A 72,089-nucleotide genomic window follows, 5' to 3' on the forward strand; every position below is an offset into this window, starting at 1 on the left:
CTGCCAAAAGCTGGTTTCGGAGAAAGAGCATAACTATGGAAAAAGTGGGAGAAGCACCCAAATGGCATGGGCTTTGCAAATATGTCCTTGGTTCTCTGGATCCTGGCCTCTTTGCTTTCTACCCTCCCTCAATTTGAGACAAGCAAACTTTGATTCCTAGCATTGGCTCAACTCAGACTTGGAATCACCTGGGAGTTGGTTGAGTTCCTATTCAGCTTGTCCAAGACTTTCTTTTTGCTCCAGGATGAGAAGTTCCCTCCATCCATCCTTTCTCTCAAATGTGATCTCAGTGTATTCCAGATTTGTTTCTCGGGCCTTGGAAGTAGCTACTAAAATGATACCCAATTCACAAGAAGGAGCAAAAGCCATTGATATTTGAGCAGATATCCTATATTACCAATCCCAAAATAATTCCTCGGACAAACATTGAGTGAGCCTATTGAGTGATACCAAGCATGGTACCAGGTACCAGGAGACACAGAGGTAATGACAACGCATGCCCTGAACGCATTTGTAGAGTTGACATGAGTAACTGGCAAAGTATGATGGTGCTGTGACTTGTTGAATGCGTTCTCACAACGTTACTGCTTTGTAGTGGTCTCTGCATCAGGTGCAAGGTTCCCAAAATTACTAAGACAAGTCTTCTCTTCCTGGAGCACATCGTGTCACAGGGGCCATGTTCATGTAAGGCTCCTCACACATGCTCTGTTGCTTCTATTTCCAAGAACATTCTTTTTTCCCTTCCTCTTCGACTGCAGCAGGGTGACTGGACTCACATTAGCCAAGTAAATATGAGTGGAAATGACATCTCTTACTTCCAGATAAAAGTCTTTAAGAGCCAGTAGGTAATTCATAGTGATTGTGGGGTTCTGAGCAGGAGAAAAATGAGACTGTTTGCTCCTGTAATGATTAAAAGTCTCAGAAACCCAAAGGGAGTTATTCTCTTTCCTATAGGGTCACCATGAGTCAGAATTGACTCAGTGGTGGTGGGTTTGGGTTTTATGTTTGGCAGAGTTCTGATAGAGCCTCTACCAGTCTACCACCTGAGTGATTCAAGCAAGTGAAGTAGACCCTCGTTTGACAGATGAGAACCTAGAAATACGAGACATTGTATGCTTCAAAAGCCATATACTACTGCCATATGACCTGGCCTGTCCTACCAGTTCAGGCTGCACAAGGGGACTTTAAGAATTTTAGAAAAACAGGGTGAAAAGCTCATAGAGAGAATGAGCTATTTGATGGGACATTGAGGGGATGGCAGTCAATGAATTAACACAAAATGTATATGAATTGTTGAATGTAAAACTGGTGATCTGTTCTGGAAACCTTCACCTAAGTCACAATAAAAATGAATTTCAGATTATGTAATGTTTTCACAACCTTTTTAGAAACACCTTATATGCCTAAAGCGCATCAAACAGATAGCTAAAGAAATGTTCACCTTGGCTTAGAAGATGTGGGGAAGGTTTGCCAGCGGAAGTGATGCTTAGGCTACCTGGAGTAGGTGAGATAGTGAAGTCTCTCAGGAGGAGAGGGATGAAGGAGGAACAGCAATGGCTGTGAGCAACTGACTTCATGTCTCTGAGTCTCAGTTTCCTAGAAAGCAAAATGGGTAATGTAAATCTCAGAGGACTGTTGGGAGGATTAAATGATTCAACAGAAGTCAAATTATTAAGTCTGGATCATCATAGTATCAGAATTCCAGGTTGCAAGTGGAATTAAGGCTAAAAGCCAGAACGCAATTGGCCAATTGGCTTACCTAACTGTGATAGCTAAGGGGGAGAAGGCACTTCTAGAATGGCCAGATACAAGGATGAGAAAGAATTCATTGGGTCTGTTCCTGTCTCTTGCCTTCCCTCACTCCCCTTCCCTTCCTCTCCATCTTTTTCATTTCCCCTTCTTCTCCGGCTTGATGCATCTTGGCTTCATTCTCACACAGGCACCTCCGTGTGGCTGGGCAAAAGCTCTGAGCAGCGCCAGGCGCACAGGACTCTGAGTCCAGAATGAGGCTCTATGCCAGCATCAATATCAGAACCCCAAAAGCTTCTGTATCCACCCCAAACCAATCAACCACTGGGCATGTCGGGGGGGGCAGGAATTAGGTAGAGGGGAATGGAGTACTCCTTTAGGTCAACCCAAGTTACCTGCAGTGCCAGGGCCACTTGATTGACCGCTTCATCAGACTCCCCTGAGTAGAAGGGGGGGGCTTCTTTAAAAGAAGGGGTGCTGCACAAAAAGAATTCAGAGTTATGCTTCTGTTGATTGCTCTGGGAAGTAGGAGTAGCGTATGCTATGGAAAGGCTTTCCGGAGTATGATGTATAAGAGGTAGACCGCAATTATTCTTGTTAAAGCATTGAGTCGTCTATGTGGGCTTGGATGTGAGCATGTGTGCCTGTGTGGGCCAGGAGGTGTCAGGTAATGAGGTTGGACAGGCAAAGCACCGTCAGAGGATTCTAGCACTTGCTACGAAGCGGAGTCTTAAGCCATTGCAGCTGGTGGCTAGAAAAAAATCCTTCTGGAACGCTAAAAAGCTGTAAGCACATCAGCAGGTAGCTCTGTGGGCATCCCAGTGTCTCAGGGTTCACTTTAATCCAGAAAAATAAAAATGATCAAGCAACACAGAGGATTCACAGTGAACCAAGAGGACTAAATAACCCAGACACCTCCTGGGGCCATGCCAGCTTCCCATGGGCCAAGTTGCCCTTAAGCCTATTTTAGATGATGACGCAAAGTTTCCAAATGTACCCGGCAAGCCTGCCTTAGTTCTTATTTCTTTTCATTAAAACTGTCAGTGGGTGGTCCACACCCCATGCCTTACCTAAAGGGACAGAGGCAGGGAGCCACCAGGGAATAGATTTAAGTGAACACTCTGAGCTCTGGCACTGAGGGAGCGCCACCACAGGAACATCAGGTCCGGAGCACAGCGAAAGGGAAATGTTGACTGTCTGTAGTGGAGGCGGGTCACTGGCCAGGAGTGAGAGAGTGGAAATAACTCATTTGAGAGTCAAGGCAAACAGGCTCTCAATTCTTAGCCCCCACACGAATGTGGTGGCAAGACCAGAGAGAAGCCACTTTTCAGTTTCCTTACCATTACAATGCAGTGATCCAACCCATTTCCTCACAGGGTCATTAAGAAGATTAAATGAGAAGGCTGTAGATGAAGCCTATACACCAGACCCTTTGGGACTAGTGCTGGGTCCCCAACTCCAGGGCATCCCTCTCACTGAAAGGGAATAGATGCCAACTTCTAGTGGACCCTTCTGAGGTTCTGCCATGCCACTGTTGAATCAAATGGAAAGCCCCTTCTTTCTCCCAAGGAGCAGCTGGTGGTTCCGAACTGCCGAGCTTGTGAACTGCAGCCTAACAAGTAACCACTACACTACCAGGGCTCCTCACCCTCGCTCTGCCGCTCGTGAAGTCTTCACTCAGCATTTAGTCTTCTAAGAAAGTCATTCTGCCTTGGGGTTTCATCCTTGTCTTCTGTTTGGGCTAAATCAGAGGTCTTGAACTTGTGACTCATGGGCCCATGTGCTTAGTTGGTCTGAAGAGGGTCTCATAACACGTGAGTTGGGGTGCTTTTAGGTGTGATCTGTGTTTCATGCCTCCTTGTTTCCTGAAGTCTCCCCAGCCATCTGGCTCCTGGGTGGATTGACCTTCTGACTTCTGAAGGACTCATCTCAGTGTTTTGGTGAGCCCAGAAGCTCTACTCTCCCCGACTCCCAGACAAACTATATTCATTCTACCTCAAGCCATTCTCCTTTCAGTCTCTTATTCTAGAGTGCCTGCTTTTTCCTCTTCGCCCACCCACGTCCTTCTTGCCTCTTCCTAGATGACACAGCACTCTCTAACTTGATGGATTATTGTGAGACCAACCCTAGTCAGACTTTTCAAGGGGTTTACACAGATAATACTCCAGAACGCTTTTGTTTAGTAACCCTAGCCTGAGGTTAGACCATGGAGGTGTAGTGGTTAAGCAATTGGCTTCCATCAGAAAGCTTCCCATTGCTCCACAGAAGAAAGAAGTGGCATTCTGCTCTTGTACAGATCACAGCCTGTCAGTCCATCAGCGGGTGGCGATCATCCCGTCTCTACACTTTGTACCACAAATGTGCCAGACCCTACCAGAGCCCCCTTCTACCCTTTCTCCAATGACCCAACATCCCTGGAAGGAAAGTGCCATTTACCTCAATTGACAGGTGAACAATAGAGCTTCAGAGAAGTGAAGGAGCTTGCTCCCAGACACACAACTGGGAAGGGAGAGAGCTAAGATGTGAAACCACGTTCACTAGACATCCAGGCCACTGAATGTTTTTCTCTTTCCTACATCCACCAGTGTGATAAAGATACCCTTTAAGAGCCTGGGTGGTGCAGTGGGTTACGTACTGGGCTGTGAACTGAAAGATACCCTTTAGATCTGAGTCAACTCACCCCCATGACTTAATCTTCAGCCTAATAATAGACAGGTCTACGCAGGCAGCAGGGAGGCACACACACACACACACACACACACACACACACACACACTAGAATAATCAACTCTCTGAGATGAAAAGGGCAGCGCTTGCCCAAGGACACAGTTCAGGAAGCATTAGGAAAGTAGGAAGAACAGAAACAGGAAATGCCAGGAGTGATACTTCTTTGGGAGTTTGCAGTCAATGCGCTGAAACAAAATGTGTGTGGATTGTGGAATGGGAAGCGGATCTGCTCTTAAACATTCTCGTCATTCGTCATCAAAGGAGGAGGGGAAAAGTGAGACAAACACACCCATCATCTCAGTTCGCATATCTCAATCACTTTCTCCGTCACTGAACTTGAAGTTCCCCACAACCCCTGGGCTTGGAAGGACGCAGCTGTTCACCACCATTTCACAGATGAACAGACCACCAGGCTGAATTTCCTCTCCATACAGAAGAGCACTGGCTACTTCCTAAGATTGGAAGGGGCAGGGCAGGGAAACACCACACACACACACACACACACACACACACACACACACACACACACACACACACACCCTACCCCACCCCACCCCCCCACCCCACCCCAGAAAATTCTTTCTCCTTCCCCTCAGCTTGGGGCTAATCTGAGAGCGACAAGATTGAGTTTATACCGATCTGCAAATATGTTCCTCTTAAGTGTCCGTTTTCACTAGACATAAATTGAATAGTTTTTACCTGCCGGAGCTGGAAAAGAACATCTCTATAAATTGATCCCTTAACTCTGCCTCCCCTTGAAACAATTAGCTCCCTTCTGACAGCTTCCAGGTCTCCGGCCATCAGCCACTAGGTCAGGCTGGATTTCCGGTTCCGAACACCAAGGGTTTCCTTGAGGGGCTCCTGGTAGTTCCCTATACTCCGCTCTCCCAGCCTCAGAATGGAGCACCATTCCATTGATAAATGCTCATTCTCCCAGAGTTCAGTTTTCGTTTCTGCCTCTGCCTCCTCCTTCTTGCCACCTCTGGTGTGGGCTGTCCCCTGTGATTCCAGGCTTGGACTCTTACTGCCAACTATAGCCCCACTTTCGCCCCTCTCCTCCCCTCCCGGTCTTCACACTGTAGACAGAGTGGTGACCTATCTGCCCAGAGAGAAGACAATCTTGATTTATCTTCCCCATGGGGAACAGTACCCATGGTCATGGAGTAAGACATCTCTATTCTCAACAAGATGGACCCTTGGTGGTGTAGTCTGTTATGTCACCAGCCACCCACGGGAGAACAAGGAGGCATTCTACTCCCATGAAGATTTAAAATCTCAGAAACCCACTGGGGTAGTTCTACTCTGTCCTATCAGGTCACTAAGCATCAGAATTCACTGGATGACAGTAAGGTTTCTCCGGAGTATTCTTAACATGAAAGCAACGAACTGGCCCAGCATGATATCGAAGAATAATTTATTCCTCAACTCTTCTTGGGGTGGGGGCAAATACAGGCACGTTTTAGTCAAAACAGATGTCCTGGAGCAGAACCCACATGCGTCACAGTAAGATGGGGCGCCAAAGAGTTTCCAGCAGCTGATGTTTTATAAAGAAGACCACCAGGCCTTTCTGCTGAGGTGCCCCGGGGGGACTTGCACGCCCCACCTTTTTTTGATGATGAGCAGCCAAGTGTTCTGGGGATTACACGGTCTAGTTCACCTCCTGTTCTAATTCATCCTAGCCTGGGCATGAATTCCCATTGCTCGGTGCCCTGGACCAGGTGGGCTCGCTGATGGGAGCTACCAGCAGAGGTGAGAGGGCCAGTGGGGAATGAGGAGAGGGTGGCCACCCTTTAGTCCTTTGCTCATCTAGTCAGGGGAATGCCTCATGCTGGTGGCCCTGTCTGCCAACACAGCTACTCCCCAGCTTCTGGAACTGCTCTCGGCCCTACCCCTTAAAAAACCCAACGCTGTCAAGTCAGTGAGACTCACATCAACCATAGAGCAGCCGCATAGGGTTCCCAAGGCTGGCATCCTGGCAGGATCTTTCAATCAGCGACTCGGCATTTTAACTACTGTGTCACCTGGACTCGTTAACGTGGGATGACTCACTCTCCACCCTTCTGGTCCATGCTTGGTACACGGGCCCTTGGTTACCTCTCATGAGTGCTGGCATCTGTCTCCTGCTGCTCCCTGACTTCTGACATTTGTTTGAGCAAGTCACAGCTTCCTCATCTACAAAAACACAAACCAAACTCACTGTCCTTGAGTCAATTCTGATGCATTGCGACCCTGCAGAGCAGGGTCGAACTGCCCATGTGTTTCCAAGATGGTAAGTCTTTTGATTTATTTTTTAATTTAAAAGTATTTTATTTGCCTATTTAGTAGAAAGCCTGGCCTTGCGGTTAGTAGCCCAATATGTAACCATTATACCGCCAGTCTCCGCATCTGCAAAAGAAGGACAGCATGTCTGTTAGGAGGATTCAGAGAGGAAAGGGCCTGGCACCGTGCCTCACTTGAAGAGCACACCCTGGTCCTTCTTTAGAGTAGGAAACACCCAGTCCAGTAGTGTTTTTACAAGCAAAGAGACTAATTCTGAGAGATCGAGGGCATTCTACAGGCTTCTCTGTACTTACAAAGGCAGGGTTCAAATCCAGGGCAGCCTGCTCTGGAGCCGGAGTGTTAACCACATGGCAGTAAAGCCCGTTATCAGAAGTACAGAGACCCTCCCTTGAGACAGGATACAAGAACCGCCCCACTGCTGGCCCCACCTTGGAGAAAACCAGTGCTCCCGCCAGGACCCACAATGCACCCGGGCAATCATTGTCTGGATATTCTGCTGGGGAGGGGGTCCTCCTTGACCCCTGAAGGCAATCAGCTTAGCCTATGAAGCGTGAGATTTAATTACCCTTATCTAAGCTTAAATAACTGTAAATGTTATTGTTGGTCACACAGAGTTATCTCGCCCTTTGAAAACACCCAGCCTTTCTCCTGACTCTGCTTTCAGGGAAATGAGGTTGTTAATGTCACAGAAGCAAGCTGAACCTCAGTGTGCGGAGACCCCTTGTGTGACATTTTGGAGGACTCGATGTGTGGCTTCTTGCGGTCAACTGTTGGCAAAGGAAGGTAATTGGCTGGGTCGCTGACACTCTGAGAGGCTGACAGTTCATTGTTGAATGGCTGGGAAACATTGGGGAAGCTCCTTAGCCTCTCTGGTTTTCTATCCTGCTGTGTGTGTGTGTGTTCAGCTTCCGTATTGGGGTTCCCAGTAGAAAGCATCAAGTTTGGAGACAAAAAAATTTCAAAATGGGAAAAGCTGGGTTAAGCCTTTGGACTTTCCCATGTGGCAAGCAAGGTTCACTCCCACGTGCCCAGATATTAGGGGTAGAAAGAAATCCAGGCTATTGGGTGTATTATGAGGAGGTAGTATAGCTTGATGACTCACATACAACCTCTAGACTTATATTTGGGTCTATATCCCAGCAGAAGTTCCTGCCTTGGTGACACTGTCTGGTAATCATTGGGCTGCTAACCATAAAGCTAACGGTTCAAGTCCACCAGCTTTCTGCTCCCATGAAGAAAGATTCACAGCCGTGGAAATTCTTTATAGGGTCTGAGGTAGTTAGTTTATTGTGCTAACCTGGCCAATAAACACATGTGGGGTTAATTGAAGGGCAAAGGGATAAATGGCTTGGCGAACCTTGCCCTTCTAGTTATCTGGTCTCTTGCTTTCTGATGGTCGGACCAGGGTGCAGCTGCTTTAGCCAGTTCCCTGCTTCAGCTGGCAAGGCTCACTTCCTGCAAGCCTTCCTCAAGGAGAAGCAGCATGGACCGACCCCGATGCAGCTCTAGATGCTGGAGCAGCCGTGTGGAGACCCCTGCCAGCACTGAGATGCTTACACGCTCACTGATTTGGCTTTCCTCCTGCAGTCGATGTCATAGTGTGTACTTTGTGAGACGGACGAGGACTTTGTGGATTGGTGTCGGACATATGGGTTAATGTTGGACTAGTGGGCTTGGGCAGCACTGGGTTGTGATGTTTTCTTGATGTGCACTTAACCTTTATATAAAACTCTCTCATACATGAGTTTCTGTGGATTTGTTACTCTAAAGTACACAGACTAACACATTAATTGAGGTAGTTAGTTTATTGTGCCAACCTGGCTGATAAACACATGTCGGATTAATTGAAGGGCGGAAGGACATATGACTCAGTGAGCCTCGGCTTTCTAGTTCTCAGATCCCTTGCTCTTTGACCATCGGACCAGTGTGCAGCTGCCTTGCTTGTTCTGTGCCTCAATTTGCAAGCTACACTACCTGTGGGACACCTAACCGGTGGACTGTGTCGCTGTAATTTGAGGTTCCTTCAAGACCTGCTTCTCCACACCATTGAAATTTACATCTCTTGAGCTGGGGACTGTTGGTGACCTTGCTGTTTGCTGCCTGTGCCCAGGTAGCCTGAATTGCTCTACAGAGGACTACCCGGTGGCCCTCAAGACTTGAAGGACTGCCGGTGTCTCACAGGAGTGAGTTGCACTGAGTCATTTCTACTGCTTTATAATTTAATTAACTGTTTATTTCTTCTGTTATCTGTCTATCTATATATATAAATTTATATATATATAAATTGTTAGCATTCTGGTTTTGTTTCTCTAGAGAACCCTGTCTAACACACAGGGTCACTATGACTTGGAATCAGCTCAAGAGCACTGAATTTAAAAGACATAGACCTAAGTGCCCTACCCCTTGACTCAATTAGGTAATCTCCATTATTTCTGTTCTGTGTATTGAAATTTTGAAGGAAACTTCATTCTATGTATCTATCCATCTAGTCTTCCAAGAAACACTTAGGTAGAAGAACAAAGCACTTTGCTGCCCACCACCAAAAACAAAGAAAGCGAGAAAAAGTTGAAGAAAAAAAATAGGAAAGAGGGAGCCTATAAACCAGTGATTTAACCCACTGGACAGATAGAAAGTCTAAGACTCCAACATAGGACAGCACTGGGCCAAGTGCTTTCAGAAAGTGAGTGTTGCTGAGACTGAGATCCACCTGTCACTCCATTCAAGGGTATTTCACGACTCCCGGTCCTTCTGTGCACAAGGCAATCGAATAACACGTAGAAAAGCGGGAAGTGGGACTCTTTTGACAAAGGGCACTGACTAAAAGGCTAACTCCGAATGGGAACATGTGACCTTCTAGGGAAGGCTCATGCCTGAATGGTAGCATCCCATCTGCATGAAGACCCAGTTCCCATATAAGACTCCCTGCTGTCTAGCTGGAGTGCACCCCCACCAGCAGGCCTTCCTTGGGGCCATTTTATGGGTGTCGCAAATCGGCCTGGAGCCATCTGCTTCCTGACACTCCTGGGTCCCCTCTGGTAATTCCACACATCTCCTGCCAGCTTCTTCTCGGACAAGATACACTTCCAGAGGTTTATGGCACATCTGCTATCTACTTAAAGGGCAGTCCAATCCTCCATGGACAGAGTTTTCTTCCTCTCAAGAGTTTAGGTCCTCCTTTTTCATTTTCCCAATAATCTATCCTCTCCCTTCACCAACACTCTGTTCTGTGTATCAGAGGCCATAACATACTGAACCTGCTCCAGGGAGACAAGGACACCTGACAGCCCTCAAACCAGACCCAGCGGCTAAGTTACTTAGAAAGGAGGTGGCTTTACTCACTGACACCCCTGCAGTTCCAAGCACAACCGGTTCAAGGACACAAGGGTCATCTGGGATGAAGAAAGCTCCTCTAACTGCAACAGATCAGTGGTGACCAAGGGTGGGAGGACCCTGGGTGGCTCAAGCAGCTTGCTATCAGCTGCTAACTGGAAGGTGAATGGTTCACACCCACCCAGTGGCTCCATGAAAGAAAGACCTGGCAGTCTATTGCTGCAAGATTGCAACCAAGAACACTCTATGGGACAGTTCTGCTCTGTGCATGCGGGTTGCTGTGAGTCTACGGCTCACAAGATGGCAGCTAAGAACTTCAACAAAGTGTGGAAGGGAACAAGGAATGGGGGGAGAGGCCTATTGTTAACAAAGCACTGAGCCCTGGTGGTAGAGTAGGTTATGTGTTGGTCTGCTAACCACAAGGTCCACAGTTCAATGCCATTAGCCACTCCACAAGAGAAAAATGGGGCCACTATATCCTGTTCTCTAGGGTCTCTGTGAGTCACCATTGATTCCATGGCAGATGGCAGTGAGTGAGTTTCTGCTTATGGTGACCAAAGTTGATATTGCACAATGGATATTGTACAACATGATTAAGGTACAATTAATGTCACTGAATTGTATACATGAAAAACATTATATTGCCAAATACACACATATACAAAGGGATAATCTCCAAAGACCAGAATTGTGCTGGGCAGTGTGGAGCTTTTGTAGTAAGCATTTTTCCTGTTAGGTAAGCATCAAACAACTTGCTCTGAGTGAGTGCCCAAGTGGCATCACCTGGGAAGGTTCTCAGTAGTCACAGTAAATCTTTTCATAAAAGCAATTTTGCTTGAACATCATTTTTCTTATGATGGTGGATTTAAGAGAACAGCTTTCATCTGTGAAATTTTGTTTCCTGCTCTGGAAAAATACCACAGAAACTGTTGTGATGTTGAACACAGCTTACAAGGACAGTGCTATGAGAAAAACTCCAGTGTATGAGTGTTTTTCTCAAATCAAGAAAGGTGAAATGTCAATTGATGACAAATCTCCTTCTGGATGTCCATCAGCTTCCAGAATAGACAAAAATATTGACTCATAGTGCTTGGAGTTTGTTCCACCAGGTCAGATTGTTAATCAAACTTCCTATTTAGAGGTTCTGAAAAGATTGGATAACAGTGTGCAGCAAAAAAAAAACAAAAAACGATTGGTGGCAGATAGGGGACTGGTTTTGCCGCTATGACAATGTACCTGTTATGCAGTCATCTCAGTGCACCATTTTTTTTCACAAAACAGCATGACTCTCTTTCCCCTTGCACCTTACTCACCTGATCTCACTCTATTCCACTTCTTTTTGTTTCTATGAAAGAAGGGGACATGAAAGGACAGGGATTTGGTGACATAGAAGAGGTAAAAAAGACCAGAGAGGTGCTGTCAGCCATCCAAACAGAAGAGTGTGAAAAATGTTTCCAAGAATGCAATCACACATTTGACAGATGTGTTCAGTGCAATGGAGAGTACTTTGGGGTTATAAGGTTGTTTTGTAAAAGAAAAAAATTTAATTCATAGTTTTGAAAAAGAAATTCCATTGGGGGGGGTACATATATATCACAACTCATATTATACAAAAATAAAAAAGTTCTCTGTCACAAACCATCTTTTAGAGTCACAAAGAGAAAGACCGGTCAATGTCGGTGCATTGTAACTGCATGTACAGATTACTGATGTTCAAGGGGGCTGGGGCTTCCCAATATCTGAACCCAGGCCTCGCAGTAGGCAAATCTGATGTTGCTGCAGGGCTAATACAGACAGATGCTAAAGATTTACCTAGAACAATCACTCCTCTTTTGGATGCTCGTAAACAGCAAACTCTTTCTCACCTCAAAACCTGAAACACTCTCATCCATCCACCTGCCGAGCACGTGCCCTTAGCTAATACTTCATCCTGGAGAATTCAGCTCAAACGTCACTTCCTTAAAGAAGCTCTCCCAGAACAGGCAGATCCAAATTTTCCCCAGGTAAAATTTTCTTTCATGGAGTCTTATATTTTTGACTCCTTGGCACTGGTCAATGTGAGAAAATTTTCAGGTATTTACAGATGTATTTGTTCAATGCACGACTCCTCTACAGAGCAGAAAATCATTTGTAGCATGAGTGGGTGAGGGAGTGATGGTACCCATACTCGAATGCTTTTATGCGCTGCGTTGGGCTGTGAAAAATGTAGGAAAGGTGGAAATCAATCTAACTTACTGACTCTTACATCACACCCTACCTGGTGCCATCGAGTAGATTCCAACTCCCAGCAACCCCGTGTGTCGTCGAGTCGAATTGAGCCCCAGGGAACGCCCTTGGCTGTAATGCTTCCCAGGAACAGGTCAGCAGCTCTTTCTGCAAGGACACGGCTGGGAGGGTTCCAAGGCCCGATCTTTCAGTTCGCCACCACAAGCAAATTGCCTGGGCTACCCAGGGCCCTATTGCGGAATCTCGGGAAATCTTAAACTGTATTGCTCTCAGAATGAAGGCCATGTGGCCAATCGCAAAAGAGTATAGTTGAGACAACTCTTCTACAAGTAAAACTCACAATACTATTGACCACAAAAACCTTTTTTTTTTCCAATTTCCAATGTGTCAGAACTATTTCTTGTTCAGGAGCCCATTCAGCAACCCGGATGTCATTGTCCGCAGTGCCAACACACATCTCTGAATCTGTATACACTCATATTTGTCACACAATGGAGGGTAGCATGTTTTGTTTGTTTGTTCAAGAGACCCAGGCTCTCTTCTCTGGTGTTCATCCTCAGGGTTGCACCTGGGCATCGTTCTACGCAGGTGACTCATTGTGACGCACCACCCATCCACCTATGTGCTTGGGGAACATTCTGGACACATCCCCACTTCTTCGGGTTCTTCCTGGCCCATGGACTTGAAACGTTCTAAGCCAAGAGCCGGTTCGGCATATCACTAAGAGGCCCTGTTGAGCTGGAAGGAAAATAGAGTGAGAGGGGCCTTTCATAGGCAATGGTTCCAGAACCAAAAAGCGTACAACTTAATCCAAGATAATTTGACTGCTTGATGGGTTTGACTATTTAAGTGAGAACCCCTCCCCACAGACTGGGAGAAGCCCCTTCCCGGTGAGGAGCATCAGGACAACAGGACACTGACCAAGGGCTCTTGGGTTCCATCGGAAGTGCTCTGTCTTTCCAGCTAATACCACCACCCCGCACTGCCATCCAGCTCGAAGACAGAGATTTTAACCAGAGCATTCTTGTCACGGGACCCCTAGCCGGGCCTTGCCTTCTTGTCTTGAGCTCTGCACCCCCATGGCCAACTGGGCCAAGTTCACCTCAGTGCTAACAGCCTTGGGGTACTTACAAATCTATGGGTGCCTAAGGGCAAAGTATTACGCTTCTGGTGGTGCCCAGGGACCTGTTCATTTGCAGAACTATCTCATTCTTTGTGGGTGCTTTCTCAGGCCTACAGTGACTGTGAAACCTTCCCACGTCCAAATCAGCTCTGTCCCCTACTCTCCTGGTTTACTGCTGCCGTGACCCTACTGAGCCTTTCTGGACTGGACGAACCTCTGTGTTGACACCTCACTGCATGACGGCATTAAGCCTAGCCCCCGGGTCTGTATCTGTAAGATGGAAGTGTGAGACTCCCAGCACCCTCTCAATATTCCCAGCTCAAAGGGTCTACGTTGACCCAAAGGAATATGGTCTGGCATCTTGGGCTGCCTAAGCAGAGGACACTGAGTTGCCTGTCTGGGCCCCTTCCTCCTCCTGCCTGATCCCTTCTGCTCCCCTCCCCATCTTCTTCAGCTCAGGCAGGCCTCACCATATGCTGCTTTGTTTTTGCTGAGAACCAATGTGGCGCTTCTCACACTCTCCACTCTTGCAGCCTATTTTTACCCGCGGCACAGTGCGCAGCCTGGGTGGCAGGCACTAACAGCCCAGCTGTGAGGGCGCAGCTCAGTTGCTGCTGCTTCAGCTCCCAGGACCCTCTCCTCTAAGGTCATTCTGTCTGTGGCCAGAGGCCCCTTTCCCTCAGGGTTGCTGTGATGGATTAGGAAAGTTCTGTGTCTTTGGAAAATGAGAGGGGGTTGAATGAAGAAAGATTTTTAAAAGTAGATAGCAAGACGAGGCGAGATGGCATAGATGAGAAGGGCTGGGCCCTGACCACTCACTAGGACCAAGAGATGGTCAAAGTACCAGGCACTATGATGGGCAAAAAATGATGGATCAAAGTAGAGCTGCTCCTAGCCTCTTGTTTTTTACAGTATAGAGTGTGTGTGTTGCAATTATATCATTGAACCCTCACAATACATGTATGAAGTATTAACATGTCAATTTAACAAAGCGGAACACAGAGGCTTAGAAAGGTCAAGATATTTGCCCAAGCAAGACATAGTGAGATGGTGGAAAAGCAGAAGTGTAAACCCAGCTCTTCCTGAAACCCAGCTCTCCAGCCCACCATCTTTCTACTGTGGCTGCTGGAGCTGCTGGAGCTGTCAGGGGCCCTCGAGTCAGGTGCAACTAATGATGTCCCCCTGTGCTACAGAACGCAACACTGCCCGGGCCTGCACCAGCCCCTCAATGCTCTGAGTATGAACCATGCTTGCAGCCGCTGTGTCAATCCAGCTCGTTGAAGGCTGTCAGCTTCTTCACTGCCCCTCCATTTGCTACTGTTAGCTGCCATCCAGTCAGTTCCCATCTCATGCTCCATGGAATGAGACACTGCCCATCCTGAATCATCTCCTTGAACCCCTGCGCTTCATAGGGCTTTGAATGGCTCATGCTGGGAAGTAGGTCTTTCTCTGTAATCCGTCATAGTCTGGAAGTTCTGCTGAGACCTGTTCAACATCAGAGAAACACACTCGTCTCAGGTGATTGACAGTGGTGACTCTGCATGATGTGAATTGACTAGGAATGAAACCCCAGCCTCCAGTACAAATGGTGAGTATTCTACCATAGAACCACTTCTGGTCCCATCTGTCTGCTGTTCCACCCGGAAAATGAGCTCTGCTTAACCTATAAAAGACCAGCAGTGGGCACAGGCACACAGTTCAAGATCAAAGGCACTTCCCAGATCATCTCACACAAAAATTTTATTGAACAAAAGGGACAACTGAGTACCAGGAAGCTCAAGTTCAGGAAGGTCAGAGGGCAGCACTGGCACTGGGTTTTTAGGTGTTGGATTGTTAACCACAAAGTCAGCGGTTCAAATCCACCAGCCCCTCCTTGGGAGAAAGATGAGGCTGTCTGCTCCCCTAAAGATTCATAGTCTCAGGGTTGCTATTTAGTGTTGCTCAGAGTCAAAATTGGCTCGATAGCTGTGGTTTGCTTTTGGTTTAGTGCAGAGAACCCTGACAGTGCAGGGCTAAACATTGGCCTTCAAGCCCAAAGACTGGCTATTCAAGTCCACAGGCCATGCTGGCAGTTGCCTAGGAGCAAGGTGCGGCAGTCTGCTCCAGCAAGATGTACAGCCTCAGAAGCCCTCGGGAGCAGTTCTACTTCATCCTATCAGGTCTCAACTCAATTGATGACAGCATTTGGTGGTACCAAGTTCCTTTTCTTTTGGCTTGGTTCCTTTGTAAAGCAAAGGATTTTCAGATGCTCTCAGTCCCTGGCACACTGTATTTTCCTAACGATTGAGCCAGCATGTTGCAGTGACTCAAAGCAAGGGCCTCTAACAGCTTAACTTTGTCTATCAAGGGAGACCTCCCCGCCCCCTTCTTTAGTGAAACCATATGTTTCAGGACTTGTTTTGGGAGATGGCCATTTCTAACGTTCCAAAGCGTCCAGGAGACATCAAGACGCAAGTAGGATCAATCTTCCCCCTGAATTTCTTTGGACATCATTAGTAGGGCTATGACCCATTAAAAGATTCTAACAGATAAGAGCAGGAGGGACTGCACTTGGTCATGGGAGAAAGATCTGGAGGGAGCAAGACAGAGTTGGAGATGAAGCCCAAGTCCACGAGAAAAGTATCAGAATTCTCCTCACATCTAGTCCAAAGAAAAATCATTGAGCAAGAGGGTATAATGCAATAAAATCTCTATGTCAAACACACATGCACACACTCACACACATACACATATACATACACAAACATGGACAGAGTTGGCTACTGTTTGACTTCCTTATTGAATGCAGAAAGTTCCCCAAGACTAGGAAGCTCCTGATGTCCTCTGGTCTATCGGCATCCACTGGACCCAGGATTTCTTCCCTGCCCACAAGAAGACCTAATGGGCCAGTCAAGACCTGAGTTCAAGGCCAGGATGTCTTAGGGGTAAAGAGGTGAGAGGCCAGAGACCAGGAAAAGGGGAGGCAAGATGGCATCCATGGTTGAGCCAGGACTGAGGTAAATGTCCCAAAACAAGTGGGGCAAGATCCCTGACCCAGCAAAATGAGTGTCCACCCAGTCAGCCCAAGAGCCCTGCCCTCTGCCACCACATGGATAATGAACCTTTCCCTACACCCTGATACTGTTTTGGAGGGAGGGGGGAAAAGCAGATGGGAGATTGAGCTTATTCCTGCAAGAAGCTGGCTTACTTCAGGGTGAGACTAGGAAAAGCTGGGAGAAAATATGGTTGTTGTTAGGTTCATTTTTTGGTTTTGTTTTTGTTGTTTTGTTTTGTTTCTCACTCTAAATTTTAAAAAGATCCTTATAGTATCAGGAGCCCTGTTGGCATAATGGTTAAATGTAATGATTGCAGCCGTAGAAATCATGTGTAGCAGTTCCACTCTGTTCTGTGGGGTTTTTACAGCTGGAAAGTTGATGGCCAGAGGCGGGTCGTATAATATTTAAAAACAAAACACAAAACAGTTACTGCCAAATCAACTACAACTCTTAGCAAGGTCATAGGCTGCAGTCTGTTCTTACTACCATGGAGCCATTGCTGCCTCCCCCCTTGTGGGTGTCTGAGACTGTAAGTACTTACAGGAATAGAAAGCCCATGGAGATGCGATGGTTTCGAACTGCCAACCATGAGGATTGGAGCCCAATGTGTAACCACTACACCATCAGGGTTCCTATGTTACAGAGTGGAATGGCCATTTCTATGGTTTGCTAAGACTACGAACTTTGGACACCAGATTTCCAGACCCTTCTTCTGCCTCTGGGTGATTTCAAATGGACAACTTTTTAGTTAATAGTCAAGCACTTGAGACTCTTACAGTATGTTGAGGAGGACTAGTTATATACATTGAATTCTCATAACAGACTGAGAAAGTGTTTTTAATCATGGGGGTTCATACAATTCTTATCACAATCCATACATACACCAATTGTGTAAAGCACATTTGTGCATATATTTCCCTTATCATTCTCAAGACATTTGCTCTCCACTTAAGCCCCTGACATCAGATCCTCATTTTCCCCCTCCCTCCCCACTCACCCCTCCCTTATCAACCCTTGATAATAAGTTATTATTTTTGGCACATCTTACACCGTCCGACATCTCCCTTCACCCACTTTTCTGTTGTCTGTCCCCCAGGAGGAGGTTAAATGTAGATCCTTGTAATCAGTTCCCCCTTTCCAGCCCACCCTCCCTCCACCCTCCTGGTATCGCCATTCTCACCACTGGTCCTAAAGGATCATCTGTCCTGGATTCCCTGTGTTTCCAGTTCCTATCTGTACCAGTGTACATCCTCTGGTCTAGCCAGATTTGTAAGGTAGAATTGGGATCATGATAGTGAAGGAGGGGAGGAAGCATTTAGGAACTAGAGGAAAGTTGTATGTTTCATCATTGCTACACTGCACCCTGACTGGCTCGTCTCCTCCCCACAACCCATCTGTAAAGGGATGTACAGTTGCCTACAGATGGGCTTTGGGTCCCCACTCCGCACTCCCCCTCATTCACAATGATAAGATTTTTTTGTTTTTTGATGCCTGATACCTCATCGCTTTGACACCTTGTGGTGTGCTTCTTCCATATGGGCTTTGTTGCTTCTGAGCTAGATGGCCGCTTGCTTACCTTCAAGCCTTTAAGACCCCAGACACTATATCTTTTGATAGCCGGGCACAAAGTTTTGTTTTTTTAATCATTTTATTGGGGGCTCATATAGCTCTTATCAAAATTCATATATACATACAGTGTATCAATATACTTACATTGTGTCAAGCACATTTGTACATTTGTTGCCATCATCATTTTTCTAAACAGTTTCTTTCTACCTGAGCCCTTGGTATCAGCTCCTCATTTTACCCCCTCCCTCCCCTCAATGTTCCATTTTACAGAGAGGAAAAGTAACTTCTCTTCGCCTACCAGGGATCAGAGACTAAAGTGGTATGGAAACAGTTAAACTTCCTGCCATCCCGTGGATGCTGACTCACAGTGACCCTATAGGACAGAGTGGGCCACCCCTGTGGGCTTCTGAGACTGTTGGTGTTTACAGGAGTAGAAATCTTTGTCTTCCTCCTGTGGATCTCCAGGATCACAGCCCAATGTTTAACCACTGTGCCACCTACCAGCGCTCCCTAGAAAAGCTGTTAATGAATAATAAAAGAGGCATTTACATTTTATTTATTTATTTATTTATTTATGCACCTTTAATAAATCTTTCCATATGAATTATTCATCCCAGGACACATGTTTTGATTTTTCGGAAAACTTCTGAGAGGAGAGAAATGGAGTCAGAGATCAAGAATCTCTCTGCCTTTTTGTTGCCTTGGTTTGTATTGTCTTCATTTGCACACAACCAGCCGGCATTGGGAGGGGGGCTTGGAAGCCTGTGTTCACCCCTCCCCCTACGCACAGCCACCCAGGTTACAAATCCCAAAGCTGAGGTGTGCACTGAGCAGGGCGTACACTGAGGCATACACTGCTCACAGGGAGAAGGCCAAGGTGCCGGTGCTCTGGAATGACGACCCGGTTTCCTGGCTCAGAGCCCAGACCTCTGACGACACAGCATGGCACAGTGTGTCCATCTCCAGTGTTTGCACAGCCCCAACCCTTTCATTTTATTTATCTCCTTGATTTTGGTCAGGACATTCGGACCCCACCAACCCAAACACTCTCTGACTCGCAGTTTGTCTTCTTACCTGTCCTTGAATCACCTGGTGTAAAGTGAGCAAACACTACCTTGTTTGCTTAAGCACCTGACTCCAGGGACAGAATTAGACCTGCAGGGTGCAGTGAGTGTCAGTTTGATGAAACTGTCATCAGAGACCTGCAGGGTGCCCTTTCTGACAGAACTGTGAGTGATGTCGCTGTCCAGTGAACTGCCACGCTCCCCCTCTGCACCCCAGCACCAGCCTGCCTGGGGATTCCTGGTTGGGTTACTCTGCCCTTAACAAGGTGGCTCCTTTCTTCAATCTCCAACATTCCGTCATTCCGTGAATGATAAACTCTCAGGATCTCAAATGCATTCAGTAAGACTTCATGATAATTTCCTCAGGGCTTTAAAAGGATTAAAAAAGCAGGAGCCCTGCTGGTGTAGGGGTTCTTTGTTGGGCTGCGATCCTTAGGGTTAGCAGTTCAAAACCACCAGCTTGGGCTTTCTCAACAGCTATAGTCTCAGAAAACCACAGGATTCCCTGTGAGTCAGCATTGATTAGAGGGCAGTGAGTTTGGTTTCTGTGTTTTCTAAAGGATTACCTGTTTGGGATAAGTGGGCTCAGGGAGGAAGATTGCTGTTGCCCATGATCTTGGATGAGCCAAATTGTTGAGCGCAGTGTCTTAGTAATTTAGTGCTGCTATAAACAGAAGCCCACACGTGGGTGACTTTAACAAACAGAAATTTATTTTCTCACAGTTTAGAAAGCTAGAAGTCTGTATCTAGGGCGCCTGCTCTAGGGGAAGGAGAAAGAGGAGGTTTTATCTTCCTGTGAATATTTACAGTCTCAGAAACCCACAGAGGCAGTTCTACTCTGTCCTGTAGGCTCACTGTAAATGGGTTCCAGAGGAAGGTTATCAACCATGGAGGGAAATTGCCTTGTCTCTGTCTAGTTTCTGCTTCTGAGAGATCCTGATGTTGTTTGGGATCTGTCTTGCCCCCTCTCTGATTCCTAGCTTGCCTGTAAGCAGTCAGCCACTAACTGAAAGATAGGACAATTCAATCCTACCAGCTACTCCATGGGGGACAAACAGGGCAATCAACTTCAGGAACTATTTCAGTCTTGGAAATGTTCTACGGGGCCATTCTCCCTTGTGCTTTGAGATTACTATGAGTTGAAATTAAGACAATGAGGGGTTTTGTTTCTTTTTAATATCTCTCATAATTTAAAATACACCCTAAGCTAAGCCTAGCTCATTGACACAACAAAAACCACAGGTTAGGATTTACAACACATTCTTCTGGGGACCACGGTTCAAACCAGAAGAGGTTATGTCATCATCACAGCTTTGGGGCCTGAAGATCAAGGTTCATGGTTGGATTCAGATACCCATGCGAACAAAATAACTCTGCTAATTACAGAGTTTTTCTGATCTATGCATTTTTTAAGGAGCTCTGAGGAGCTACACTATATAAAAGAATTGATGCAGTGTAAGTTTGCTGTGTACTTGAGAATAACAATAACCCCCCCAACACACACCCCATTAAATCTATAAATGACACGAGTAATTTACAGCAGTTACCTCTCCTTTTTTTCTCTTTTCAATAACGTTCTCTATAACTTTATAATAATACTTTTTGACTGACCCTTAAAGGTAAGTGTCCTCAAATATTACCTCTCCTTTTTTCTAAATGAAAAAAAAATGTTTCCATTGAACTTGTGCAAAAGCACTGTGGCACAGTCTAGGCAGCCCCAGGCTACAGCTCAGAAATAGCATATCCTCATGAGAGTGAATCCTAACTCCCTCAAGGTCCTCTGGTGGTGCAATGGTTAGCCACTCAGTTTCTAACAGAAAGGTAGCTATGGCAACTGAGAAATACCTGGCACTCAGCTTCTATCAGAAAGGTTGCTATGACACTCAGCTTCTCTGAGGATTTACCTCCTTAGAAACTCCTGTGGGACAGTCCTAGTTTGTCCTACAAGGTTGTGGCAGTTACATAATCTGTCAACTTGAGTGAAGGGATGGAGTCTGGCCTGTCAATCAGGTTATAGCCAATAACCCCTTTGTGTGGGCTTTGCCTTCTCCTGTTGATTCTGAGAACTCCTGTCTTCTTCCTGGGAAGTGGGTCACACCCTCTCCTTGTGAGGTATTCCTGTTGACAAACCACATGGAGCTACGCTGATGAAGCCAAAGCCCTAGAGCTGGAGGAGCCACTTGGAGAACCTCACCAGCGCTTAGATGCTTCGATCGCCACTGAAACCACAAGACTTTCACCCACTGGCCTGTGATCTTCCTGCATTCAGCGTCATTGCCTGTGTTGCATGAGTCTGAAGAGGAATTTATAGGTTGGTATCAGACATAATATCGGACTTATGTTCTTGATCTGGACTGGGCTGGGATGTTTTCTTAATATACAATTACTCTTTATAGAGAGCTCTTTCTAATGTACCTATGAGTGTCTATGAATTTATTTCTCTAGTCTACCCTACCTGGACTAACATAAAGATCGCTATGTGTCAGAATGGATTCTACTCCAATGGGTTTAGTGATTTGAGCCAACTCAATCAGGGGCCCAGGAAAAGGAGTTCACTTTGCAAGGCTGCCCTCCTCCAGAGGTAGACACTAACACAGATGAGGGTCTCGGGTGGTGTAGTGGATTCCTGGTTGGGCTGCTAACCACAAAGTCAGTGATTTGAAACTACCAGTCACTCCACAGAGCAAAGATGCAGCTTTTTGCTCCTGTAAAGATTTGTTAGCCTCAGAAATCCACAAGGGCAGCTCTACTTTATCCTTTAGGATCATTCTGAGTCATCATCAGCTCAGTGGCAGTGAACTGGTATTTGTTGTTTCATGTTATTTTCTCTTTGTTTTTCTGAAGTCAGGTGCTCTGAGTCCCTGGATAGTGAACATGGTTAAGTGTTTGACTACCCACCGAAAGATTGGAGAGTTGAACTCAAACAGTTACCTCCACAGGCCTGCTTCTACGAGGTCACAGCCTAGGACACACTAGGCAGTAGTTCTGTTCTGCACGTGCGGGGTTGCTCTGAGTTGGAATTGATTTGACAGCAAGTGAGAGCGACAATGCAAGTCAGATTAACCCAGCAAGGCTTTGGAGTCATACAAGCATTCAGTCAACCAGTGCATGAATTCCTACACCGAATGTCTACAATATGCTAGCTACTCTGGGTACCATTAGTTCATCCATTCACTAGATGTTTTTTAATATGCCTCCTGGATTCCAAGCTCTGAGTTATGCACAGTAGATAGAATAATGTGAATAAGATAGACATGGTTTCTGTGCTTATTGAGTTTATATTCTAGTGCAGGAGCTTGATAAAAACAAATCAATATGGAAAAGAATTCTCAGTGTATGATCCTGTGAGGGAAATGAAGCAATATGAGGAAGAGCATCAAATCTGAGGGAACGGTATATGATTTCATTTGGATAGTCTGGGTGGGGAGTCCCCAGCTAAGGCAAACAATGAATACTGCTGACTGAAAGGTTGGAAGTTCAAGTCCGCTCAGGGATGTCTCAGAAGAAAGGCCTGGCAATCGACCTCCAATCAGCCGCTGAAGACCCGATGGGGCAGACTCCTTCTCTGACACCTGCAGGGTCAACATGAGTTCATGAGGCTAATCAGTTGCCTCAGGAAGCTTCTATAAATAAGTGAAATTTAAGCTGAAACTTGAAGATACAAAGGAGCCATCCACAGGCAGAATGGGAAATGCCTGATGGAAACCTCCGTCGGGGGAGCAGTAAATGTCAATCCCAATAAATTACTAGTACGTTCCAGGAACCATGAGAAGATCCATGTGGTTGGAGCTGAGTGAGGAAGTTGGAGTGCTTCAGGCACATATCCCTCCTACCGGTTAACCTACAGAAGAAAAGATTATCATATATATTCACGTATAAGCTAAGTTTTTCAGCACAAAAAATGTGCTGAAACACTGAGGTTCGGCTTATACACGGGTCAGTGGTACCCGAGCAAGGTGTAACATCTTGCTGGGGCCCCCGTGAGGTAACAGGATAAGTGCCCATTTTCTCATGGGTGATTGCCATTTCTCCAATGTTCATTCAAAGCCCCGCTGACACTGCAGGGCTTTGAATATTTGTTTACTCACATCTAACCAATCAGAGCCATCCTATGATGTGGACAGCTCCAATTCACAGAAGCACCCATAGTGATTCACTTACGCTGGCAGCTGAACTGGTAAGGATATGTCTGTGGCTGCGTTCCATCTCTCCCCTCTAGTCTCTGTGTTAATTCACATCCTGCATGCCCCCCTCCTCCTGGCTAACGTCGTTGCGGGGGGTGGGGAGGTGTGCATTACCATGAAAGTTGTTTTTCAAAGTCTTGTTTTTTATCTTATTAGAAATGGATACTCTTGAACCAAAACAAAAACGCCGGTCATATGAAGCTGGTTTCAAAATGAAGGTTGTGTCAAGAGCAGAGGAGAGCAATAACAGTATTGCAAGTAGGAAATTCTGTGTTGACGAAAAACAAGTGAGGGACTGGCGAAAAATGGAGGATAACGTGGAACAGATTCCAACAGCTTAAAAAAGCTCGTGGTTTAATGTCTTTTTATGGGGCTCTAGAGAGTGAATTATATAAATGGGTTATGGAGTGTCATCAAAATGGTTACTGTGTAACACGCATGGGAATCCGCATACGTGCTGTACAAATGGCTAAGGATGACAAATGTAAAGCACCAGGCATTGTAAAAATTGCTGTGTCAGCAGGATGGTGTACCCACTTCATGAATAGGTTTGGCCTATGTTTGAGACAAAGAACAAAGATTTCCCAGAAATTGCCACAAGACCTTGAAGAAAAAAATTACCATATGTCATTCCAGTCATTTATTATAAAACAAAGACGGATTTATAATTATGACCTGGCAGATATTGGGAATATGGATGAAACTGCCATTATTTTTGATCTTCCAAGCAACAGAACTGTGGCAAGTTTAGGAGAGAAAAAAATATTTTTCTCAAAACTACAGGAAATGAAAAAAAACAAAAAAAAAAACACTGCAGTTCTATCATGTTTGTCTAATGGAACTAAGCTGCGTCCTGTCATTATTTTTTTTAAAAAAGACCTTGCTTAAAAAGATCAATTTCCCACCAAGAATTACTGTGCGTGCACATGTTAAAGGCTGGACGGATGAAGATGGAACAAAAAAATGGCTGGAAGAAATGTGGAACCCATGACCAGGAGCAGTCTTAAAGAAAAAGCCATCATTACTTGTTTGGGATATGTTCAAAGCCCACCTATCAGATGACATAAAAAATAATTCGCAAAATCTAGTAAAGTCACTTTAGCCGTTATTCCAGGTGGGCTTACATCTGTAGTGTAGCCTCTGGATGTATCTTTGAATAAGCCTTTTAAAGACTGTGTGTGAAGGATGTGGCATGAATGGATGTCATCTGGTCAAGCCCGACTGATAAAGGAGGAAACCTCATGAAGCTTGACATAGAGTTAATAACAAGGTGGGTTCGAGATGCATGGGAAGACGTTCCAGAAGACATGGTGCCACGTGTCTTCCAGAAATGTAGTATTAGTAATGCCATGGATGGCAGTGAAGACTGCGCTTTGTATGAAAATGACAGTAGTGATGGTGCTGACGGCGATCTCAGTGAGGACAGCGTCTATGATGACCTCACACCAGCTGAAGCTTTGCATTGGGATACGGATGAGGAGGAGGAATACAGTTTTGAAGGATTTTAACTATTTAAATTTTAGCTTGGTTGCTGATTGAGCTCAGGGAATAGTACCCTTAAGATATCATTGTTGATACCTTATTGTTTATATTGAACCTATTTTCCTCTTAAGGTGCTGGTTTACTAATGTTAAATGACTTGTACTTTTATTTATGTTTTTTTTGCATACAACAAAGAGACTATATACATTTATTTTTTATTACTATTTTTCATCATTTTTAAAAAAACATTTTATTAGGGGCTCATACAACTCTTATCACAATCCATACATATACATACATCAATTGTATAAAGCACATCTGTACATTCTTTGCCCTAATCATTTTCTTTTTTTACATTTTATTAGGGGCTCATACAACTCTTATCACAATCCATCCCTGCCCTAATCATTCTCAAAGCATTTGCTCTCCACTTAAGCCCTTTGCATCAGGTCCTCTTTTTTTCCCCCATCATTTTATTGGGGGCTCACACATCTCTTATCACAATCCATCCATCCATTGAGTCAAGTACATGTATTGCCACCATCATTTTCTCTTTATTTAAATCATTTTGTTGGGGCTTGTACAACTCTTACCACAATCCATACATCCATCCACTGTGTCAAGCACATTTGTACATTTATTGCCATCATCATTCTCAAAACATTTGCTTTTTACTTGAGCCCTTGGCATTAGCTCCTCATATTTTATTTAAAATAAATATCTAAATACATTACCCCACTGATGTCTCAATTTTTAGTAATTTTATTTTCATGTGTTTTGATTATTGAAACTCACCAATAACTTCTGCATTTTCCACCCTAGGCTTATATTCAAGTCAATCAGTTTTTCTGGTTTCCCAGGTAATTATTAGGTACCTTGGCTTATACTCAGGTCGGCTTGTATTCAAGTATATACATAGATGTTTAAGAATAAAGACTGTTGAGAATAAAGCCATCAAAAGGGTCTAAATTCTGCGAAAGAATAGACTGAGTGCTGCGGACTGCGGGTACAGTCCATGTAAAGGCTTTTGTTATTGTTGTTCAATGTTGTCGAGTCTGTTTTGACATTTAGTGATCCCTCGTGACAGAGTAGTTGTTCATAGGGTGTTCTGGGCTGTCATCTCTGAAGGAGCAGATTGCCAGGTCTTTGTCCTTCGGGCCTCTGGACGAGTCTGCACCATCGACCTGTGGGTTCTTAGCTAAGCACTTGACCACTACACCGCAAAGCCAGGCTGGGGCAGATAGGAGAAATTGGCTGTGTTGAGCCAAAGAGGGTTGCTCTGTCAGTGAAGTGAAACATATACACCATAGCTCACGATGTAAAGCAGTGGCTATTTGTTTATCTCACGAATTCTAAGGTTGTCTGCTTGTGTAAATAAAGATGGGCCATTTCAGAGACCCCAGGACCAGCCTCAGAGTGAGTGGCTCCACTCTGTCCTATAGCAGGTCCTCATGAGTTGGACTTGAATGAATAACAGTGGGTGCACACTGATGGGATCAAATGAATCAAGACTCATTGTCACAGGACACAGTTTTGGGAAAAATGATCCCATTAAGTGTGAGAGCAAGATGTGGCTGTCTCCTCCTAGAAAGATTTACAAAGCCTAAGAAACCCTACACAGGACCTTTGTGAATTGGAATCAATGTGATGCCAGTGGACATTCTAAAAGGAAAGAGAAAATAGGACTACAATGGTTAACTCCCCCCCCCCCCCAATGGAAAAAGACTCCCCTGGGCAGTTTTTGTAGTATGCACTTTTCCTGCTAGGAGAGCATCCAGCAACTTACTCTGAGTCAGTGCACACAGTGGCATCGCCTGGGAAGGTCCCCTCTGGTCAAAGTGATTTTTTTTTTTCGTAAAAGTAATTTTTCCTCAACCCCTTTTTCTTGTGATGGCCAATTTAAGAGAACAGTGTACAGCTATAAAATTTTGTTTCCTGCTTTGGAAAACTGTGATGTTGAACACAGCTTACAAGGACAGTACTACAGGAAAACTCAAGTGCATGAGTGGTTTTCTTGTTTCAAAAGAGGTGAAATGTCGGTTGATGACAAACCTCATTCTGGACATCTGTCAACTTCCCAAATGGACGAAATATCAACAAAATCCATGCACTTGTGCTCAAAGAATGGCAGCACACCAGTGAAGAGATGGGGACGTTATCTGGACTACCTTGGAGCTTGGCTCAGTGAATTTTAACAGAAGAATTGAGGATGAGAAGGGTCACTGTGAAATGTGTGCCTTAAGTTCTGACTGACCAGGAAAAAGAACATTGAGTGGAAACATGCTGTGCTTTGAAAGAACAGCTCCATTAGAAAAATAATCATTTATAAATTATCTAGGATTCATGAGTGGAGGAAAGTCAGAGAGGGTGGGAAAAATGAGGAGCTGACATCAAGGGCTCAAGTAGAAAGAAAATATTTTGAAAATGATGATGGCAGCAAAAGGAAACATGTGCTTGACAAAATGGGTGGATATATGGATTGAGATAAGAGCCCCCATAAAATGATTTAAAAAGATAAAAAAGAAAGAACAGCTCCAAAGCAACCAGACTTCTTCCCCAAGGTCATTACTGGTGAGGAGGCATGGTGCTCTTGCGATCCCTGAAAGCAAGCTTCAATCAGGCCAGTGGAAGACACCATCATCACCTCACCCAAAAAGAGCTTGTCAAGTGAAATCAAGACGATGCTCACTTGTTTTCTTTGATGAGAGGGAGATAGTGCATTTGAAGTTCTTTCCACCAGGTCAGATTGTTAATCAAGCTTTCTATTAGAGGTTCTGAAAAGATTTGGTAACAGTGTGTGAAGGCCAGATTTGTGGCAAATGGGGGACTGGTTTTGCCACCATGACAATGCACCTGTTCGTGCAGCCATCTTAGTACGGCAGATATAGGCAAAAAACAGCATGCCTCTCTTGCCCCACATACCTGACTTAATCTGACCTCACTCTGTGTGACTTCTTCTTGCTTCTATGAATGAAAGGGGACATGGAAGGACAGGGATTTGATTACATAGACGAGGTGGGGAAAAAAAGAAGGAGGTGCTGTCAGCCATTGAAACAGATGAGTTTGAAAAATGTTTCCAAGAATGGCATTGCAGATTTGACAAATGTCTTAAGTGTAATGGAGAGTACGTTGAAAATGATAAGGTTATTTTATTAAAAATGTAAATACATAGCTTTGAAAAAATTTCCAGTTTTGGAGCAGAGCCCCCTTGTCTAACTAAACATGTGATGCTCTTGAGAGAGAATACATTTTTCCCCTAAAATCTTATCTGTGTCAGGTATGGACGTGTGCCCTTGGTTACGTATTTCGTCTCTTTCTGCCTTCGTTTCCTCCTCTTTAATGGTAAGATTCCAATCCTGGTTTTCTTCTGTCGTCGCCAGAATTAAAATGAGGTGATGCTGAAGAATGCTTTATAGAATGTGTGCCATACAGCAGAGTCTTAATAAATGTTACTGCTTTCTTCCCCAACCCTGTTCAGTCTTCTGTAGCAGGAGATCTTTGATTTGTTCAAATGTTTCTCTGGATGCCCTCATGTTATAGTAGCATCAGTCTGTCAGGTTGCATCTATGATGTTGGTAATTCAGGTAGCAAATTGATTTTTGGAAGCACTCTGGGCCTGCTCTGTCCATGTCAGATGAGCTCCAAGCATTAATTATGCACCAATATTGACATTTTTGTCTGACAAGGTCTAATGGCACCATATTCAAATCTGGCAGTTTCCTTGTTAGAAAACCCTTTAAAATGTGGCCTTGGGAGAGACGGCATGTGTCACCTGTAATATTTGAGCTGTCCCAGGATTGAAGCCCTCAATTAGAATTAAAGACAATGTGCATCATTGTCCAGGGCCCTGAGGAGAATGAGCTTGTGTGATTTGCAGAAGCAGCTTGAGGTGTGGCTGCAGCCAGCATTGCTGGAAAGAAAGCAATCAAATCTTCTTTTGGTAAACTGCACCCGGTGGTGATGTGAACAATACAAATACATCTGGATTTGCATAGACACAAGTCAGGCATTCTAGTTCATATCTGGAAACCAATACATTCAATAATTAGTATGATCATCCATAAACATTCAGTCAAGGCTGCCTGGTTTCACAGAATATGGGAAGAATTGCGATCAACTTATTTTCAAAGAAGACTTACAATCAAGTAAATGCTAGTGCCTCTGACTCGAGCTGAGCTAATAAGCCAAAGTTGAGCTCATTCAAAAGTTCTCACTGCCCTAATTCAATCTACTCTTCATGTGCTCATTGCATTCTGACAGTATGCCAGGCACCGTTCTAGGCACTGGGAACCCAATTGGGTGCAACCAGGCAAGGTGTGTTCTGCTAAAGCACTTGTTCTAATGAAATATCATTTAGACATCCAGTTTCCAAGTATTGTGAGAGAGTATCATCCTGACTTAGGGCAAGATGACTTTGTAAGGCAGAGGAGGCCTGCCATGTGCAGAAAGAAATGAGTTATTTCTATCTCAACTCCTAAGAAACATATTCAAGAGTTTGTAGTAACAATTCATGTGTCTCTCATATTGGATGTTTCTCTGGTGTCAGAGGAGTTGTAGAAGAAGCATTCTACTTACTTTGCAAGGGTAAGACAAAGAGAGTTGCTACTGGGGTTCCAGATCATATATGCCTGGTTTCCTCCCAAATAAAATATGTTTTAAAATGTCTCTGTAATCACCAGTTGACTACAGACAAATTCTCTCGGTGGTTTACTTGTCTTAGTCTAGCTAAAGTGCCTTGAAAAAAGAAAAGACCAATAAAAACATAATGAGCTAATGGATCTGGGAAACCTCATCCCCTGTACCCCTGAGAACAGAACTAGATGATGATCATTCTGGTTGTACTTTGTGCAAGACAGATATGTTTGTTCTGCTGGCAGTCCACGGTACTTGTAGTATTCTTTGCCAACACCATCAATCAAGTGCATCGATTCTTTAGCGATCTTCCTTATTCATTGTCCAATTTTAATATGCATATGAGGCTATTGAAAATATCGTGGCTGTGTCAGGTGCGCCTGATGCAACAGCTTTTCTCTTTAATACTTTCAAGAGGTCTCGGGCAGCAGATTTCCCAATGCAATACTTCTTTGATGTCTTGACTATTGCTTCCACGAACATTGGTTGTGGATCCAAGTAAAATTAAATCAACAACTTCAATATTTTCTCAGTTTACCACATTGCCGTTTATTGGTCCAGCTCCTTACATTGAGTTGCAATTCACTATGAAGACTTCAGTCTGATTTTCATCAGCAAGTGCTCTGAATCCTTGCTTCCAGCAAGCCAGTGTGTGTTATCTGCATATGATTGTTAATAAGCCTTCCTCCAATCCTTATGTTAGCCTTTATGTAGCAGAGCTTATCTGGTTATTTGCTCAGTATACAGATTGAATAAGTTTTGGGAGAGGATAGAATCCTGATTTCCAAGCATCCAGTATTCCCTCGTTCTCTTTCCCCACTGTCTCTTGAACCGTGTTCCATAGGAGCACGATGAATTGTTTACATTCTTTACGCTGCTCTTCCTAGACTTATACGATCCACGCAGTTGAATGCCTTTGCATACTCAATAATATACAGTAAACCCTTGTCCGGTATTCTCTGCTTTCAGTCAAGATCCATGTGACATCTGCAGTGATACCCCTCATTCCATTTCCTCTCCTGATTCCAGTTTGGATTTCCGGCAGCTCTCTGTCAATGTACTTCTGCAATCATCTTTTTAAATTATCCTTAGCAAAAATGCACTCGCCTGTGAAGTTAATTATATCATTTGATAATTCCCATATCTTGTTGGGTCACCTTTTCTTGGAATGTACACAGATATGAATCAGTCAGTTGGCCAGGTAGCTGACTTTCAACTCTCAGTATACACCAGTGAGTGCTCCAGTGCTTTATCCGGCTGTTGAAACATGCCAAGAGTTAGAAGTAGCGATAATAATACTAACACCTGACCTGAGTCATGGGAACAATTGCAAAGATGGTGCAAGACTGGGCAGGACTCCGTTCTGCTGTGCATAGGGTCACTTTGCATCAGAACTGGCTCGATGGCACCAACAACTTTTTTTTTGTAATCTAAAGTTTTTGTGATTTATTTCAAATTATTTCTTTTTTTAAAAACATTTTATTAGGGGCTCATACAACTCTTATCACAATCCATACATATACACACATCAATTGTATAAAGCACATCTGTACATTCTTTGCCCTAATCATTTTCTTTTTTTTCTTTTCTTTTTTACACTTTATTAGGGGCTCATACAACTCTTATCACAATCCACACATATACATACATCAATTGTATAAAGCACATCCGTACATTCTTTTCCCTAATCACTCTCAAAGCATTTGCTTTCCACTTAAGCCCTCTGCATCAGGTCCTCTTTTTTTTTCCCTTCCCTCCCCGCTCCCCCCTCCCTCATGAGCCCTTGATAATCCACAGATTGTTATTTTGTCATATCTTGCCCTATCCGGAGTCTCCCTTCCCCCCTTCTCTGCTGTCCCTCTCCCAGGGAAGAGGTCACATGTGGATCCTTTTAATAAGTTCCCCCTTTCCAACTCACTCACCCTCCACTCTCCCAGCATCGCCCCTCACACTCTTGGTCCTGAAGGTATCATCCACCCTGGATTCCCTGTGCCTCCAGCTCCCATATGCACCAGTGTACAACCTCTGCCCTATCCAGTCCTGCAAGATAGAATTCGGATCATGGTAGTTGGGGGGAGGAAGCATCCAGGATCTGGGGGAAAGCTGTGTTCTTCATCGGTACTACATCACACACTGACTGACCCATCTCCTCTCCTAAACCCCTCTATGAGGAGATCTCCAGTGGTCGACATTTGGGCCTCGGGTCTCCACTCTGCACTTCCCCCTTCATTCACTATGGTATATATACATATATATAGATATATATATACACACACACATATATACATTTTTTTTCATGATGCCTTCCTTATACCTGGTCCCGTTGACACCTCATGATCGCACCAGCTGGTTTGCTTCTCCCATGTGGGCTTTATTGCTTCTGAGCTAGATGGCTGCTTGTTCACCTTCAAGCCTTTAAGACCCCAGACACTATCTATTTCGATAGTCGGGCACCATCAGCTTTCTTCGCCACATTTGCTTATGCACCCATTTGTCTTCGGCGATCGTATCATGGAGGTGTGTAGCCAATGATATGATTTTTTGTTCTTCGATGCCTGATAACTGATCCCTTCAGGATCACGCGATCACACAGATTGGTGTGTTCTTCCATGTGGGCTTTGTTGCTTCTGAGCTAGATGGCCGCTTGTTTATCTTCAAGCCTTTAAGACCCCAGTCACTATCTCTTTTGATAACCGGGCACCATCAGCTTTCTTCACCATATTTACTTGTTCACCCACTTTGGCTTCAGCAGTTGTGCCGGGAGAGTGAGCATCATAGAGTGCAAATTTAATAAAAGAAAGTATTCATGCATTGAGGGAGTGCTTGAGTAGAGGCTCAAGGTCCTTCTGCCACCTTAATACTAAACCTATAAATATAGACACATAGATCTATTTCCCCATCCTCATATATATATTTGCATGTACATGTCTTTGACTAGACCTCCATAAATGCCCCTTGACTCCCAGCTCCTTCCTCCATCTCCCTTGACTTTCAACACCAACAGCTTTTATTATGTGGAAATATCGGCTTTCTACTCCCATAAAGAGTCACAGACGCAGGAACCCCCAGGGGCAGTTTGACCTTGCCCTATAGGGTTGCTATGAGTCGGCCTCAACTCAATAGCATAAAGTGAGTGAACCTTTAATGCACACATTTACTTCAGACACTGAACCAATGGCGTTTATAAATATTAAATAATTTCATATTCAAATTAACCCTCTGAAGTAGGTATTCTCCCCATTTCTATTTTTAATATGAGAGTACTCAGTAAGGTGCACATATATTGAACAATTTTTCAAAGGTAGTATAGTATAGCCGAGCTCTGAACCTGGGCATCTGAGTCCAGAGGCCCACTCCAATCTGTTGAACACTGGGTGCCAACCTCTACATTGGTGTTGTAGAGACTGTCAAGATGAGTAGGCTGTAGTACCCACTTCAAAGGGCTTACAGTCTTGTGAGAGAAACACATATTCCTTTAACTACATACGGTAACTAGGGCATGGCGTGAATGAATTAGTTAACAATTATACGTGGAAAGGACGGATAAAGTCAAGTTATAAAGAGGTCTCAAACACCATGTGAACAGCTTTGACACTGTGGGTTTTTTTTAGCAGATCCGTGGATTTTAAAAAGATACACTGCTAGAACCTGTGAGAAGAATGAACTATGCAATGGCTAAGAAGCCATTGCTCTACAGTAAAGATGAAAAGATGAAGGTGGGGGGGGGGGATGAGAATGCTGGAAACAGAGCAGCCAGAACATGATTAAAGAGAATGTTGACACGTTGCGAAAAGTTTAACTGATATCACTGAACAGTGTGTATAGAAATAGTCAAATGGGCAACCTAATTTGCTGTGTAAATTTGCACTGAAAACAAGAAAATATTATTTTTTTTAAAAAACACAAGGAAATCAGTGCATTGGCCCAGGGGAGAGATAAGCAAAACCTGGGATAAGGATTGGAAGTAAATGACATGGGAGAGGACATGAAATCCAGACACAAAGTCAACCTTGAAGTAAAAAAGATGATCCCAAATATATGAGATGAATGATCTCCCTGGAAAATAGCAGCAGTGAATATGAAGACAGCAGACTACCCCTTTCCACACCGACTCTCTCTCTGACAGCCCCTCCAGAGCCCCCAGCGTTAGAAACAGTACCGACCTGATGTGTCACAGCTTGTGGTATTAGCCGGCCCACATTTTATTCCGGAAGGAGGTTCTTGAGTCTCCAAACAAACCCAAGGAGTTCTGCCCAGCATTTGCACAGCTTGCTTTATACCCGGGAAAACTGCCTCTTAGGGAAAATCAGCTGATCTCTGGAAGTTCTAGCTTCTATGTTTTATCAGTCTGGTTTCCCCAGAGAAAGAGAATAGAACATATATATAATAAAAATGTATAAATGAGGGATGGGTGGGTAAGTGGGTAGATGATACGTAGGTAGGTAGGTAGGTAGGTAGGTAGGTAGGTAGGTAGGTAGGTAGGTAGGTAGGTAATTTCAAGCAATTGACTTACATGATTGGAGGACTGACAAGTCCCATAGCCATAGGCCATATCAGCAAGCTAAAAACTCCTGGTTGATAGCTGACCATGTAGTATTGAGGTAGAAGGTATTCTTGCTCAAAGAAGCCTCACTTGTGCTTTTAAAACCTTTCAACTGCTTGGATGAGTCTGGCTGAGATTCTTGATTATAACGTTCAGCTGAAGGCAGCTGATTGTAGATGTTAACCACTTCTACAAAATATCTTCGTAGCAATATCTGGATTAGTATTTTATGATCAGCTGTATATTGCAGCTTTTTCAGTTTCACACACTAGAATACTGTGTTAGTCTGGGTAGACTAGGGAAACAAATCCACAGAAACTCGTATATATGTAAGAGAGAGTTTTATATAAAGGACAATTGTACATATAAAGGGTAATTGTACAACCCAGTCCAATTCAAGCCCATAAGTCTGACATTAGTCCACATGCCTGACACCGATCTACAAAGTCCTCTTCAAACTCACAAAATACACACAATGACGTTGAATGCAGGAAGAAAGCCAGATCAGTAGCGTGTAAGCAATTCAGTGCTGGCAGGGGTCTCCACATGGCTGCTCCAGCACCCAGGGCTGCATCGGGGTAGGTCCATGTGGCTTCTCGTCAGGGATGTCTCACAGGAAGTGAGCCTGGCCAGCTGAGGCAAAGAACTAGCTAAGGCAGCCACACGCTGGTCTGGCCATCAGAGAACAAGAAACCAGAGAACTAGAAAGGTGGGGCTCGCCAAGTTGTTTATGTCTCCATCTCAATTAAACTGCCCTTCAATTAATCCCACATGTGTTTATCAGCCAGGTTGGCACAACAAACCTTAACTAGCACAACTACCATCTCAGAAGCATCTAGAGAGCGCTATAAATTGAGATAGAATGATTCTTAAGTCCCGGCTGCCACTCTTTCCCCTCAGGGTGCTGACCTTGAGGAGAAGGACAGACACAGGTGGGTTGCAGGTTCCCAAGGAGCTCTGTTCAGGCCTCTAGCCTTAGGTGTATGCTCAATCCAACTTTTTAGGACGGGTTCTATTTTTTTTAAACAGTTTATTAGGGGCTCGTACAACTCTTATCACAGTCCATACATATACATACATCAATTGTATAAAGCACATTTGTACATTCTTTGCCCTAATCATTTTTTTCTCCTCTTTTCTTTTTTAACATTTTATTAGGGACTCATACAACTCTTATCACAATCCATACATATACATACATCAATTGTATAAAGCACATCCATACATTCCCTGCCCCAATCATTCTCAAAGCATTTGCTCTCCACTTAAGCCCTTTGTATCAGGTCCTCTTTTTTTCCCCCTCCCTCCCTTCTTCCCCTCCCTCATGTGCCCTTTGTAATTTATACATCGTTATTTTGTCATATCTTGCCCTATCCGGAGTCTCCCTTCCCCCACTTCTCTGCCGTCCGTCTCCCAGGGAGGAGGTCACATGTGGATCCTTGTAATCAGTTCCCCCTTTCCAACCCACTCACCCTCCACTCTCCCAGCATCGCCCCTCACACCCTTGGTCCTGAAGGTATCATCCACCCTGGATTCCCTGTGCCTCCAGTCCTCATATGTGCCAGTGTACAGCCTCTGCCCTATCCAGCCCTGCAAGGTAGAATTCGGATCATGGTAGTTGTGGGGAGGAAGCATCCAGGATCTGGTGGAAAGCTGTGTTCTTCATCGGTACTACCTCGCACCCTAATTAACCCATCTAGGATGGGTTCTTACAAGTGACACCTTGAGTGCTCATGTCTTATCGTTCAATTCAATGTACGTAACTCTCTTAGGTAGGGACTTAGCTGGGAGCACAGCTGAGTAGCAGAATACATTTTAGGTCCTTGAGGATATCACTGAAATTCCATTCCCAGTTTTCCAACATCTTGTCAAAAATGCCCACAAGGTGCCAGGGACTTCGCATCTCTTTGAAGTCTCACAATTAAAGAAGAAGGCATTATTATTTCCATTTTATTTAGGAAAACAAATGAAGCTCAGAAAGGTGAAAGGACCTGCTTCATCATTGAAGCCCAGAACTATTGGACCACAATAGGTGCCATCGAGTCAGTTCTGACCCATAGCAACGCCATGGACAATGGAGCCAAACTCCTGGCCCTGCTCCATCATCATACTTCTTGTTGCTTGAAACCATTGTTTCAGCAGCTGTGCTGATTTAGCCTTGCGCATCTACTCAAGGAGAGGGCCCCCCTCTTTATTACTCCCATCCACCCTTTTTTCTCATTTCCTTGCTTTGTTTTTCTCTGCTTTTCTTGCTTTGTTAAGAACAGTAATTATGACAACTGACAGTGCTGTGCTGCCTTGCTTGTTTTTACAGTGCTTGGTGCTGTCTAGTGGCATAGCACAATGGTAGCTAATATGTACTGGGGATTTACTGCAGGTTCATTGTTAATATGTTTACATTTCTTATTTATTTACATCCTTTCAACAAGCTGACAAGGTAGATTCTTGTCCAAACTTAAAGGAATCAGGAAATGGAAGGCAAAGGTGGACAACAGCCTGCCTGCAATCACACACGTAGGAAATGAAGAAGCTTAGCACGGGAGCTTGGAAAACCTCCTCTCAAAGACGTGAGTGGAGCTCCATACTCGGGCCCATGGGATTGTGCACCAACCAATGCAGCTCCCTACACACGCTTCAATTTCTTCCCCTGAACTGTTTGCACACGTCCTTGACCAGCCTCAAAACTTGGCTCAGACACTCACAACTCTAAACAGTACTCAGGTAGTCTATACGGGGGAGCTCGAAGGGCATACAGAAGAAAAGCAGTCACCTTACAGCCAGAGGTGCAAGCCAGCCACCCACAAATCCCATTTTCCTGTCTTCTTCCTATAAGCAAATTTCTCTTCCCTTGATACTATCTCTCTGTGTGGCTTAAATGAAACGAAGTCAATGTCACACCTTTTAATCGGTCTTTTTATCCCGTCTCAGTGACACCAGACAATGACAACGACAACCACAAGTAGAATCAATGATGTCGGCAGTACAGGAGCACAGGAGGCAAAATGCTGCCACCCACAGTGCCCCAGAAACCCTACAGTCCCTGGTCAACGGATGTCCTTCACATTTGGACAACTAGATATTGTAACGATGATAATAGTCATAAAATGAGTAAAGATAAATGATACCATGATCGCAACCTTTTATACTTTATAAAGTCTTTTCACGCCCATTTGCATACAATTTAGACCTACCAATTTCCTTCTGAGGTGGGAATGATTGTGATACTTTTCACAGTAGTGATACTTAGCCTGGGGAACATCTAGGGTGGTTGATGGGGGGCTGTGAGCAATGTCACAGGAGGTGAATACAGCACTGTGTGGAGACCCTGGAGTCTAAAGTCAAGAATTGCAAGAGTGACTTTGAGCAAACTCTTTACGCTATGATGTTTTAGTTTCATCCTTGATGGCGTGTTTTTTGTGTAGTTAGGAAATGTCCACTTGTTTCCAATCCCTATTGACCCTATTTATAACAGAACAAACTGCTGCCAGTCCTGCACCATCCTCACATCACTTCTAGGTTTGAGTCCATGATTACAGCTACTGTGTCTATGTATCTCACTGAGAGTCTGCCTCGTATTTACTGAGTCTACCTTACTGAGTCTGAGGTCGTCATCCAGTGACTGGCCCCTGCTGACATGTCCCATGTAAGTGAGATTAAGGGCCACCATTCTTGCCTTTCAAGCAGAGTTGTTCGTTATCCTGGTAGTTAGTCCACTATATATTTAAGAGTTGAAGAGTCTGTGCCAACACCTTAGTCCGTGCAATAAGCGCTGGGACTCTCACCTCAGAAGCCTAGAGCAGCGGTTCTCAACCTTTGGGTCGCGACCCCTTTGGGGGTCGAATGACCCTTTCACTGGGGTCGCCTAAGACCATCAGAAAACACATATTTCCAATGGTCTTAGGAACTAAAACACCACTCCTCTACCTGCCTCCATGTGGGTCCACCCACATGCAGCTACACCTACATACAGTACCCAGCATGAAGACTGTTACCATGCTACACCATGCTTCCAGACAAAATTTCATTTATTTGTCATTAGAAATGAATATTTCACAATATATGATTATATATTTTTGTGATTAATCACTATGCTTTAATTATGTTCATTCTGTAACAATGAAAATACACTCCACATATCAGATGTTTACATGACGATTCATAACCAGGAGCAAAATGATAGTTAGGAAAATAATGTTATGGTTGGGGGTCACCACCACATGAGGACCTGTCTTAAAGGGTCATGGCGTTACGAAGGTTGGGAACCACTGGCCTAGAGGAAAAGATTTAAAGAGGTGGCGCATCTCAGACTTCTACAACAGTGTCTGACTTGTGTCAAGGGGCTTCAAAATTTCACCGGGGAAATTCCATTGCCTTTAAATCACACTTTCTCACAAATGTTGAAAGCGCCCTCATCGAAGGGACTCAATATGTTTCCTTCTTTTGTTTATAGTTCAGTATGTTCTCAATAAATCCTTGCATAATTTAATTAAGTTGAAAGAGATCCTGGTGACCTCATGTATGATGGAAATACGTACTTTGTGAAGTTCATTGCCTGGACGCTTAGGTTGGAATTGCCCCTCTTTCACTGCTAGCAAGAGCGACCAGCGTGCATTCTAGTTGCTCTGAAGCTCCTGACCTCTGTGCTGAGTAAGAGAGTCCCTATCTCACCATTATCTAGTGGTATATATAAGTGCATGTACATTTTAAAAGAGGGGGACTCGAATAGTTCATAGAAAATTCCATGATCATTTTGTTCTATTTTCCATGAACCTTTTGAAATTCTCGTCGATATGTGCTTATATCAAATCAGGTAAAGTACATATTGCAGTGCCACACACACAGAATTGATAACTATTAGTTGTATCTCTGGGGTTGTTCTCTTCCTCCTGTTCCTCATCTTCTGGTGCTGAGGACTGTCTTTGAGGGCTGTCGAGTAGGCAGCCATGCCAGCAAGTCTCATATCTCCATCCGGCATCATCAACACATCTGCGAAAATTTCTCCTGCAGCACCAGAGAGCATACGAGCTTTTGGAAATGGTCCCCAGCATCTAAGCAGCTGTCTTCTATCTCTGCTGCTACCTTGGACATCAGTAAATGGCGCCACCAAGGCCTGCAGCTTGTACAGAAATCCTGCCCTTGGGAATGAAATTGATCTAAGGCTGCTAGCAGCTTTTGCTCGAGTCAAGTCTAAGTTGAGCTAGGCCCAAAGGAAGCAGATGGGGCTCCTATTCCTTCTGCCGTTTCCATCATACTCTCTGAAGTGAAAAGTCAGCACACCGACTAATAGAGCCATGTGCATACCAAAAGGAGAAATTCAGGATGATATGCATCGAGAATTCTGGGTACGTGAGAAATCATCTAGTCCTGCTTATATGGGAGTGAGTACTTCCCGGAGGCCATCTGGGAGAGTGATGCCCTTTCTCCAGGGGAGATCACTGCCTTTCACAATTCCCAGGGTGCTATTTACATGGACTACACTGTGACCAGGGCACCTTAAAGGCCTGCACCAACGCAGCCCTGCCTCTCTCATCTGCATGGTTCTCTTCTTCTACCGATATATGCGCAAGTTTGTGACCTGTAACCTTATCTCCTATGTCATCCCCATTCCCTCTCCTCCCCAAGACCAGGCTCCCATCCATTCTCTCCTACCCACACTCAGAGCTTCCTCATCTTAGCCTGGCGTGAGGTCCTGCTGGATCCATGCTGCCACACACCATGTCTCTGTGGACACATATATCAAGTACCACGAAGGGCTTGAACTTTGAAGTCATGTCTCTTAAACAGACTCATCCCCACACTGTCTAGATACCCCCAAATCACTCCCTTCTTCGAAACACCTCCAATTCTCCTACTGTTCCCTCTGCAAATCAGGGCATTGCAAGAACAAAAATCTCTGTCTTCAACCACTTCTCTGGAAATCCCTTCTACCTTCTTGGCTGTCTCAGTTGATTGCAGCAACAAATCACCACACACTTGACGGCTTACAATGACAGAAATATATGTCCTCACAGTTCCGGGGGCCAGGGCTCATGCAGATGTCAGCCAGGCCACACACCTTTCAAAGACTCCAGATGAAAGCCCTCCTTTGACAGTTTCTGATGGCTCTAGGCATACCTTGGTTTGTGGCAATTTAACTCCAACCTCTGTCTTTACATATTAGTCTTTTTGTATGGAAACTTCCTCTCCCCTAACCTTATAAGAACCCGTTAGTGGATTTAGGGTCTAGCCAAATACTAGTGGTAGAGTGTGATTTCATCTTGAACTCTTTACGTGCATCAGAAACTCACAGGTTTCGCTATTCCGCCCACTAAATGGGTCTGCCCGAATCTAGCTGTTCCCTAAAGACAGCTCTTCTCCCAGGTCCATTTCTTCGACAGAGCAAGAAAGAGCTGGAGTTAATGATCTCGTCGTTGGTCTTCTCCTCTCTGGGCTATTCTGTTCTCCCAGCCCCACGGCGTACAGCCTAGGACCGCAGCAACTGCTATCAGAAAGCGCCGCCTCGAATCCCCCCTTCAGTGACACTGGGACACAATGCATCACAGGTTCCGCCAACGTCTCTTAAATAAACGGATGACTATTTGAGTTCATTTATTAATTAACCATAGTGCCAAGATTTATGTATCGTGTTAGGCCAAGGAAATTATTCAAGGACACTCTTGCTAAATCATTTACCTCCTAAGAACTGAGACAGAATGGTGCATTAGGGGAGATTCCGATTGGAAGTCTAAGATCTCTGTTTCAGCTCCAGATTTTCCACTACCTGGTTGTTGTGTGCCCAGGTAAGTGATTGACACTATTTAAATATCCATTTCCTCCGCTACATTATGGAACTTTGAATGAAATATTATTTGATGATTATGTCTTACAGAATTTTAATCTTATGTGAGGCTGAATTAGAGAATACTCATATTTGCTGGACAATCACATCCCTACTGGGATCACCAAGAAAATTCAGGGGTGGATGACAGCAATCATTAAAATGAAATAAAAGATATTCTTGGTTATGGTATTTATTGTTCTAATGGTTTCCTTTAGAAGTTCAGCAATAGACTTTCGAATTTTGATTTATGTTGAATATGCATCTCCTCGTCTTAGTTGGCAAACTTATTTATCAACTGGCAGGTAGACCATGGTGGCTGAGATGACTGGAGTGACTCTCTACCTGGAACTTCTACTTCTATCAATCTGGTTTGGACTTGGACTTCTGGTGGTGGTAGCAGGATTTCAAATGGTGAATGATGGAAACAGGAAAGATTCTCTCGAAACCTCTGCATGAAGCTGTCACTTCGCCACTTCTATCAATTTCTATTGGCCAAAAGAAGACTAGTTTCAAAGGGTGGAGAGATGGATTCCACTTCTTCATGGAGAAATAGATTGTACTCCTTACAGAACAAGGATACATGGAGGATGACATTTTCTAAATCGACAACAAATTGTCTACTGTTGGCATTTTCAAATACTTAAAATAGCACCCTTGGGTTATGAGGAGTAATATTTAGTCGCAACCTCCTGTGTACCCTCCTGGTGACATAGTGATTTGACTTGGTGTAGTGGTATGAGTTGGGGTGCTAACTGAAAGGTCAGCTGTTTGAAACCACCAGCCACTCTGTAGGAGAAAGACAGGCATTTCAACTCCTATTAAGAGTTACAGGCTTAGCAACTCACAGAGTTGCTTGTCCTTTAGGGTTACTGTGAGTCAGCATCAGCTTAATAGCAATGAGTTTTTTATGTCCAGTAGAACAAACTATTGCCTAATACTATACCATCCTCATAATTATTGTTATGTTTGAGTCCGTTGTTATAGCCAGTGTGTCAATCCATGCCATTGAAGGTCTGTCTCTTTTTCATTAACCTTCTACTTACCAAGTGTGATAGTTAAATGTATGTGTCAACTTGGCTGGACCATGGATCTTAATGGTTTGGCTGTTATGCAGTTATGTAATTTAACAGTTTAGAGTGATGTAATTAACCTCAAATTTTTTAACATGATGTAATCATAGCCATGATGTCATCTGATGTAGCCAGCCAGTTAATTGCAAGGGGAGTTTCCTTACGTTTTGAGTCTCCATCCATCGATGGATGCTCTAGCAAAGCTTGTTGGCTGTGGGGCTTACACTGCATTCTGCATCCAGCTCATTATCTGACCTCTAGTTCTTGGCACTTGAATTTGTGCCCTGCTGTCTTACCTGCCAACTTGGGTCTGTCAGTTTCTGCAGCTACGTCAGTCAGGAGACACCTCCAGCCTGGCATCTGACCTAAGCATTTGAGATCTGTGGACCTAGACAACCACATGAGTCATGTCCTTCAAATAAATATACACCCACATAGACATACTTCACTGGCTTTGCTTCTCCAAAGAACTCAGCCTGAGACAGCAAGACTTTCTGATCTAATGACCTCAACTTCACTGCTCTACTTTCACTCCCCTCCTTATGTGCTGCAGCCCATGTGAGAAAGTCTGATACACTGGGAACTTCTTTTGATGCATGGTAAAAGAAGCTTGTTTTTGTTTTTTTTTTAAATTACAGGCACACATATCTTTTCTGAATATTCTTCTAGGAGGTTTTCTCTCACATTATTTCTCTTTTGATTTACAGGCTGGGGGGCAAAATACCTACAAGACTTTTCAATTATTTATTACAGAAGGCATTTAAGGTTTGGTTTCAAAGTTGATTTCTGGGTTTCTACGCTCGCTCTGGAAGTTGGTCTGATGCACTGGGAGGAGAGCGCAGTGAAGGTGGAAGGATGTGTCTGGCTGAAGATCAGGGTCTTAGAGGTTCTGACGCAGACCCCTGTCCACACTGGGGGCAGCAGCATCCGGGTGATGGAAGGAGCTGCTGGGAAACTCTCCTAGCCGCCTGGCTCTTTAGTTTGGGTCTCTGACCTTATCCCAGTTCCTGCCACAAAAGAAGACATACTTTTGTTGAAAATAAAATTTGGTTAAGGTGGGAGAGTGAAGGGAGCATTAAAACTGATTGTGATGATATATATACAATTCTTTTTGAAAGTTATTTCACAATATGAGTATGATATGTGCATATTATATCAAGAAAACTACTAAAAAGCAAACAAACAAACATATCCAAACTCAACCTATGGTAACCATGGGTTAAGGCGGAAGAGTTTTTCCTTGGGGGGCATTGAGTTTATTTTAGTGGTGGCATAACAAGTTGGAGAAGGAAAATGATATGCTTGTACAACACCAAAGGTATAATTAATGTTCCTGAAGTATACACGTAGACATTGTTGGGTTGGAGAATGTTTTGTGTGTATATTTTAGCCAAATTGAAAAAATAAAAACAAAGATGAGTCAAAATGAGAACAAGGAAGAAGAAATGTTCTGAAATGGACTGTGGTGAAGACGGTACCACTCTTCTTGGTAAGACTGAGCTATTGAATTGTATGCTATATGGATAAGTGCCAATCAAATTTTTAAAAATAAAATAAAATTTTGTTTAAATTACAATTTAATAGATATTTATTGAGCTCCCCTTTTTTGTCAAGGAGGGTAGTACTGGTTCATTGGCAGAAATCTTGCCTATAAGAGACTCACGTTCAATTCCTGGGAAATACACTTCAAACTACCCACCTGTCAATGGAATTGTATTGCTACCATGATATTGAAGAGACTCTTAGTAGTTTCCAGACTAAGACAGACTAGGAAGAAAGGCTTATTGATCTACTTCCCAACATCCATCAGTGGAACCCTAGGAAACACAGTGGTCCATTCTGCAATGGATTGTGGGGACAGTAGATGACCAGGCAGTGTTTTATTCTGTTGTGCATGGAGTTACCACAAGTTGGGAACTGAGCCAATGGCAAACCACAGGGACATTTCTGACCCACATTGTGCTAAGACTTGAAATATGAAAACTATTCATTATTCATATGAAAGAGAGTCAAGAGTAGTCAAGAGTCAGGCTCCTTGTGCTCAAATTCTAAGTCGCCTTCCAATGGATGGGGCATATCAGGCATGTCTTTTAAACTGTGTGAGACTGAGTTTCTTCATCTATAAAATCGGGTTGATAATAATACCAACCTTATAGTGTTGTTGAGCCATACAGAACACATAGCACAACACCTGTCCAATGATGACTTACTAACAAGATGAGGGTAAAGATAAAGACAGTGTTCTAAATACAATATGCAAAAGATATATGGTCTTCATGGGCATATTATTCTATTGAGGAGCAGAGATATTAAGCAAACACTCACATAGACATATATTTACCGATATGTTGGAGTGGAGTATGGTGTTGCCATTCTGTAGAAGCTGTGTGCATTGGTGATGAGGACAGGGACTGTTCCCCGTCACAGATCCATTCACGTGCCTTACATGGCCCAATCCCATCGGTATCGTTCCAGCACTCCACCCCTAGCATGGGTGAAGTGGTCAAGTAACTCAGTCAAACTACTCAACAGAAAGCCCAGGACTTTCATAGTGGGACAGGGATTCCTTTTCCCTGCTGTTAGCTCTGACAGAGAAAGTGTTTGATCCAGGAGTGGTTGACAATGATTTTTCCAACAGACTGGCCTTGTTGCACTGGTGAAGAGTTAGATGCTAACTAAAAGGGTGGAGTTTCAAACCCATCAACCACTGTATGTGAGAAAGATGTAACAGTTGGAATCCATAAGAGTAGCTACAGCCTTGGGAAACATTTTGAGGAAATTCTACTCTATCCAGTTGGGTTGATGGGAGTCAGAATTAACTCAATAGCAATGGGTTTGGGTTGTCTTTTGTTTTGCTTTCTTTTTTGGTGAGGGGGCCGATTTTAGGTAGAAACCAATACTCTGGAGGTCAGAAATATGATACACAAACAAAGTAGCCTTTGGCAATATTGCTGAACCACCGGGTCAAGTATCCCCTGAATATTACCATATTTTTGGAATATTCAGAGAATTAAATCTCAAGTCAGTTTTGTTCCTTACAATGAAATGATTCCAAAGTAATAACAAGAGTTCTAGATCAAAATCACAGGGTGCTGTGAAACTGTCTATCTGTTACTTCATTTCTTGTATTCACAGGACTCATCCAGGGTAGAAATCAGGACGGAAGTCCAAGTGGGTGGAAGGTATTAGGAACCCCTGCTTTACGCGCCAGGCTGGGTGAGTCTCTAGTCTCCCTCTTCTTCCCCTGGCTTCACACACCACCATGTCTCCTCATCTTCAGACTGCTCTCGAGTTTCCTCTACCATGTGGCCAGACAAGAAGAGTAGCAGCATCTTCGGCTCATTTCCTTCTTTGCATCCTTGACACATTTCCCATCTTGACACCTCCATCTCCTTCCCTAAACTTGGTCTTTGCTCTTCATCCAGTACTGCATGCCAGAGTTCCTATATATTTAGCTCATCCTACACAGGTCTCAGACTTACCTTTCTCTCTTAATTGCCCATTGTAAAACTGCAATAAATAATGCATGTAAAAGATATAGCATAATGCACCCACCTAGTATGTGCCCAGGAAATAATAGCTCTCATCCCTCTCCTCCAAGAGACTTCCACTTGCTGGCTCACTCATTTGACTTCCACGTTTCTCCCCAAATCAGGTCTGGATGCTTTGCTCCACTTGGTCATTTAGATCTTTTTGTTTTGGACAAACTGCTTTTCTAATCACCCTTGCTCCTGGGATATCCAAATCCTTGTCCTCGATCAATACGTCAGTTCCCCGTGGTCCCCTTACCTCAAACCCAGCCAGCAATAGCAAATGCTAGGATGGTCAACAAAAGAACAAATCCCATCTGCCACACTCGGGCTCAGAGTGTAAGTTCTACAGGGACAGGGATGTGTACCCTGTCCACCTTGTACCCAGACACACAACACGAAGCCCAGCACCTGCTTTAATCTTGATATTTGTTAAATTGACCAATGTGGGGCAATGTACTTAAATTCCCCATCTAAGCCTCCATCTGTCCTTCCACACTGAAATGTACACCAAGGGAGAGGCCCCGGAAATAGTGGTTGAATTCTTGACTTCTTCCAGGCACTGATTACTGCAACTAAATCAGATCTCCGTTCCCTGTGGATACTCACAGCTGCTTGAATGGATCGCTTTGACACACTGACCCAGTTCTGCCTTCTGCTGTCATGATTTTCAAATATGACTTTTAACTCCTTTGAGACCATGAGCTCTTCTGAAGGCCAGGTCCACGTCTACGTCACCCCTGAGGTGCCTGCTGGCTGCACAGAAACAGACCCATAAGGATGTCTGGTGGGTCTGTTGGTTAAGAGGACGAGATAGCTGAAGACATGAATAAGAGGAGGATGAGAATTACTTGACAGTGGCTATGATTGAGATACATTAATAACGACCTTGCTCAGTTGATGATCACCTTCCCCCGCAAGACGATGAATTCCCTGAGACCAACATTCGGATCTGCCTCCCTGAGTGTTCAGTGATTAATGCATGGTAGCCCTGTTGGTACACTGGTTTGCACTCAGCTGCTGACCAAAAGACCCAGAACATGCTCATAGGATGCACTGAAAGAGACTGGGCAACAGAATCGTTGCTTGATGTCTTGTTCCAAATAACACTGGCGTCTTCTACAAAGGAAGTAACACACGCTGGTGATGCAGTGGTTAAGCGCTCATCTGCTAACTGAGTGGGTGATCGAACCCACCCAGTAGCTGCGTAGGAAAAAGGCGTGGTGTTTGCTCCCATCCTAATCATGGTCCAGAAAATCACAGGGGGCAGCTCTTGGTCCCATGAGACCCCTATGGGCTGGAATTCACTCTACAGCTCCTAACAACAAGAAGGAGCGCTCAAGACTGTGCTGATGACTGAGCTTTGACCCTCCCAGGAATTTCCCAGTGTCCCAGCCATCACTTCCACTTCTCCTCAGTTTAAGTCGGAAGTAAGTGGGAGGGGGCAGGCTTGGGGGGAAGGGGAGTTGTATGCTTTCTCATTGATAAGAACCCAACCATGGTTCCTCCTTCTGCTTTTCTGCTTTTCCAACTGGCTCAAATAGTTTAATCTACCGTTAATTATGAGGCATCCAAGCCAGGTTCTGACGTATCAGATGATCAAGATAAACAGCTGGCATGTTGTTATGAGTAAAATCTCTCCAGATTTCAGTACATAAATCACTTGTTGTGAAATCGTTCATTGTCTTTAGGCAAGGTTATAACATGAATGAAAATTCTATCTGTTTATGAAGCAAAAGTCAGGGGATTAGGAACGGTTTGAAGAAAAGAGACTACACTACAATAGAAAAATAAGATTTATTTCTTAATACTCTTCTTACATATCTCCCGCCACCCCTTCCCCATATGTTTTAGCCTAGAATAAGAATTTAATTTCATGTTCCTTCCAGAGACTCACAGAGATTTTTTTTAATGCAGATCTTAAAAGGCAGAATTTAGAGGACTTTGGCACCATGCCAACACAGTCAGCCCATTTGAGACTCAGGTTGAATGCCACTTCCCTAGATAAGTCCTCTGATGAGTTAGGATGCATTAAATAAATGCAGGCAGGCAAGGAACTGTTGTCGTGAAGTAGACTCTGACTTACATGGACCTCACTCATGTCAAAGGGAAACTGTGCACCATGGGGCTTTGGGGGCTGAGAGTTAGGACATAGGTGGCCAGACCTTCTGAGATGCCTCTCATTGGACTGGAACTGCCGCTGTTATGGTTTTGTTTTATTTAGTTTTATTCTTTGGTTAGTTGATGGCTTTAGCCATTTGCAGCATCCAGGGAGATCCTTGGGCTATGTTACTCAATCTCATAGCACCCCATTGATATTACCTGTGTTTCTCTACCACCGTTTCAGTTAATATTTATTTGCCCTGCTTGCTGGCAACTGCCCTTCCTCCCTCAACTGTACATTCATTTGTGTAGGGATTATGACAATAGTTGTTCATCATGGTCTCACCCTCACCCAAGAGGAAGTAGGAGCTGGACAAACATCTGTTTTAAATAGACACATCATGAGAAATGTCCCAGTTTTTTCAGTACCACACACACACAAAAATGAAACCTTGCGTTATTATTTCTCATACTTTAAACTGTACGGACTGGATATGTCAGTATAAATATATATTAATTCTATGCAAATCATTACAGGTATTAGTCTGCAAAGTACTCTAAGCAATGGTAGAATGGGTATTTTTCCAATATTAGTGGCAAGCTTCAATGATTTGTCCAGATGTCTCAGCTTACAGTGGTAAAAGTGGAATTCCACTGCTGTGGAGTTAATCCCAACTCATAGTGATCAGATAGTATGACATAATTACCCCATAAGTTTTCTAAAGTTGTAAATCGTTATGGAAGCAGATTGCCACTGCTTCCAGCTGAGGAGTGGCTCATGGGTCCAAGTGACCGGTAACCTTTTGTTTAGCAGGCGAGCACGTTCACTTGTGTGCCACCACGGCTGCCGGAGAGAAGATTAGAACTCAGTATTTGAACTCCCAAGTTCAAGTTCTTTTCTTCTCTCTTGAAAATCACAGGGAATCAGGAGAAATTGATTCCTGGTGGTGAAACTTATCCATTTCCAGTTCTCGCCATCATGAGAAGGCACAAATGAAAATAGCCGAAGACCGAAGAGAGAATTATGTATTTTCTTTGCTCTTCAAAACTTGCAGAACATCAGCAGCCACAATTCCAAACATGGTCAATGGTTTTTAGACTCTACTGGTATCTACCTGCAGAAAAAAGGCGTGGGGGGCGGTTTTAGAGAGCCTTGCAGGATGTCAGCCCTGGGGGTCAGGTCCTGCTGTGTTCACCTTCCACCTTCTGTTGCATTGACCCAGGGGACAAAGCTTCACAGCCAGCACACTCTAAGCAACCTACATAAAGAAACCAAAGCGCACCTCCACCTACATGCACACACACATGCAGGTGTGCCTGTGGGGGTATGAACTACGAATGTGCATCCACGTATGCGTCCACAAACAAGCAATACAGCTTTTGTGCCAACATCACAGCAAGCACAGAAAGAAGTGAGTGCACTAGTTCACACATGCCTACATACACACACACACAAATGTGTCCTTATAAACATATCACGGTAACCCATATCAGCACACTAGCTTACAATATACAAAGACATTTTACATTCGGTTTCTCACTTTACACCTTTTTTCTTTAAAAGCAAGTCATTCAGAAGGCTTTCTAGGGGTGCTGCAACTGAGCCTCATTGGATGGATTTCAAAGGGTCTCTGACCTCTGCTAACGTTGAATGTGAACTGATCTCTATGTGCAGGTTTTCCTGGTCCATGGTCTTCATGCCTCTGCTCCCTTCCTCCACAAAAGGGTTATGAACCATCAAGTTAGGGACAGGATCTCATTTACCTGAAATGAAAGATACAGAGCAGTTTAAAGTCGATGAAGTGGTTTGTTGTTGGTGGTGCTGTTTTCTCTCTCTCCATTTTCTCACTTAATCACACACCGACCACCCGGTGGAGTTGACCTTGCAATGCTGGCTTTTTGATAGATAAGGACCCTGAACAGAGTCCTTGATAAACTGTGTCCACTCACACCCATGTATTCTCTTCTCCTCCCTGTCACTCTCTGGAGATGGATAAAGAAGAGAAACGCACACCAGAGCCCACTGCCCTTGGTCGGGAATTCCACAAGCATTAGCCCCACTCACCTGAACGATGACGTCACATCCGGGTTATTCTTATGACAACTGGAGTAACTGAAAAGTGATCGTGTTCATCAAAACTTTGTTTCTCCACTGTGCACCAAATCAATATATAATTTTAGATAAACAGAGGATAAACACTCCCTAAGATGTTATCTAGTCCATCTTGCCCCAAACCTACAGCAAGACAATAAATGAGTTGGGATTAGAACTTGGATTTTCTGGTTTCTTGTGTTCTTGTCATTACATTTCTCCACATGTTTTCTGTATTGTCCAAAATGTTAGAAGGTAGGCAGAATAGAGTGTCAGAAAGGCCCTGGAGTCAGTGTTGAGGCTCAGGACGATTCGATTAAATCATTGTGCCAGTATGTTTGATACGTATATCCACCCTAAATGTCTGTGACCATTCACAAGCACCTGATGGGAAACCCTGCAATATTAAAAAGTAGCTAACATCTTTGGAATGTTGGTGGTGTCGTGGTTAAGCACTGGGCTGTGATCTGCATGGTCACCAATTCAAAACCACCAGCAGCTCCCCGAAAGAGAGACCGGGCTTTCTCCTCCTGGAAACAGTTATAGTCTCAGAAAGCCTCAGGCGCTTGCTAGGAGTCGGCACTGACTCGATGGCAGTGATAACACGTTTGCAAGGGGGAGGGTGAGAAAACAGAGACTTAATATATATTACGTATTGAATTCATCCTTTTCTTCATTTTATCATGTGACCTTCACAGCCATACAGTAAACACTGCCACCATTCTCATTGCACAGACAAATAAACAGAGATTCCCAGAGGTCGAGCCCTTTGACCAAGGTCATGTGTCTTATAAAGGGCGGAGCTGCGACATGCACACCTGGATTCTAACCACTGTACAGCCTCTCCTGGTAATGAAACTTCCCAGGGAATCTGAAGGGTCCATTTTAGAGTTCATTTTCTAGAAATCTGTGATTTCATAATTCTCCTGACTCGCCATCAAAGTTAGGGTAACCAAACACTGAAAAAACTCAGGGAAAATTAGCTCAGGAAAACTACAAAAATAGTTGTAGAGGTACCACTAGAATGTCCTGGAAATTGTCTGGGCCATAAGTTAGCAAACCTTTTCCATCAAAGGTCAGAGAGAAGATAGATAGTTTAGGCCGTGTGGACCCCTCGGTCTCCACCACCACTCCTCACTCCTCACACACTATGGCGTGAGGGCGGCCACAGATAAAACATCCACCATAAGCCCGGTTGTGTTCCAGTAAGACTTTGTTTATGGACACTGGAATTTTAATTTCATATAGTCCTTATGAATGTCATTTAACAAGGTAAAACTCATTCTTCACTTGGGGTCATTAAAAAAAAATAGAGGGTAGGCCAGAGCTGACCCACAGGCCATAGCTTGTCAATATCTAATCTGGATTGTAAAGAGCCTTGGTGATACAGCGAATTTAGCATTGGGTTATCAACCACGAGATCGGTAGTTCCCACCGACCATCCTCTCCACAGAACAATCATGTTCTCGGCTCTTGGGAACCCTAAGGAGCAATCCTGCTCTACCCAGAATGTCATTGTGAGTCAGAATGAACTTGATGGCAGTGGTTAATATAGATTGTAAAAGAAGACTTTCTCAAACTACTAGAGAAAACAGATTATGCATTGGCATAAGGAATCACCTCTTTCTCCATCCATTGTGATCTCCTTCCTGGTCCAAAGTCCATAGTCCTTATTGCTAGATACACCCTTTCTGTCTTGCTATTGGAACAAACAAATGAACAATTAATGGTCCTGACAGGGATCAGAAGACTGAAAAGACAGAAGCGGGGCCCTGCTGTCTCCCAGATACATTAACTGCAGAAAGCAGTCACATGGCTTAGAGTTGCAAAAATGACAGAGAGGAGTCAGACAGTTAAACCGAAGACGCCAGAGCTGAAACCCAGATCCTTGAAGATGGGCCATGACTTGGGGGCAGGACCTCACAGAACAGACACTGGAAGTAGGTGGTGCTAGGTAGACTTGGCTCTAGAAATGTAGGGGGGACAAAGGGGGAGGGAATGGACTCTGGGACCAAGTGTCTGTGTCAGGATGAAGAGCCATCCCTGCAGTGACATTAACAAGAGGGGGTTATAATGAGGAAGGGACAAGCCTCTCCCCTTCCCCTTGCCAGAAAGACGTCCTCTAGTTCTGCTACTGGCAGAACTTAACAAGGAGTCAGAAAGCAACGGATCAAGGTCACATGCAGGATCACAAACATGAGCCTAGTAGCTGACTCCACTCCTAGTGCTCAGGTGACTGCCACCAGCCAGACGTCTTGATTCTGTCCCAGAGCTCGTATTCTCACACCTGGGGGCTTAAGTCTGGCTACCATTATAATCTCCTCGGGTGGTTTTAACAATAGATCCACCCCCACTGCCATCTAAATTCATGGGTGCTCTGCTGGCAGAAGACTCAAACTCACTGCCATCGAGTTGAATCCCCCTGTGGTAACCCTGTAGGCCAAGCTAGAACTGCCTTTGCAGGTTTCCAAGACTGTAACTCTTCACAGGATTCAAAAGGCCTATGTTTCTCATGAAGAGCAGCGAGTAGTTATGAACTGCTGACCTTGCTGGTCACCACCGGGGCTTCTTCCTGATACAAGAGCACCTTCGATGCCCAGCTTTGATACTTTATGCCATGCCACACAACAACAGGAGCAACAGGTGCCTCTGGGGTTGATTAATCAAGAAGGAAAATATCATGTAAGAACCAGGGGCTGTCCCAGCAAGAGTATGACCTCAGTTCAAAAGCAGACTTGGGCCTGAAGTCACAAACAGCAAGATGAGCAGCGTCTTTGCAGATAGATTACAAGCCTTTTCTTGAAGGAGGTTCTGAGGACCCACAGTGGTGCTCAGCCAATGTCACCACGGGCTGTCAATTTGTGGGCATGGACTAGACATTCCACAGGCCCGTCTGTCTCCAGGTGGCAGCATCGCTGGGGATTTCAGTATTGCCACAGGCACTTTCCAGCGCAGGCTCCGAGTGAGAGCCAGGACTGTCACACACCCTTAGCCTGTTATCAGCTGCCAGTCCAGCGATTCCTGACAGCTTCAGCTGCTGGCTCCCTGTGGACAGCCAGGTCCCGGGGACATCTGCCTTGTTTGGGCTTTTGTCAGGGGACAACCCCACCCTGACACCACCAAGCCAGGGGTCAGGCCAAGGTTGTTGGCTTTCCGTGGCTCCTGTCAGTGCTGGGGACGGTTTCAAATGCTATGAGAGATGAAAGGCGCCAAGACCTGTTTGCTCCACTCCAGACACTGCCTTTCCCACATGTTAAAAAGTAACACACCATTTTGCTGACATAAGCATTTAAAGCTATGACTTTATATGCCTGAGGGCATTTAAACTTGGTAGAAGTGGTGGTGGGAGAAAACAAGAAGACACGGATTTCCGCTGAGCCTCTGATGCTCATACCAACGTTGTGGCCATGGGCAAGTCACTCCCTGTTCTCTGACCGCCATTTCTGTTTATAAAGAGAGGAGGAGGATGTGCCGGGCTCCTTTTGCCAGGGCCCTACCACTCTGGGATTCACCCCCCCATCACAGTCAACAAAGGGCCCTGGCTCTGGACCAGGGACTGCACTGGGTCCTTTCTGATGCAGTTCTGTCTTAGGCTGGGGTACCACCATCGAGCTTATTTGATCATCCTAATGGCTTCCTATGCTCCCAACTGCAAGATGGGCATCAGAACTGAATTTGCTAAAGTTTTAGAGATACAGAAGGCAGCATGAGGTTAAAGCCAGGCTTTCTGACTCAGAAAATTTCTCCATTCCCCGCAAAGACCTCCACATTCATAGGCAAGCACTTCAGCCAGCCAGAGCCTATAGAGCAGCGATTCCCAACCTTCCTCATGCCACAACCCTTTCACACAGTTCCTTTAATACGGTTCCTTATACCCCTAACCATAAAAGCATTTTTGTTGCTACTTCATCACTATTATTTTGCTGTTATGAGTTGGGCAACCCCTGTGAAAGGGTCATTCGAGCCCCCAAAGGGGTCATGACCCTCAGGTTGAGAACCACTGCTGTAGCGTGTTTTCCCTCTGCAATTCCCAGCAGATGAGGAACAGGAACTAAGCTTCAGGAGGAGGGATTGCAATGGGAGTGAACAAAGACTGGCCTTCGGGTATGTAGGCACCAGCCTAAGCCACAGAGACCACCCCATTCTTAAAGAGTTGTGGTCAGCTATCTTTGAGTCCACCCCATTGCATGGTGAGCTCATGCACAACAGAGCAAAGCACTGTCTTGATCCTGGTCCAGGGTCAGGGTCAGAGCCTTGTAGTCTCTAATGTTTTCATCGCCTGCTTGTCAGGAAGAGATACGTTGGACTCTCTTTGCAATTTGGTACTGCCTAGAAGCCACACTTTTTCAGTGTCCTGGCATCATGTAAGCCCTCTCTGCTGGATGGATGGTGGCTGTGCAGGAGATGTGCCCAACCCAGGTCTCTGCATGCGGTAAGGTGTCACGGAGACAGCTGTGCCTCACCGCAACTCTGTGCAACAGAACAAGATGCCAGCCAGGCCTGCCTCGTCTCCACGACGGCTGTTCTGTTTGAGGCCAGTGGTGCAGTCACTGGGTCACTTCATCTCATCAAGGGTCTTCTTCATTTTGCTGGCCTTCCACTTGACCAAGCCTGGTGTCCTTTTCCAGGGACTGCTCGATCTTGACAACATTTCCAAAGCACAGGGATGCAGTCCTGACATGCTGGCTTCTGAGGAGCAATCTAACTGCACTTCTTCCAAGACAGTTTTTTTTTTCCTGAAATTCTGGTAGCCCGTGGTTTCCTGCGTAAAAGGCAAGGATTCTAACACTAACGACCAGTGATGCCCCACCCCCAACACACACCCCTTTTAATTTTCATGTTTTACATTTTATTGTGAATTGGGCAGGGTCTACAGGGCAAACCAGCTTTCCACTCAACAGCTCGTATTTGTTTTCTTTTCATGTCATCGATTGCAATCCCCACCATGTGAACATGCCGTGTCCCATTTCCCACCATCCACTTTAAAGAGAGATGCCCTAACCCTGAATGTCTGTGCCTGGCCTCAGATGGGCACTTAGGAATAGATTGGGAAACCTGGATGCCTCTTTCTATAGTTGAAGAAAAGAATCTAAAGAGAGGGTCAGCCAGAACCCTTCACAGTGGTCTTCATCTTCTTGAAGATTTTCCTAATGATAAACTTTAAAAAACAAAATAAAAAATATCTCTTCAGGCTAGACATATTTCGCAGAGCTGCCTGGGCTCCTGCTTCATTGAGGCATGAATAGAACTGGCTCTCACCAGCCTCTCTGCCCCCGTACCTCACCCCAGCCAGTTCCCTCCATCCTCACCTCTCAGCAGCACCCTCCAACACCCCCAGGGCCACCACTGTGGCCTTGATGACTGTGTCCCCTGGCAGGTTCGTTAGAACTACAACCAGGACTTAGAGGCCGGCATCAACCGCCAGATTAACCTGGAGCTCTAGGCCCCCAATGTCTACCTGTCCATGTCTTACTACTCCGACCCAGATGACGTGTGACTCTGAAGACTTTCACCAAACACTCCTTGCACCAGTCTCGGGAGGACAGGGAACACACTGAGAAACTGATGAAGATGCAGAACCAACGAGGGGGCCGGATCTTCCTCCAGGATATCAGGACACCAGACCTTGAGGACTGGAAGAGTGGGCTCAACACCATGGAGTGAGTGCCGCCGCACCTGGAGGAAAGGATCACCCCACCCCTGCTGGAACTGCGCACACTGGCCACTAACAAGAACGACCTCTTGTGTGAGTTCATCGATCGAGACGCACTACCTGGAGAGCAGGTGACATCCACCCAAGAACTGGTCCACTACATAACCGACCTCCACAAGATGATGGGCCGGATTCCAGCCTGGCGGGGTCTCTCTGCGACAAGCACACCCTGGGAGACAGCGACAGAGAGCTAAGCGGCAGCGCGGCCTCCCCTAGTCACCCAGGCAGCAGGAGCATATTGGGTAGACCTGTCTCTTTTGTAGAAACTGTACCCCAGCATCCACTTTGGGATTTTTATCTGTACCATTCCTTCATTGGATAACGCTCCCCCAGCCCCACCTAAAAAAAAAAATCTGCCCCACAGCAACTCAATGCAAAACCAGATGAAGCTGTCCAGCCCCGCACCATCCATTCTTATGTCTGCGCCTCCTCGGGCAACGACTGCGTCGATCCATCTCCTTGAGGGTCTTCTTCCTCACAAAGCTCTGCTTTACAAAGCAGGGCGTCCTTCTCTGGCGGCTGGCGGCTCCTGCAGGTCCAAAGGGCGTGCGGCGAGGGCTGATCATTCTCACTTCTACTAGATCCCAGTAGATGACACATTTCCCACCACCACCTTGATTGCCAGTGGCATGTTCATTTGTTTGGCCACCTATTTCTGTTCCCCCTCTACAATACAAGGCATGGGCTGAGCAAAGGCAGAGACCCTTGCCTCCCTTACAGGAGATCACCACACACAAAGGGACTCCGTCGTCCAGGGAGATGAGCAGAGAGGACTTCATCACAAGCACACACTCACCTACGAGGCCTTCTACACCTTCGTCAGCAGCACTGTACGAGAAGTAGAGAGCCAGGTGGCCTCTGGAAACGACAGGTGAGAGCCTTCTGAAACACAAGAAATGCATGTGGCATCGCCAGAGCTGATGGCTAGACCCAGATGCAAGGGGTGGGCACTCAAGTCAGATCTCTTCTCTCTCTTCTCACAAGTGGGGAGACGTCATCGGATATGGTGTTTATCACGGAAGACATCAACAATCTAGCCCGCTAGTGGATCCCAGCTAGAAGGGCTCCCGCTGGCCCTGGAGAAATGGTGGTCATCTGTCAGCACCTGACATGGGTGTAAGAACGACCGCGTTGGGGTTGGTGTGGTTGAATATGTGTAGAATCAACAGTCTGTATGGAAAACGGCAGTTTTGAACTAGAGACCGTTTAGACAGGAAAAAGGATCGTCCCAGCCAACGTTAAGTGTGCTTCTGAAATATCTCGTTTCTGACACCATTACACTGTGCGTAGTACTTTTGTCTCCCTTGCTCTCAAAGACCCTGTCCCCTCACTCCCAGCAGTCCTCAGTGCAGTCCATTCTTGTTTTAGAGGATGCATAGAGTATGCATGACAAACAGCCACGTAGATCACCAAAGGAGACCTGCATTCATATAGGGAGTCCATGACACGGGCTGGTGAAGTAGTAACGGTGAAATTTTCAAACATCAACAAGAGGTTGTAAAGACCCTGAGACCTTCCCCAGCTATGGAACGTCTCTGCAGTCTTTCTTGCTCTAAAGATATTTGCATGAAAAGTACCCATGATTTCCACATGTCTTTTTTCCTATCAAAAATCTCTATATGGATATGTCAGTGTGTGTGTGTGTGTGTGCGCACGCGTGTGTATGTGTGTGTTCACAGAAGACCCAGATTCGTGAAATGTTCACACAGTAAAGCACGACAGAGAGAGGTGGGGGGAGGTCATTGTTCAAAATAAATATACAATAGCTTGGATTAGACTCACATCGCATGAAAATTCAGCTATGTCCAGGAGGCCTGCTTTACTGACTCCGCAAGAATGGTTTATAATTAGTAGAAGGCTTGGAAATGAGTCCTCCTTGGGTGCTTACATCAAATAAGATGGAGTTCATGAAAATGCTTTAAAAACCAGAAAGCACTACGACATGTTTTCTCTAACACACATGATTATTTGACGTGGATCTGTTCTGATAGTGCCCTGCTTATATTGCAATTGAGTCCTCACCACAACCACACCCAGAATTGTTATCTTTACTTTAAAGAGGGAAACAAAGCTTCAAAGAAAAGAAATTATTGGCGTAAAGTAGTGCCCTTCCCAAAAGTTGACAGTTCTCTCACCGGATGATGCGGTAGGGCAGAAGGGTAGCGGTCAGGACACCGGGTCCTAAAACTCAAAAAACATTCCTTCTGTGATTGACCCTAAGGAAAAAGAACTGGTTGGTCTTTATGAGACACTTTTCATGATGCCTGGTGGCATAGAGGGTAGGTGTTGGTCTGCTAACTGGAAAGTTGCTGTTTCAAACCCACCAGCCACTCCTTGGGAGAAAGATGAGGCTGCTGCTCCTGTACAGATTTACAGCCTTGGAAACCCTGATTTGAGTCTATATGAAGCTGAATTGACTTGATGGCAGTGGGTTTTGCTCTATTGCTTGTTTGGTGTTTTTTTTCCTCCCAGAGCCCCAGGAAAACTTTTAAACATCATCTCGCGGAGTCCCCAGAACAAGTTCAGAAGTTAGGCACTAGGATAATTCCTCCAAGAGTGAGGAGATGTCTTGGTGGCACATGATTACGTCCTCGACTACTAACCAAAACGTTGGAAGTTCAAGCCCACGCGGGAGATTAATCTGACAATTCAGTCACCCTCCCCTGTTCCGTGGGCTTACTATGTTAGGAAAGTCAGCCCAGCAGCACACAGTAGCAACACACAGACGAGGATCTGAGACTCGGAGAGGTTAAAAATCCCCACTCACGGCAACCTCTTGCGTTGAAAAAGAGAGTGCAATCCAGAGACTTTTCAAAAGCTGTGACTGTGCGAAACAGCTCGTTGGGTCTTTCTTCCATAGCACCTCCAAGTAGATTGAAGTTGTCAACCTTCTGCTGAGTGAGTAGCTTAGCCTCAACTGCCTCAGCCACCCAGAGAGGTTAGCATCCTGCAAAAAGTCGCACAGCAAGGAGGTGGCAGAACCAGGTCACAGACACCAGAGACATGGCTAGCTTTTCAAAGTCCATGGGTTCTTCATCCCAGAATCATGAATATGCATTTGGCTTAATGGCCATAATAGCACCTCCCAACTCCTCTGGAGAGAAGAGGACCTGAGGGTCCCTCAGTCTGGATGGGTAATGCCTCACCAGGAATTCACTGACAGAGTAAGCAAATGGTTTCCCCGCTTTGTACACCTGCAGTCCATCAAATGAATCTATAATGAGGCCTGTGGAACATTGAAACATTATTTTCCCTGCAAATCCTGGACCATTTAGGAGATCAGACCTTGCTTTGCTTGGCAGGGGAGCCGTGTTAGTGATTCACTCCAAAGCATCAAAGGACAGCACAGACACAGTCTGGGGCTGGGTAGGGGGGGAAGAGGAGGGGGAAGAGCCAGGAGGAGGAAGCAGGATCATGGGGCGGGAGGGGACTGAAGGGGAGGAAGGAGGGGGGAAGCTGTGGCCCCTGAGAGAGCTGGTCAGAAGATGCCTTTGAAATGTACACACCAAGTCAGATCTCAATATAGCAGCTGGTCCTCAGCTTCCAGAATGGGAACTGGAGCTAACACTTCTGTCTGGTTAGAAAGGCAGCTGGAAGGTAGAGATAAAAGAATGGCCACTCTTCCCCCACACCTCACACACAACATGAATGCCTCTCTCTGAGTCCGGGGGAGAGAGAGGGTGCTGGGCCCAAAGACAGGGGTGGGCCGGAAGGAAGAGGGTGTCCTGAAAGCTGATCAAAACCCCTTTCAAGTGAAGATTAAACTCCACAGATTGCAGGAGGCCAATTTAATGAAAAATGGTCCCTGTCCATGCTGTCCCTTCCCTCGGCTTCCCCTGGGAAGGGGACTGGCTGTGATGTCGCCCATCAGAGAACCCCCTGGGTATCAGATCGTATCCAAATGAACAGCTGTGAAAAGCTAAAAGAGAGAACGGGGTGGGGGGGTGGCGAGGCGGGGGGCAGTTTACAAAGTGTTGAAAGAGGGAAAAGGAAGAGGGATTTTAATTATCCCACATCCCTCATGTGGAGGAGCTCAATGCCCGGGGACATTTAAAGGCCACTTGTCTGAAGGATGAAGCCCATGAAGGGAAGCAGGATGCTTGGAAGAGTGTTCCAGCTCCCACTCAGCTACTTCACTCTCCTAGGCCTCAGTTTTCCCATGTGGAAAATGGGCAGAGGGAGGAATGCTTGGGATGATGCTACGTGGAGACAGTGTGCCCACAAGCTAAGTCTGTACAGTATGTTCAGATCCTTCCTCTCTTCCTGAAGCTGTGTGACCTGAGACAAGTACGTTAACCTCTCTGCACCTGTTTGTGACCTGGGCATGATAGTAATAGCTATCCGCAAAGGTTATAGTGAGGATTGCCTGAGTGAGCCCATATGAAGTACCTAAGCCAGAGCATGGTCCACAATAAACTACTACTATCTTCACTGCAGGAACTCCGGAGGCATAGTAGTCACACATCGGGCTATGATCCACAAGGTCTGTGGTTTGAAACCACCAGCCGCTCTGTGGGAGAAAGTCGGGGATTTCTACTCCTGTAGAGTTATAGTCTCAGAAACTCGCTCCATCCTGTCCTTGTTAAGTCAGCATGAGTCGGCCTCACGTTGACGACAGTGAGTTTCATTTCGATTGTCACTGAGTGATTCAGAATTGGAGCGCAAATGATGGGGACGCAGGGCTTGAAAGGTATAGGTGTGAGACAGAAATCCCCAAGTCACTGAATTTATCCTAAGTCGTAGGAACATTTTTTTTGGCTTTGTGTTCAATGCAAAATAAGGGGCTTATGGGTAATGTTCCGTCAGCATTATCATCTATTATTAAATGCATCCCTGAGGTTCTAAAAAAAAGAAACACTTCTGCATTTTTTTAAATGATGGGATAATATTCTACACCACTGAGGGACCTGGGTACAGAGCCGTGTCTCTGGGCAGCCCCTGCACACCCTGGCTCACGGGGAGAATCCAGGAGGTGGTTCAGGATCACCCCTGAAGGTGATGGGACGTCTACAGTGTCACAGCTGTGCCGTTGAAGGCAGAACTCTGTGCGACTGCAGAAATGGGCCTCCAGCCTTCCCAGACAACGCCAGTCCTTCATGGTCACAAGCAACAGAACATTTCTGCCCCCTTCCTCAAAGCCCAGGTGGTATCGTGGTAATGAGATAGGCTGCTGACCTAAAGGTCCTCAGTTCAAATCCACCAGTAACGCAGAGAGAGAGTGTGTAGGCTCTGATATTCGGTGTTAGCATAAGGTCTATTGCCACCAGTAACTCTCTGTAGGAACTGGAATGTGTAGCGGGAGGGAGGACTGAACTCGAGGAGTAGAGAGACACACTTCAGTCTTTGCAAGTCCTCTCCCCTCTCTGGCCCTTAGTTTCCTTCCTCGGGGGGTGGGGCAGAGGAACAAATATGTTCTGATGTAATGAATATGCAACATTCGACATCCAAATTTCCAGCCTCCAGATATGGTTGTATGGTGGTGGCAGGCAGACATGCTGGCGGTCCCCATAATGCATGCCTCCTGACATCCATGCCCCTCCCAGTCTCTGTCCTAGAGTATGAGTGGAACCCGGAACTCCCTCTTCAGCAATAGCGCAGAGAGGATGGGGTGTTATTTCTGCAAGGTAGCACAAGGTTGCACTGTGAAGGAGAGTGATAGGAGGGCGGCAGCTGATCTCTTCCCACTACACAAGGGGAGAGGAGCATCATCATCATCATCATCAACTAGCCAAGACTGAATCCTATGAGGAAGACCACCTGCCCTCCGAACCCCTTACTAATTCAGACCCCCACTATCCCTCCCACAGCAATCTCTAGTTCTCATCTGGGTTCCATAACCCATTGCAGGGGCCACACATAACTCAGGGATGATACTCAGGATGATAGGGTTTATTAGAAAATTCAACAGGTTACAATGTAGGTACAAAATGCTCAGGATAAAGTTCTTTGGGCTCTGGACAACCTCATCTCTTCCATGCCTGCAGACAGACCTCCCCTGGCCTTCAGCCTCGTGGTCTGCCTCTGCCTGCTCAAGCAGCGTACTGCCTCTTTTAGGACTGCCAATAACTGCTTAAAGGACATCTACTCTGTTATGGCCTCAGCCCAACTCTGGCTCCATAGATCAGCAAAATGAACTCCCTCAGTGTAACGTCTGCAGGCATACCACTCCACTGGCCAGCATCCTGCCTGATGTAAAGCCTTCTTCACCCAGCCCTCCTTACTCTGAGGGCCAGGACCAATTCTGTCTCGTGCTGTGGATCCTGGTGCGGCAGCTCATCTGGTGTCACAATCATCTCTTAGATCATGAGTGTTCCATGCACAAGGATCTTAGGGTCTAAAAGACACTATGTGAGGTAGTTTATTGTGCCAACCTGGCCGATAAACACATGTTGGGTTAATTAAAAGACAGAGAGATAAATGGCTCAGTGAGCCTCGCCTTTTGAGCTCTCGGTCTCTTGTTTTCTGATAGTCAGACCAGGGTGCAGCTGCCTTAGTCAGTTCCCTGCTTCAGCTGATAAGGCTCACTTCCTGAAAGACATCCCCTAGGAGAAGCCACATGGACCTACCCCGATGGAGCCCTGGGTGCTGAAGCAGCCATGTGGAGACCCCTGCCAGCGCTGAGATTCTTACACATTCACTGATTCAGCTTTCCTCCTGCAGTCGGCATCAACATATGTGTTTTGTGAGATGGAGGAGGATTTTGTGGATTGGTGATGGACATATGGGTTAATGTTGGACTTGTGGGCTTGAGCAGCACTGGGCTGGGATGTTTTCTTGATGTGCACTTAATCTTTATATAAAACTCTCTCTTATACATGAGTTTCTGTGAATTGGTTTCTCTAAAGTTCCCAGACTAACACACTCTGCTCCTGCCTCTTCTCTTTTTCATAATGAAAGTCCTTCCTTCCTGCTCCTGAGATGGCTCTTTTTATACTCAGCAGGAGAGCGATCCTGGTATTAATCACTCACAATTGAATCATAGAGTCCTTTCAATATCTTCCCCCATCTTCTTTTCCCATGGACCATCAGGAAAAATAGCCATTTGGTGGGAATCACAAAGGTGTATATAGAAGATCCATAATGAATAATTCACTGCCCTGCCGTGTGTAACACCCACCTTGCTCAGACCCAGCAGCCTAATTAAAGGATGCCCAAGAGGAAAGGATTCAGCTGGTAAATGAGCATCTCACAACCAACAACCTGCAAAAAAAGCAACTAAGGTCCTTGGTACACTACTGTCAACAAGGAATTAAATTCTGTCCAGAATCGTGTAAGAACCCACAGTTACCAAGTAGAGCCTTGAGATGCCAGCCCAGGCAAATGCATCAGGTGAAGCCTATGAGATTGAGTCTTTGCCCAGCTATGGCATACCTATGCTCATGACCACAAAAACCATGTGGCATCACACAGTGTTGAAAGCCATTTATAGGAATCATGTGATCATGAATGTAGTGGGGTGCTGTGCAGTCACCCATGACTCATGGCACCTCGATGTACACCAGGATGAAATGTTGCCTGCTCCTGCTCCTGCTCCTGCTCCTGCTCAACCCCACGGGAACAGCCAGCGTGTATTCTGAGTGCCTTCCATCCTAGGAGGGAGCCCTGGCTGCACAAGAGTTAAGCATTCAGATGCTAAGCAGAAAGTCAGCGGTTCTAACCCACCAGCTAACTGCTCCCTGGGACAAAGAGGTGCTTCCAAAAGGATTAATGGACATGGAAACTCAGTGAGGTGCCTCTGCTCTGGCAGTGGGGTTGCTATGTGTTGGAATTGACTCCAAGGTGACAAGTTTATTTGTGTTTGCTTGTTTTCTGGTTGACCCACGAGAGTTCATTGTCCAGCATATATCAGAGTGTCCTCTTTTAATCCATAGTGTTTCCATTGGCTAATTCCAAGAAGTAGATCATCAGGCCTTTCTTTCTAATCTGTCTTAGTCTGGAAGCTGTAACAGAAGCTATCCACGGTAGGGCCTTTAATGATATCTGAAGTAGCCAGTGCATAACTCGTGTGATAGCAATGCATAAGCCACCCTGGTGTGACAAAACCAACAAGTGGGTCGTGCTGATAACTAACACAATCAGATAAAACCTTTAAATTAGTGACCCCCTGTGGGTTTCTGAGACTGCAACTGTTTACCAGAGTAGAAAGTCCTGTCTGTCTCCCTCAGAACTTCTGCTGGTTTCGAACTGTAGACAGTGCAGGTCACAGCCCAACAGGTCACCACTGCACCACCAGGGCTGGTCAGAAGGTAACACAGATGTGACAGCCCCTGCCAGCCACCTGGTCATGTAGCATAATTTGGTTCTCCACCCCCACCTTAGCCAGGAGTGACTCAGTGGTGTCCAATGGGAATACATATAAGGAGAACCACATGTACAAGGGGGCTTCAAAAACTTTATGGGAAAATTCCATTGGCTAAGGATATGTTTAAATGGGGGCTCAGATTCCATCAAGGTGTAGGAAAGAACCCTATGAACTAAGAACCCAGAGTGGTCTCCTGCCGAGAAGTCTGATATGTCCCATTTTTGCTGCTGGTTCGCAATCTCATGTTCACATCCTTTATTCTTTCCATAGATATTTACTGAGAGCCTACTATGCGCTGAGGACTCTGCCAGCCAGTGATAACTCAGAGTGAATCAAAAAGCACAATCTCTGCCCTCTTGGTGCTGAGAACCTAATAGAAAAGCCAAACCTAGTTAACCACTCAGGCAAACAGTGGTTGAGAGCAGCAGCACTGAGCAGTTAGAAGGAAGGAGGGTTTATAACAGTGTGTCCACAGTGGCCGGAGGGATCCTGGTGATGCAATGCGCAAGTGCTGAGCTTCCAAGGGGAAGGTTAGATGTACCACCCATCCGCCACTCTGTGCGACAAAGATCTGGCAATCTGCTGCTGTAAAGATTACAGCTACAAAACCCTCTGGGGCAGCAGGTCTGCTCAGTGTCATGGGTCACAATGCATCAGAATCAACTCACCAGCATCTAAGAAGTGTACCAGTCTAGTCTGGGGAATCAGGGCAAATACCCCTGAGAAAAGGGTGTTGAGCCCAGACCAGAAGGGCACGTCAGAAATAACCCGATCAAGGGACAGGTAGCATCCAGGGACATCTGCTCAAAGAAGCAGGAAATCCCCAAGCTTCTCCTTGTAGCGCCCCTGAGCTGCTTTTCCTCATTTACGGAAGGCAGGCCTCCTAAGTTCTTATGCCAATTGGATGTGTCGATTTTTCTAAGTCTTTATCACACTTTATCAAAATGTGTATCAGTGTGAGAATGTGACCGTCTGCCACCCCTCCCCTCAGGCGACTGCAAAATTGAAATCTTGAGAAGACTGCACACATTTCATATTTTAATTATTCTTGCATCTTCCTTTGCTGGTCTCGGTTTTGTGATGACTCCTTTCATTGCCTTCGAGAAGCCGGCCCCATTTCATGCCTGGGTACCACATAGGCTTGTCTTGACTCAGGGAGCAAATATTTCGAGCATGTCACGATGTTGTGGGAGAAATAGTGGGAGGGGAAGGGCTGCCATGCTGAACATGCTGGAGGAAGAAACTTAAGTTTAAAAAGCTTGGGATAATATTCTTAAGAGTAATGAACTTGGGAGTGTTCTTCGACACATATTAGACATGAGTACTAATTGACCGAGTGGCGTTGAGTCTCCCGTATTCACTCTGTGTCAGTCTGTTGTGAGGCTTTACAGAGACGGACTCAGCGAGTCCCTACGACAAAAGACAGGCCCTATCATCATCCCAATTTACACAGATGTAGTAGTATTGTGTGGTTGACCCCAGATGTCCCATTTATCCTGGGTCAGAGATGGGATACGACCCCAATTGTGCTTGACTCCCTCTGTGAAATTATAAAGTGATTCCCCCTTTTAGAGTTGGGGGACGGAGGCACAGAGGGTTTGACCACTTACTAAGTGGCACCGGCAGATAAAGAAGTGACTGGGATGGGAGTCCAGGAAGGCTGGCTTTAGAGTTCTTCCCTTACTATTGCCTTTAAAGATGGCTGCACCTCCATGAGCCCCGCTCCATTCAAGGGCTTCATGAAGAATTCCCAGGTGGACAGGCAATAGTAAGGAACCAAATAAGCAAGCTGCTCTCCTTCCTCGAGATGCTCGCTTTGTGGAGAAGTTAGTTGTCAAATAAACAAACCAATGGCAACAAATCTGATGGAGAGCGAGAGCAGGGTGTTCTTTCTGACACGGGGAGCGGGGGTGGCATTCAATAAGGTAATGGTGATAGCATATTAGTTTGGCATAAGGCTCATAGTAGGGACCCAGGAATAGAAGGGGTCCCTTGTGGTTGCTACTGTTATTATGATGTGGTCCCCATGACCATCAGTTGCCGTGCCTCTGAAAAAGTGCAACCCCCGCCTCCATCATCTACCAAGCAGAAGACCAGCAATGAGTCAGTCACCATCTCCAAGTGTCCGTCTCGCCATTAGCACATGCAGAACCACCTCAAGGAGTAGAAGGTCATACAACTGGCATGTCAGCGCGGTGCCCGGCTGATATCCATGCTTAATACCTACTTTCCCTTTTTAAAACTGGACAGTTAAAGCTGCTTATGAGGAAGTACATGGTGGGAAGCCCCACATCCCAGAAAAGAGGGTTTTATTTTTCATTCTTTGTTTGTTTGTTTTGGTGGGAGCTAGACCACCTCTTGCCTCCCCAAATCCTGCACCTTTGCTCCTACTGGGTTTCCAGGAAGTGAGAAATTCTTGCCTGACAGTGCTATGCAAAGACGGATCTGGCTTCCTTAGAAGGGAGGAAATGCCCTACCGAAATCATGTTCAAGCTGGAAATAGATAACCCCGTGGAAGAGGTGCTATAGAAAGCAAGCTGGGTAGATGGTGTGAAATAGACCAGCGATGGTCAAACTGTGTGTGGAAGCCTGACCAAGGAGCTGCCTTGAGGCTAACCGCAGGGACTTCCAAAGGTTAAATGGCTGAGGGTCCCGGTTTCCCACCCGCTCCTTTAACCAGAGAAGCTCTATCTGTATGTATTTTTAATGAAAGCTTACATCAGTTAGCAATTTCCACAAAGTAACTGTTCTAAAGCACCACACACCTCAGTGGCTTCAACAATGAACATGTGTTTCTCAGTTATCCGCATGGCTCGATTGACCTAGACTAAGCAATGTGTACCTTGGCCATGCCCATCCATCACTGGGAAGTTGGATGGGCTCAGCTGATCTAGGCTGATCTAGGCTCTAGCTTTGCTTTCTAGAGAGTTCTTATCCTCTTCCTGGAACCAAGGGAAGGGTCCAAGCACATCCTTCACATCACAGTGGCAAAAGCATAACAAAACACATCCAAGTGTGCAAGCACTTTTCCCAAGCCTCTGCTTGTGATGTGTCTGCTCATATCCTCTTGGCAAAGTCTTGGCTCCAGCCCAACACAGAGTCAAAGAGTGGGCAGGTCAACCCCATGCAGAGTGAAAGGGCATGGTGCCTGGGCCACAGGCATGGATATGGGGACGAGCAAGACTTGACCATGAATGCAGTCCGCCCCAAGCTGCTGCATGTGGCTTTATTTGGGGAAATGGCTGAGCAACATATAAACTTAAGTTTGAAAACAACTGAAGTAGATGTTCTCTAAAATCTCACAACCCAGAGATACCAGAATGCAGGCTTGAGCCCTTGACTTGGCAGACAACAGCTGTGGGTCTGTGGCAAGTTACTTAATTTCTCTCAGCCTCAGTCTCCCCACCTCTGTGATTAGAAAAGAGAAGAAGAAGAAGAATGCCTCATCAGGGCACTGGGACCATTCGATAGGATACTTTGGCAAAGCATTTGCTTTGTTAACTCACACGTAAGTGGGAGCAATGGAGCTGTGCGAGTCTGGCTGCACCCATGTTCGTGTTTGTAGGGAGGAAGGGCCTTGGGTGAGGAAAGCTGTTTACAATTAACTACTAACCTTAAGGTTCGCATTTCAGATCCACTCAGGGGTTGGTTCCCTGGAGGAAAGACCCAACAATCTGCTTTCCTAAAGACTGCAGCCAGGAAAACTGTGCAGCCCAGTTCTACTCGATCGACACGCAGGACGCCATGGGTGGATACTGACTCACGGCAACAGGCTTGGGTTTGGGTTGTTTGTTTGAACTCTTAAGCGACTGATCCTACCTGCACTCTTGCTTGTCTCTGTGCTCGTCACCCGCCCCTCCCATAAGGGAGACCATGTGGCAAGGCCTGTCGTTCTCTAGATGCTGTGTCCTCAGAAGAAAGACAGACGCTGGCAAGGGCATGGACATCAGGAAGGGCAAAAACTTGGGATCCATCAGGCAATCATCCACAGAGGGGAATGACAGGAACCCCCGTGAAAATGGGGTAGGGGTGGGGGTGAGGCAGCTGCCTGGCAGGCCTGGACGGTTGCCTGGAAGTCCAGATGGATGAAGCAGGAACTGACTCATAAACTCCACACACCCCCTGGGGAATGCTGGGAAAGTAGATCATCAGAGTTTGGACGTGCTAGTGAACCTTTAGAGACCTCACAGTCGGGATGCAAGGGAGGAAGTGTGAGGATAGGGGGGTTGTGGACTGTGGAGAGGCCACCAACAGTGCTAGGAGTGACTGGATAGGGTCCACTCACCCATTATTGGACCAGCCACATCTCGCAAAGGCCCACGAAGATGAAATCCTTCCTGCCAATAGTAAGCTAATGAAAATAAAAACTGCTGGGTATTAAATCACACATTCCCATTTTGAGGAAGAAGGGAGGAAAGAAATTGAGAGACTCTTCACCTACCTGCATTGAAATCCTAAAAGAAGCACATTTGAATCTGAAAGTCATTAAGTTGTTTGAATATGTAAGATGACGTTTCCTGCCCCTGGCAGAGATAGGGGCTGCCGAGCTAAAGACAGTTATGAAGAAATACCGAACGGTACATTAAAGCATGCTTAATAGAAGATGGTGACCATAAACTTTAGTCCTGCTATTTAGTATGTGTCCACTCCTCTATATTGTAATCACATTTTTTTGCTGGACTTATTACTTTTCATCGCAAGATCAATTACGTAGCTAATGGAAGCTTTTCAAAGGCTCGTGTCAGAGGCCCAAGCGAAGCACACACAAAAAGACACCCTTATGGAGCCTCTCACGGTGCACTTGACCCTGCCGGCTTTTCAGTTCCGTCCACTTCCTTGAGCTTTTGCTAACACTGATGGATGCTTTTGTGCATCCACTAATGTGGAGGGAGTCTCGGAGTCTAGCATTCTCCAGAGGAAGTTCTAGCTCATGGGGTAGTGGATGCATTATGCTGCTTTTTCTCTTTTCATCCCATGTTTCTCCGCACACTTGTGGGAGGAGGGAGTTGGGGGCGGGGGGTGGGGGGGGAGAGGGGAGGGAGGCCAGATTGGAGCCAGGCTGTCCTCGTTTGACTTACCAGTATGTGGAAGGCATTTAAGTTTTCTCTCTTTTTCTATTGGAATGAGAGTGAAATCCAAAATTCCTAGCTGTCTCTAAATACCAACTGACTAAGCTTAAAACTCCCAAAATAAATAGCTTAGCGCTCGGAAAAGTTGCCAGAAACCTGGGGGGTTGGTAAAAGAAGCGAGCACCTCTTGTCCTCTTCACCCAGACTCTACTCAAGCAAAGCTCGGATGGCCACGGCGGAATGGGGGTGGGGGTGTGGATGTTCTTAGCTTTGTGCCAGGTGATAAGGGATGGAGTTCTGGCAGTTGGGCTCGTGAATGTGGGGGCCCCAAAATAGAAAGCTATGCTGCCACCAGGGTGTAAGCCAAATTCAGCGGTTCCCCTTCCTCCTTTCCACCTGCTCTATACCTTCCTAGCTTTAGAGCTTGCTCAAGTCCCATTAGCCTATATGCCCACCTCTGAATCAACGTTTATTACAGGGTCAAAGAAACTTAGAACAGATGGCAGCGTCGGTGCAGACATTATGAATTGATCGCAGCACTCCTTCCTACTGATTGCCTATACAAAGCTCACAAGACATCTCATCACAATTCTCTGCTCCAGGCAGCCAGTACTGATCAATGAGATTTGGTATTTAAGATGAAACAGTCTTATGGTACCAGATTTAGAATCTATTTTAAACCTTCAAGCACTGAAAATAGAATAAGTATAATACTATTTTTTTACATAAGTACAGTACATGATGCTGCTTTTCAAATGTTATCTTAGGAAGTTCTTTGCACAACCCTGCAAATAAAGTATGGTTTTCCCCCATTTTACACATAAAGACATTGGGGCTCAGAGAGACCAAGTAACTGAGAGAAGGCCACCCAACTGGGAAGTAGAAGACATGGTGTAGGAGCTCAGTTCGACAGTATGGTAAAGCTCCCAGGAACTCCGTTGCCCCAACACTCAACCATGCCCCACACCATCCCACATTATGGCATCTTCTGGGGCCTTTATTCACCTTCCTCCCTTTTCCAGGAATGTCCTTCTTTCTTTCCATCTGATGGACACCTTCTTATCCATGAAGAACCAGCATCACAAGCGGCAATTCCTCTCTGGACGCTGAGATGACCAAGGCACCTATTTTGTGCCACTGGGGCTCAATGCTGCAGGACTCTTCCGTATATTTCTTCTTGAAAGCAGACTTCCGTAAATCTCTTCTTACCAGCGGTGAATAAACACTGGTGTTTCTTCTATGCAAAGTAAGCACTTAAATGAATGAGTAAATGAATTCATGCAAACCCAGGACCTCAGACCCTCAAGGTTGGGTTGTTGAGTTTTTCCTTCCAGAAAGTCAGGTGTTGGTTCTTCTTCGTGACTACCACACTGCCCGTTTGCCGGGACACGGCTCGCTGCCACTTCTTCTGTCCTGGTAGAACGCATTCAAACATGAAATTGTAATTCGCTGCTCCCCAAGGAAACACACTCAAAGCGGGGCCAAGATTCCTTGACCAGCAGAATGAGGCTCTTACAGAAAAAGATAGTGTCAAGTGTCACATACGAAGGGCCAGGCAAGAGAAATGATCCGTGAAGGTGGCCAGCCTTTGTATTGGGCTCCAACTCTGTTAGCCAGCACGCTTTCCCTCTACTCTGTTCTCAAGTGATATTGCTGAAACCAACATCTCTTTAGACAACTCCCTCAAAAACCCTTCTACGGCTCCCCATTACCTTCAAGGTAGTAACAGTATTTTCATCATAGCATTCAAGAGCTGTAACCTTAGACCAAGTAGTCAAACCCAAGCCTGCTCTCGCTAACTCACCTGTTCCTTTCAGGAACCTCAGATGGCTTATCTTTCTACAGGAGCCCCTGGATGCCCTGCTTCTGCACCTTTGCTCACCGTATCCCCTCATCTTGGCATGACCATCCTTAATTACCGTATATACATGTGTATGAGCTGAGTTTTGGGCACATTTTATGCCATTTTTTGTGGTAAAATTAGGTGCCTCGGCTGGTAGTCGGGGCGACTTATACTCAAGTCTATATGGTACTCGTTCTCTTGGCCCAGCCTCAGCATCAACTTCTTTTGGCTCCGTGACTGGGCTAAATCCACTCCTCTTCCCCATGGCCCCTGTTCTTCCTCAGCCATAACTTCCCTGGCTTCTATACGCTGGCACTAGCATTTAGCACAGTGTCTGGCATTTGGACAAAAGAATGAAAGTTTCCTGGCCCAAACTGTCGAATCCATAATGGAGGTCTCCATGGACAAATGAGTTATGTCTAGTGGTTCCAAACCAAGTCCAAGATGGCCATTTGAACTGTAGCTGTCCTTTTATGATGGCCAGCACGCCGTATAGGCGCCAAATCTAACTTAATCCTCACCCACTTTGCACAGAAAGGAAGCTTGGAATTTGTAACTCCATTTGTAAAGGGGGAAAAATCAAATTTCTCTCTTTATCTCTGTCTGCCCCCCAAGAGTCCAACTCCAGAATCCCTGGATTGTTCCTACCTGCAGGACACAACAGTGTCTCTCTGTTTCTGGGCTACACTGACTCACCTTTCCCTATGTTTCTTATCATGGTGCTTTGCCCAATTGGCTTGACTTGTTCGCTACTATTTAGGTAGTGGAGCCACATTTCTTCCATCACTTTGTATGAACTATGAAAACAGCCAGAAGAACCCTGATGGCTTAATGGTTACAAGTTGGGCTGCTAACTGCAAGGTCAGCAGTTCTAAACTACCAGCCATCTCTGTGGGAGAAAGATGAGGCTTTCTACTCCTGTAAAGAGTTTCAGTCTCAGAAACTCAAAGAGGCAGTTCTACCTGAGTGAGCATTGACCCTGTGGCAGGCAGTGAGTGTATGAAACATTCACTACATATTATGGAGTACTGAAAGAGTGGAGGGATCCATGCTATACATACATTATGATATGGGATCCTTACAATATTTGTATAGGCTCAGGGAAATGAAGATGCATGTCTGAAGTACCCAGCTGATGGGTTTAAGAGCCTGTTCTCTCTGACTAAATACCAAGGTTTCCCTCCTCCGTTGTGCTCAAAGATCTTCGCCAGTGGTATCCTCTCTAAATGGCGCTAACCATGAACTTCCAGCAGACAAAGAAAAGCCCACCTCAAGGATGTTCTCTGTATCTCGGTCTTTTCCCTTTCTCAATGAATCCATTTAAGAGTAAAGTGTTTGATGGACAGTTTAATAGAGCTCTCCTTAAACCTGGCCACATTAATGATTTCTGGTTGGCAAAATGTCAACGTCCACAGTTCAATAGCTATTTTCCTTCCTTACCAATCAGGGTTTCACTCGGCTTTGTTCTTTGGTGGACAGGGCATTGTGCTTTAATAGGTCATCACTGACGCCGGGGGACTGAGGTTTCAGCCAGACTCACTGCGTGACCTTGAGCGAGTCGTTTAACCGCTCCAGACCTTAATGGCTCTAAATTGGCAATATC

Source organism: Tenrec ecaudatus, chromosome 10 (assembly GCF_050624435.1).
Source record: "Tenrec ecaudatus isolate mTenEca1 chromosome 10, mTenEca1.hap1, whole genome shotgun sequence".
Lineage (NCBI taxonomy): Eukaryota > Metazoa > Chordata > Mammalia > Afrosoricida > Tenrecidae > Tenrec > Tenrec ecaudatus.